Source organism: Cupressus sempervirens, chromosome 6, assembly GCF_028749045.1.
Source record: "Cupressus sempervirens isolate cs-2001-9-10 chromosome 6, ASM2874904v1, whole genome shotgun sequence".
NCBI classification, from domain to species: domain Eukaryota; kingdom Viridiplantae; phylum Streptophyta; class Pinopsida; order Cupressales; family Cupressaceae; genus Cupressus; species Cupressus sempervirens.
Genome location: NC_143123.1, coordinates 590,270,201 through 590,342,289, shown reverse-complemented (window position 1 = coordinate 590,342,289; position 72,089 = coordinate 590,270,201). Strand labels below are relative to the sequence as shown.

At 35.1% G+C, this 72,089-nt stretch overlaps 1 protein-coding gene and 2 long non-coding RNA genes across 3 annotated transcripts; 2 read left to right on the top strand and 1 right to left on the bottom strand.

The window, feature by feature from the left end:
• Window positions 1-14,554: 14,554 nt before the first annotated feature.
• On the bottom strand, window positions 14,555-15,368 carry LOC149553632 (uncharacterized). Its single transcript, XR_016353417.1, has 2 exons — window positions 15,217-15,368; window positions 14,555-15,095 (listed from the first exon to the last, which is right to left on the bottom strand). It is a non-coding gene; the product is annotated as an uncharacterized LOC149553632 (long non-coding RNA).
• A 9,613-nt stretch (window positions 15,369-24,981) lies between these two features.
• Window positions 24,982-26,788, top strand: LOC149553631 (tRNA (cytosine(38)-C(5))-methyltransferase 2-like). Its single transcript, XM_089790354.1, is given in 3 exon segments — window positions 24,982-25,014; window positions 25,253-26,353; window positions 26,642-26,788. Coding segments are annotated over 3 exon segments (1,281 nt in total).
• Window positions 26,789-35,678: 8,890 nt separating this feature from the next.
• Window positions 35,679-36,551, top strand: LOC149553630 (uncharacterized). The gene is made up of 2 exons (XR_016353416.1): window positions 35,679-35,776; window positions 36,084-36,551. It is a non-coding gene; the product is annotated as an uncharacterized LOC149553630 (long non-coding RNA).
• Window positions 36,552-72,089: the final 35,538 nt, after the last annotated feature.

The window sequence follows — 72,089 nt, the reverse complement described above, 5'->3', positions numbered from 1 at the left end:
TGTTAGTCTAGATGTTAAGAAAATTTAAAGTCTTTTCTATATATCTGTACCATTAAAGCCTTATATATGATAAATGTTTTTGAAGCTTGTTAGATCCAATTGACTTAGACACATCAGTATTGGTGCATGTACATAGCAACCTCTTCAACTCCTTGGATAGAACGGAAAAAATTTGATGCAGCTATAGCTCCCTACTCATGCTTTTTAAATAGAATAGATATATAATGATTATGTTGAATCCTGGTCCATTTTGCTTCCTCATAATTCTGCCTTAAAGCTGTACAAATAGATGATTAAGCATTATGAAGTACGGCTTGCTCTCACAAGCGTTGTTGCAAACTTTTCCAATATTTGATGCTAAATAAGAAATTCTTCTAGTTGCTAGCATGTAGGGAGTAAAAAAGAATTCATAGTAAGTAATGGCTGTGTTTAGTGTATCATACTTTGAATTGACAATAGCTACCTAACCATCATTATTTAACATTTACTCTATTATAATCATTATTTATACATTTTCCATGTGCTAGATGCTACTGTACATTGCCTATTTTATTCATAGATATGGGTACAAGATGGGCCATCACATTGTTAGTTTGATATTATAACCTTCTCATTTTTATATTGCATTTGACAAATGTCTTCTGGAATCCAAAGCCTTATGGAGTAACATTATGCTGCCTTGAAGAAGCGTATTAATCAATGTTACTGGTTTCAAATTCCTTTAAACCAAATCTCATGAAGCAATGCCTTTAGCTAGTACATAGACTCCAACTGCTCTGACTTTGATTACTCTTACTGCTCTATTCACAGACTAAACACAAGAAGATGCTGAATCTTAAGAAGATGTTGCTCTGTTCGCAGACTAAATTTAAGAAGATGTTGAATACTACAGATAGTCTCCAGTTCACTATTCTCTTCATCATAAATTTAGTGGTGGTTATTTTCTCAATGGAGAAGTTCTGTTTGTTGGTTTATCTCTTCATTAAAAAATCTTAAGCTCTCTAACTTCAGTATTTTTAGGCCCAGCGTCTTCTGTAATGGCTTATGAACAAAAAAAACTTGATGTATGTGTCTTGAACTTTAGTAATGGCTTGCATTGCTATTGACAGTTTTTGTGACCTGTTATCTGGATGTAATTCTGTATATTTTGCTTTATTTTTATTAATATATTCCTGAGATACTGATCATATATATATCCTACATTAGTGTCAACTTGTAAATTGCCCACTTGAACCTTTTACTTTTGTTTATATATAATTGTTAAGATGGGGTGTGATATATAATCTTAAAGATGGCGTACTTATTTCATCTAAACAACTTCATTTTCTTTTATCTTTTCATGTTGTTTAACATTAATATGTCCCTTTGAAATATAGCAATTTAATCTTTGTGCATGTGTCACTGCTGAGAGAGATTATGTCTAAGTTTCTAACTATGCTACGTCATAATGGTAGAACACAAACTACTCATAAAATGTAATTTGAATACACAATGTTTGTCAAAACTTTAAAAATAATTACAAAATAAAATGAATTATCACATACTTATGTATAGAGTGGAGAGATGGCAGAATCCCGCCAGGGAACAGAAAACATGTGCCAATAGATTGCATAATCAGTATAGTAATAGAGGTGTTAACCATGAACATTGTAGCATGCTTAAGATTGTGTACAACTCTAACACGTTCCTGAGCTATGTGGTTCAAATATGGCTTGTTGATGATATGGATCATCTTGGTAAACTTTTTGTCGTGTTGTGATATTGCTATCAGGATTTAATAGTGTAGTTTTTGAGTCAAATTCATTGACCCATATATCATTAGTAGTGATTCACACATGAATTCATCTCTCATGAGAATAAATGGAACACTTAGCACTCATTGGATCTAGGTGATACTCACAGAGGTGAAGCATTGGGAGTTCCCGAGAGGTCACCCATCCCAGTACTACTCTTACTCAAATGCGCTTAACTATGGAGTTCCCTCCATAGTTAAAAATTTATCCTTAATTTATCAAATTTAATTTATCCTCAAAACTTTTTGTCCTTAATTTATCAAATTTTAATTTTTATGTTTTGTTTTTTACTACTGTATACAAAATCTGGGAGGAAAAAAATTTACCATCTCTAATCTATCTTCAAAATTCAAAAGAACATTTTAAAAAAACCATAACTTTGAGAGACCATCATCTGAGCCAATATTTGCAAGTTTGCTACTTTGACTTAGTCAAGGCATAATTTTTTTCAGAGACATGCAGAACCTTCTACATTTGTGTAGTCTAAATCAATCAAACTCAAGATCGCCTTGTTTCAAAAAGTCATCACATAATCTAAACAATTATCTTCGTTATCAGAATCCATTTGTTTAGCATCGGCTTCTTAATCCTCAACAATTTGTTTAATTTTAGGAATGATCACAAACCCATTGAATCATCTGCATTTTCTTCAGTTGGACTAGGTGCAACACAGTAACCAGTCCATTGGCATTCAAAAGTTTACAGCTTGTTCCAAAATGTTGAGAGAATTTGCAGTTTTGATGCATATGTCGTTCATATTATTGATTATTTGGAATTGGAAAGAAAAGAGATCCACTTTATCTTGAAACAAGTTTTAATTCTGAAGCTAGTCCTGAAATGGACCTGGCGAGTATCAGTTTGCAAACTCTGCTTAATACCAATTAATAACAAACTTTCAACAAAATGTTTTCTAATTGATTAACTAGCTTTTAACACAATGTTTTCTGAATTATTAACCAACTTTAAACAAAATGTTTTCTTGCTGGTGAACTTCATTGTAAATTGAAAAGACTGATGTTCTGGTTTAACGATTTCATGTATTTTTCTAAGGACTTTATGGCACATTATTAGAGACTCCAGTGTTCTAAACAGTACATCATCAAAACTATAATTTCAACTACTGCAAAAACTTGTGGGCTAGAAAACTTCTTTAACAAACATTCTGTATAGTTGGTTTTCACGCCCAATCTCTATCATGATTCCAATTTTAAACATAATGATGCGAATAATGAGATGACTTTCAGAAGGAACAAAATTTCCATCTATTTATAGTCATCGATTACATCACAGTTAATGGCTACAGTAATAGCAATCAGCATTAGAGAAGTGCATGAGAGAGCAATGGCACAGAGCCATAAGAAGCTTAGGAGTTCCACCCCAGAAAGCAAGTGATGGCTTTAGGATCTTCTCCAAGCTAGAATTGACAAATCTTGGAAACTTACACAGGGCTTTAATGAGCTCTTCCTTGGACTGAAACACATTCTTTAGAAACTCCATCTTGGGGAGAAGGTTGTTCTCGAGGCTGAGAGACAACACGCTGGGATTTTTTTTCAAAAGACTGGGCAAATATTGGCCCAAAAAACCAAAATTTTAAGGTAATTTGAGTTTAGGTTCTGTTGCCCCACTTTTTTTTCTAATCTATTGGTCAAAAGTGAGTTCTTCGTTTAGTCCAGTTGAGTCCTTATTCTGAAGTGTTCGTGTCTAGGTCTAGAATCTTTAAGGCTAGGTGACCTCTATCAAATTGTGATAAATAATTAATTTCAATCACCAACAATCCTAAAATCAATTTTACCACCCTAAAAAATTGCTCAGCAACAACTATTACCGAGTGACAGTATTTGCTCAGTAGCCAAAGAAACCAAGTGGCAAGAGAGTTTACCGAGTGATCTCGGTAAATGAAAAGAAAAATAACTCGGCAGCAATGGATGCCGAGTGAACTTGGTAAAGGAAGAGCAACTCGATAGACACTGGATACCGAGTGAGCTCGATAGTGTGGATGCTGAGTGAACTTGGTAGCCACAGGAGGTACCGAGTGAACTCGGTAGCCACTGCAAAATAAAACTTCAAAAAGACTTTACCGAGTGAAGTTTTATAACGTGAATATCTTTCACCATTAAAAACTAGAGAGCCAGAACATGAAGCTTCCAAATAAACTTTTCAAGTGCAATGAACAAGGAAAGAGCAATAAATTCAAGTATGTCTGCTTGCTTTCTATTCAACTTTGTTTCAAACTAATACAAAATCTGGGAGCATTCGGCTTCAACCAAAAAACCCTAAAGTAACCCTAAAACTTCAAACTGGAAAAACTTCAAACTTACGGCTCTAATGGCTGCATACTACAATGCCTGGAGCAATCACTGCTTCAACAAGTCAAATCAAACAACAAACTACGAACTTACAAGATGACACAAAGAAGCAGGTGCAACTGCAGTCACGAAATAAACTTCCTTTGTCCTTGCAACAAATTGGATCTGCTGATCACTTTCTCTGCAACTTCTCTCTGATCTTCTGAACTTCTTCTGCTTCTTCCTCTAACTGGTCGAATAAAACTGATCATTCCTTCTTCTTTTTACCACAAAAGTTTTCCCCTCTTTTCAGATTTCAAAAAAACTCACCTACCAAGCAATAAATTCTTTTGATTGTTCTACAAGCTGTCATGGAGGTAGGTGGGCATTTGGCTCCAGGGAGAAATGACCAACTACAATTAATATTCCAACACTCCCCCTTTATTCCGAGTCAAACAAACAAGGATCACTACTGATCCAAATCAACTACACCAAGACACTCTCTTAGACAAAACTTTCAATGCCTAATGGCTTGGTAAAAATGTCTGCTAGCTGCTGCTCAGAATTACAAAACTCCATTTTGATATCCCCATTCTCCACCAACTCTCTGATAAAGTGATATCTAATTTCTATGTGTTTGCTTCTCCCATGGAAGACGGGATTCTTCGACAATGCAATTGATGAGATGTTGTCACAATAAATTGTGGTTCCATCCTCTTGCTTTTCATTTAAATCTATCAAGATCTTCCTTCGCCAAATTGCTTGACATGCTGCTGTATTTGTTGCTATATATTCAGCCTCTGCTGTAGATTGAGCAACAATAGGTTGCTTCTTGGATGCCCATGAAATTGCACCCAATCCCATATGAAACATGTATCCGAAAGTGTTCTTCCTATCACCTATACTTTCAACCCAATCACTATCAGTATAACCCACCAACTTGAATTCATTTGATGCAGTATACAAAATTCTAAATCCCTTGGTAGCTTTCACATACCTTAGGATCCTCTTTCCCACTTGCCAATGGGAATCCTTTGGTGTTTCCATAAATCTGGAAATCAGACTTACTGCATGCATTAGGTCTGGCCGAGTTGCAGTTAAGTACATTAAACTTCCAACCATACTCTTGTATAATGTTGGATCCACTCTGTTTTTGTTGTCTTCCTTGCTCAACTTCAGACCTATTGTTGTTGGTGTAGGGGCTGCCTTATTGTTTTGCATTTTAAATCTCTCCAAGATCTGCCCTGCATAATTTTCTTGAGAGATAAAAATGCCATTATGCATTTGTTTTACTTCTATGCCTAGAAAATATTTTAAGAGACCTAGGTCTGTCATTTCAAATTCACTTTTCATGGCCTCTTTGAACTCACCAATTAGAGCCTTGTCATTACTAGTAAAAATTAAATCATCTACATACAAGACAACAATCAAAACATTTCCATTTGTTGACTTAATATAAAGAGTGGGCTCACCATTGCTTTTGCTAAAGCCATTGCTCATAAAATATGAGTCAATCCTTCTATACCATGCCCTTGGAGCTTGCTTGAGCCCATAAAGAGCTCTCTTCAATCTATATACTTTGTTCTCTTCACCTGCAACTTCATAACCAAGTGGCTGCTCCACATATACTTCTTCCTTCAATAAAACATTTAAGAAGGCGGACTTCACATCAATTTGGTATACCTTCCATTTGTGTTGAGCTGCAATTGCTATGACAGCACACATGATTTCCATTCTTCCAACCAGGGCATAGGTCTCATCATAATCTCTGTCATACTGTTGTTTGTAGCCCTTAACTACCAGCCTTGCCTTATGCCTATCAATCTTGCCTTCAACATTGCATTTGGTCTTGTAAACCCATTTAACTCCAATCACTTGCTTCTTGGGAGGCAATTCAGTTAGCTCCCATGTCTCATTTCTTTCTATAGCATCTATTTACTCATCCATGGCTTTACACCATTTCTTCTCCTTAACAGCTTCTTCAAAATATATTGGATCACTATGAGAAAATAATGCAAAATTAACACTCTCATCATAATCTTCAAACCTTTCATCTTAGTATATCTCCCTAAGACTCTTGGTCTTTCTTGGTAATAGGGAGGAGAGTGTGGGGTCAGAATCTTCACTGCTGCTACTTTGCTGACCAGCTCGGTCTTCACTATTACTCGGTACTGACACTCGGTCATGCCTAGAGGAGCTCGGTAATGACTGAGGCTGCTTGCCTTTTTTTCTATCTACTCCTTCTTCTTGCTTTTCATCAGCATCTTCTTCACTCATAATTGGCACCTTACTTGAAGTGCTCGGTGACTCATCAGTTGGACCATACCAAGGCTGATTTTCAAAAAATTCCACATCTCTTGATAGAGTCATCTTTTTCTTCAATGAGTCATACAATCTGTATGTCTTTGATTCTGAGCTGTACCTTGTGAAGATGCACTTCACACCTTTATCATCCAATTTCTGTCTTTGCTCTTTAGGCACATGTGCATATGCAACACATCCAAACACCCTTAGGTGTTCAACTGTCCATCTTCTTCGTGACCATGCTTCCATTGGAATCTTGTCACGGAGTGCCTTTGTAGGACACCTATTAATTAGGCAAACTGTTGTTGCCACAGCCTCTCCCCAAAATTCAGTTGGGAGACCTTTCTCTTTCATCATGCTCCTTGCCATTTCAACAATGGTTCTGTTCTTTCTTTCAGCCACTCCATTCTGTTGTGGTGTATAGCTAGCTGTGAGTTCTTTCTTTATGCCATGTTTCCTGCAAAAATTTACAAAGGAATTGGAGGTATACTCCCCTCCTCTATCTGATTTTAGGACCTTGATATAGTGTCCACATTCTCTTTCAGACCGAGCTTTAAATTCTACAAAATTTTTAAATGCTTCAGATTTATTCTTTAAGAAATACACCCATGTCCTACGATTGAAATCATCCATAAATGTCATAAAATAAGTACTCCCCCAATGGAAGTAACTTGCATAGGACCAACTAGGTCAATATGCACTAACTCTAATGGATATCTAGCCCTCCTAGAATTTCCAGAATTAAAAAGAAGCCTATGTTGCTTACCCAAAATACAAGCCTCACACTTGTCACATGAATTTCCTATGCATGAAAAACCTTCTACCATTCTTTTATTTGACAATAAATTTAAATCAGCATAGCCAAGATGACCATACCTGAGGTGCCATAGCCATGAGGGGTCTTCAATCACACTCCTTAGAGCTGATTGTGTGGGAGGTGCAGCACAAACTTGAGATGAGAAACATGTCTCTATCCTCAAGAGAAACATTCTGTTCTTTGTCATTTGAACTGTTGCAAGTAAGTTCTTGCTCCCATCCTTTTCATGAATGACACATGCGTCATTCTCCATCAACACTTTGTATCCATTTTGAATGAGCTGACCAATGCTCATCAAATTGTGCTTCATACCAGGGGCAAAATACACATTTTGTATTTCTTTCTTCTCACTTTTCTTGGTGCAGACCATAATAGATCTTTTTCCCACAACTGGTAGGGTTCCATTGTTACTCATTTTAATCTCATATTTGAAACTCTTGTCAATGAATGAAAACAACGTTTCATTACTACTCATGCGGTTGCTACATCCACTGTCGAGGTACCAAACCTCAGGGCTTCCTTCTTCACTAGCATTACACATGATGAAGGTAGTGGCATTGTTTCCACTTCTCATGTTCACATCAGCCACATTTGCTTGTCCCGACTAATCATTTTACTTCTTCCAGCATTCACTTGCATAATGCCCATATTTATGATAGTAGTAGCATTCTACATTACTCCTATTTGAGTTGTAGTTTTTCTTACCTCCTCTTGAAGTATTTTGTGAGTTACTTGCTCCATCTGCTATTCCTGAGCTTTCTGCTGCAGCATTTCTTTGTCCTCCATTACTTCGGCCTCTACCTCTAGAGTTTCTACCTGAGCCATTTCTTCCTCTCTCCCTTCCTCTTGGATTTGACTGAGCCTTGAATGCTTGCTCTTGGAAAGAAGAAGATGTAGATCTATTGATCCTATACTCATGGGTTTGAAGAGTACCCATCAACTCATCCATTGTCAAAATAGTGAGGTCTTTTGTCTCTTCTATGGTCATGACCAAATTGTCATATTTATGAAGTGAACTCCTCAATATCTTTTCCACTATCCTCTGCTCTTGATAGTCTTCTCCATTTTATTTCAATTGGTTAATAACATTTGAGGTCCTTGAACTGAAAACTGCAATTGATTCATTTGCCTTCATTTGAAGGTTCTCAAACTCCCTCCTTATATTCTGTAGCTTTACTGTACGGACTTTATCAATCCCCTTGAAGTTTGTCTCAAGGATATCCCAAGCTTCCTTTGCATAATTTGCTGCTGCAATCTTTGGGAATATTGTCTCTATCATTGCTGCTTCAATCAAACTTAATGCCTTTGCATCCTTTCTCTTTGACTCTTTCAAATGAGTCTTTTGTGCATTTGTGAGGGTAGCATACTAGAGCTGGGTCTGTCACATCATTGAATCCATTAACCACAAACTCCCAAAAATCATTCGCAACCATAATAGTTTTCGTTTTCTTTGCCCATGTATCATAATTTTGTCCATTGAAAGGTGGTGGCTGCTGCCATATCTTTCCTGCATCTCCTGCCATGTCAAATATCCCAAGAAAACAAATGCCCTAACTCACTGTGGATGTGGGGCCTCAAAGCTCTGATACCATGTGATAAATAATTAATTTCAATCACCAACAACCCTAAAATCAATTTTACCACCCTAAAAAATTGCTCGGCAACAACTATTACCGAGTGACAGTATTTGCTCGATAGCCAAAGAAACCAAGTGGCAAGAGAGTTTACCTTGTGATCTCGGTAAATGAAAGGAAAAACAACTCGACAGCAATGGATGTCGAGTGAGCTCGGTAAAGGAAGAAAAACTCAGTAGACACTGGATACCGAGTGAGCTCGGTAGTGTGGATGCCGAGTGAACTCGGTAGCCACAGGAGGTACCGAGTGAACTCGGTAGCCACTTCAAAAAGACTTTACCGAGTGAAGTTTTATAATGTGAATATCTTTCACCATTAAAAACCAGAGAGCTAGAACATGAAGCTTCCAAATAAACTTTTCAAGTGCAATGAACAAGGAAAGAGAAATAAATTCAAGTATGTCTGCTTGCTTTCTATTCAACTTTGTTTCAAACTAATACAAAATCTGGGAGCATTCGGCTTCAACCAAAAAACCCTAACGTAACCCTAAAACTTCAAACTGGAAAAACTTCAAACTTACAGCTCTAATTGCTGCATACTACAATGCCTGGAGCAATCACTGCTTCAATAGGTCGAATCAAACAACAAACTACAAACTTACAGGATGACACAAAGAAGCACGTGCAACTACAGTCACAAAATAAACTTCCTCTATCCCTGCAACAAACTGGATCTGCTGATCACTTTCTCTGCAACTTCTCTCTGATCTTCTAAACTTCTTCTACTTCTTCCTCTAACTGGTCGAATAAAACTGATCATTCCTTTTTTGTTTTTTTACCACAAAAGTTTCCCCCTCTTTTCAAATTTCAAAAAAACTCACCTACCAAGCAATAAATTCTTTTGATCATTCTGCAAGTTGTCATGGAGGTAGGTGGGCATTTGGCTCCAGGGAGAAATGACCAACTGCAATTAATATTCCAACTTCCCCAATTTGCCTTCTCTTTCCCCATAGCCGGGCGGGTGATTGTTCTTATCATGTTGTCTATCGGATAAGTTAGTTTCCCATCTGATAGAGGTCAATTTTCACTCATTACTAATGAAACATGTCTACTATTTGCTCGAAAGCGCATTGATGGTCAAAGATATAGCATTGACGGAAAATTCCATTTCATCTTCTCCTCGGCAGGTTTTCAACCCATGAAAGCAAGTTTCCACGAAGGCTTACATAGAGGAGTTTTCAGCATAAAAAGATTCAGAAAGGACACTTTCCTATCAAAATCAATGTTTGAGGCTAAATTGAAGTTCCTAACAATGATTTGAATTCACCATCTCACCAACCTTCTTCCTTGGCGGGAAACCTCAAAGTGTCTTCTCCATGGCAGGTTGCGCACCCATGAAGACAGTTTTTCGCGAAGCAACGAAAGATGAGAATTAAAGGTTCGAGGTTAATCAAATGGATTTGTATGTCCGAGTTGAGTATCCTTAATCATTGGTTATACATTTAATTGGAACTTTAGCCTATATAGACATGTTGGCGAAAAATCTAAAATGGTCTTCTCCAAAGTGGGTCATCAACCCGGGTAGGCAATTTTTTGCATATATGATAAAGATCGAGCCAACAAGCGAATTTGTTTCCCACACTGGATTTGGAGTCTATTTGAATGATAAGAGAATGGATTGAACCATTATGGAAAGAAGACAAGACCAGAATCTTATGCGACGGATTTCCATCGGCGAGGTACCCCAACAGTAACTTTTTGAAGCTTGAAAGAAAACAGAAAAGTAAGTGCCAGGCTTATAAAAAGTTACTGTTGCGATCAACAAAACAATGAAAAGACCCAGGTGCCCATTGAACCTTTGCATTTACTGTCAAACGGGTATCTCCTTAATGTCCATTCGTGTGGCGCGAATTCTAAAAGAATAACGGGTGAATCATGACTCTTATTTAAAAGCATACAAACAATTAAAGAAGTTACCGCTTTTTCCTTGATTTCTCATTCTGTCATTACACATAACTATTTGAAATCTTGTGAACATTGTATTTGTTGTTCCATTCATTTCTTTGAATTCAAAACCTCGATTACAAGCTTATGGCAACTAAGCTTTGCAGGTTTTGATGGATTGACTGGTGTCAAGTCGAAATTGCAGAAATTCGCAGACACTACCCTCCATTCCTATGTCATGGTGGATTTCCAAAGGAGAATCAAAGCTGAGAAGATTCATCCTATCACAGAGAAGCTCCGAGGGAGTGGTCTAGTCGAAGCCGCTGGTTTTCTGGTTGCGGTCCAAGCCCCAAAGCTTATTTATGAATGCATTAACCGCTACAACTTGGAGACCAAGCAAATTGTTCTGCCTAATGATACAGTTTTGATTTCCATCAATAGGCAAAAAATACTGAACTGTCTTCGAATGCTAGCACAGGAGGAGTTATATGATTTAACTGTGGGAGGAGCATTCTCAGAATTCTCCTTGAAGAAGATGATCTAGAGGAAGGAAATTATGAGAACCTGGTTCCAGAAGCAGAGTGACAAAAGAAAACTTCCCAAAACTTTGTTCGGGACAACGCTCAAGCCAGAAATAATTGACATTTCAGTTCTTCTGCATAGGCTGAGAGGTGAAGTAGAAGCTCTGAATTTTGTTGAACAACATTTCTTTTTTATTCAAGTTATATGCTCTGATACACAGTATATCGATTGGGCACAAGAGGTAAGTGAGAATTTGTCCAATGCTCTCCAGGCGGCCAAGTTTTATAACTCATTCTACTTGTCTTCCTTCTTGATTTATATGCTGGCCTCCTTGCAATTGTGGCCTGGCCTTCCAAGATTAGAAGATTTTCTTGATGATGTCAAATCTTATGAGTTTCACCAATGCCTCTAGTTAGAGAATAGCAATGCAGATTATGTGAAAGTGAATGAAGTGTTTACTATGAGGATTTGCAGGGAACTACAAGGATGCCCGAAGAGAAGATTTAGACCAGAAGCCATGGCAGCCATCAGCCAGTTTGGATGTTATTTTATCCAAGTCTCATCATTTTCTTATTTGTGTCTTGTAGCATTTGACAATTTTCCATTGAAGCTCCTGAGGTACCCAAGTGACATGATCGTGTTGATCGAGGTCATCCGATAAGCCCTATAAGTGAACATCCTAAGTGGAAGCTTGAAGAAGAAAGGGTACAAATTCCCTATGAAGGTTAGAGCTTTTAGCTATGATACCCAATTCGATGCCAAGAACATGACAAAGTTGTTTGAGAAGAAATATAAGCTAGACACCTATGAAGTCTTGCGGCCCATGTTCGACCCAAATGGATATGCCAAAGATGTTCTATAGATCGAGAACATGATAAAGCATGTCACCACAATCGAAGATTACTAGGCCGATTGCTAAGATGAGTTTGAGAGCTGTGATCAAGCCTTCGCTAGATTGACGGTTGACCAAGTAAAAATGTATAAGGTGAACATAGATGTCAATGGAATTGAAGATGATGGTCAAAATGTGTACAACAATACATATTTGACCAAGCTAAGGAGTACTCCCATAAGTTCAGAGCCTTTCCAGAATGCTATAGAAGACTTGGACATAATATGGCCAAAATCTACAAGAGGATTAGAAAATGGGTCGAATGGATTGTAGCCTAGAAAAGAAGAAGTAAGAGTACTTCAGCCCAACCCTCCACAAATGTAGTTGTGACTTCATCCTCTCATAGTGTCGCTTCAGGCACAACACTTCCCCTCACTCAAGGACCTTCTCAACCAGCTGGTGGAGGTGACCAACCTCCTGACAAGAACATCCCACTTGATAAAACCTGTCAAGATGGTTTGGTACTAGTGGTTGGAGTGGAAGCAGAGTCTAAGAAGAAAAAGGCTGAAGAAGCAAAAGATGGTGCAATAACATTGGCTCTTTCACCCAACAGCAGCCCCATCCCACCTATGAGTACTCCACTACTCCCACCAAGTAGCCCCCAAATACAAGTGGTTGATCTCGGAGGTGGAGAAAGTAGTCAAAGTGAATCTACAGAATTTGATGAAGCAATGAAGAAAACAAAAGAAGCAGAGAAAGGGGCCGAATCTTCAAAACTCATCTCACAAGCCTCGAAGAATCCTTTCTCTTCAACTTTGAAGATGTTGAGCCCAACCAAAAGGAAGATGTTCAGTGTGGACACACTCGGGACTGCATCCAAAGTAATTGGCATTGAATCATGGCTTGACAGTACTCTAGATAGAAAGAAGAAGAGGATAGAGGAAGTAGCCCCAAACAAAGGTACCCTATCCTTGGCTACTCGGTCTGGGTCAGCACCAAGTAAAACTAAGAAATTGAAGACTCTATCAATTCTTGGTTGAGACCTTGATACAGGACACTTAACTATGGAGATTTCTAAGCCCACAAAGGAGGGGAGAATTGAAGACCTAACTTCAGATGACTTCTCATTGCAATCTATAGACCTTGGTGAAGTTAAGCATGACACCAAAGTGGGCCTCTAGAAGTCAACAAATGAACTAATAGAGGAGGAACGTGAAGGACTCAAGCTCTCCAAAGTCAAGATGAAGGCAGAAATCTAGAAACTCAACTACCTCATTGAACAACTAATTTCTCCATTGGCAAGTATTATGAGAGTTCCCCCTACCAGTGTTCCTACGACCACAGATATCTGAGCTATTAGCTCCCAATTGCAGGATGACAAATTCTTTGGGCAAATTGGTAGAGAATGGAATGGAAAACTCAAGTCCAAAGGACTTGTAGTCATAGAGCAACTCGGCAATGCAGTGCTGAGGCTTGAAACAGAAAAGGATAACATGTTAGCCAACAGGGCTACTCTGTCAGCTGAGAGGGCTAAGAGTGAAGATTGTGTCTCCCTCTTAGATATGGTCTTGCAAATGACAACCAAGGAAGTAGTTGAAACCAAGATTCTTCAGAAGGGAGACAAGCCCTTACTCGAATGGCAACAAAGCTTGCAATTCAAAGCTGAAATGATCTCCTCCGTGGAAGAAGGATTCAAGGAGACAAGATTAAAGTTAAAGTGGAACAAGACAAAAATTATGTTTTGCTGAAAGGATTGTACACTAACTCTCAAACCAATGGTCAAGGGAAAGGAGTGGTAGAAATCGCTCTTATGCAAAATAATTTCTCTAGTTATTTGGACAATTTAACAAAGAAATCCATCAATCACCAGAATTGAGTGTCAGATCTCCAATGGCTCAATAGGTCCATACATGTGGCGGGGGAGATAAAGCAAGAATAGTTGGATGCAATTAGAGACTTGGCTAAAGAACACTCCAAGTGGCTTTTGAGGTACACCAATGTTCAAGTTCATCGACAAGAGGAGCTTATTCTGATCATCGCCGCTGCCAGGGCCTACAAGGCAAAGTTGAAGGATAGAAATAAGGCGAAGTGATCTTTATCCCATTTTTTAATATTTTGTAACTAATGATTGGCCTCTGGCCATTTGTCATTTTTGAGGAGATAAACCGATTGTTTTCCTTTTGTAATGATCATCTCAGAATTCTATATGTACCAAATTGAAAGATTAATGAAAGGTCGAGTAACTTTTGGTGTGAAATACTTCATGTTGCAGAGACAAGTTGAAGGTGTTTTATATCAATCATTTACTTTTCCATTGTTTTGTTATAGTTTCAGATTTCTGTTTTATTTGAATTGAGTTAAGGAATGAACAGAGCTTTGTTCCCCTATGCAATGCAGCAAACTGAAAATAATAACACTGTTGTTGAAGGTTGAAAGAGATTATGTCTTCCATTGTTGTTTAAGTTAGTCTCTCACATCTTTGAGTTAGAAGCATTTTGTTAATTAGCTAACTCATATATAGAATTTATTACTACATCATCAAATTCTGCGGCTTCATAAGATGTGTGAGTTTGCGAATTTGGTTAGCATTAAGACCAAAATACTTGCCTGAGTTAGTTCCTGTTTAGGCTTAACTTGGTTTACCTCCCCTGTTCTCCGGTCAAGAACAAACCCCAACTTAAGAATAGAAACAAACAGATTCACTGCAAATCAGAAGGGAGCTGTACCTTTAAATGCAAAGGGAAGTTAGTAGTTTAACTCCGATTTCCCAACTGTTGTAATAGTTGGACATTTGAAGAGTTAACTCAAGTGAACAATCTGTTTACCAACAGGTTCCAATATTGTTTCTGTAAATTCGAAAAGTCGAGGCCTCGTCTTCACCATTTTGACAATTTGGACTTCAGCGCACCTGCGCTTCTCCAACGAATGAATGATCTTCTCTACGTTGTCGAGGGTTCCGCAATTTTGGTCGCGACTTTAGAGTCCAAGTGATGTCGTCAGAGAGTGTAAGCTTGGTGCAGGCGAACTGTGAAAAGAGGGGTACGAGCTTCAGTTGAGAAAATGTTACGAAAATGAAAATGAAAATGGAATGGGTGAATAAGAAACATTTTGCAGGATAAAATGGAGTTCATGGAAAAGGCTGTAACCAAAAATATTTTGCTCCATGACAGAGCGTTGATCATTACGGAAGCGGTGGAAACAACGAAAAGAACAAATATTTAGGTTAGGGTTTCGCCCACTCCTGAATGTTTTTCTTCACTTGTTTCAGTTCGTGTCGTGGCAAATATTTATGCGGTCATCATATGCAAGTGCTCATTTTAAGTAGTAGCCAAGAGTCTCTATATATATATATATATAGTTTTGCATATCTAAATAAATGAAAAAAAACATTTGTTTGTCTTCCTATTGATTTGAATGTGGTAAGAGCAATCAAAAACATTATTCACTTTTTTAAACGAATAATTTTTTCCAACATTTATATAAACAAGTATATATTTAAAGTGTTTTTAAATATTTATTAATGATATATTTTTATTTATTTCTTGTTTCTAGAATTTATAAGAAGTGAGGTTTTAACTACCATCTCTATGTTTATGAGCTATTTTTCCCATCTTCTCTCTTAAAGGTATATTAATTTGGAATTGTAGTTATCATGGTCACTGGTCTCACCTTAAGTTATATTTATAATGCCTATTGGCTTAATGGCCTCGCCTGAGTTTTTTTGGTATTTTGTGTACATATTTGTAACAAATTTTGATTGTGGACCTAGTTTATCAAATTATAATCAATGACAAAAGAGGGAAAATCTATTGTTTACATTTACGCCCTAATTCTACAACATTCTAGATGAGAATAGTGACAACTTTGAAACATTTTTCTCAACGAAAATCCTCCTATACAAAAACTTCAGCCACATTGCAACTAACTTGGGCATTACAAAAGAAGCCATAGTGACAAATTGGAAATCATTAGAAGCAAACAACTACTCAACTTAACACATTAATAGAACTAGAAGCCCACCCACATCAAAAGAATATGAAAGGGATAATGATGAGGTCCTAAATGACACTGTCACAACCTTGTATGAATGGTATTTTCTATTGCAAATGGTTGCTATTAAAAACTTCTACATAAAAGAACTTGACATACTAGGAAGATGAGAGTTTGATTAAATCATACATGGATTAGAAATAACATTCCCCAATAACTAAAACAATATGTTGTACAATTAATAGAAGAAGGAAAAATACAAACATATGGCGTGACTTACGAAACACCCAAAAAAAAACAAAAAACATACCAACTAGCCCCAAAACAATAGCTACCATTATACATAATCACTCAACATCATCTAAATCCTTTCCAAAAAGACTTGCTCCTCATGATTATCCAAGGGACAACAAAAACAAGAAAGAAATAGTTAATGGTTGTTTTATTATTCCATGTATGATGCATTGTTGTTAAAGTTTTGTTGGTTGTATCTTCTATGTTGTTGATCGGATGTTTCCTCACACTTTGTTGACTAGGATTGACTTTTGCCAACTTATTTTTGTAATGTCCCCAAAATAATTAAATGACTCAATTAGATTAATTAGTTAAGCAGTCCCAATTTTAATAATATTATCTTATGAATCCTTTTAATTAAATAATGTAATTATAAAATGAAAACTAATAAACTATTATTGTCTCCTTGCAACCCTTCAGGAAACTTTTTGGATCTCATTACAAGGTCATGTTGGCATTGTAGGAAGGCGTGGTGGAACTTTATGTTTTTGTTTATTTATAGTTCCAATTGGAATTGGGTCTTTGTTTGCAGTTTCAGAGGTGCAAGACCTTCCATATTTTGTATTCACAATTTTGGTGGGAATTACTCATTACACTAATATGCTTATGTTTTGATTATGTAAAGTCTTCACTTGAAAATAAATTTAATTTAATTTGAGATATATAATTTGAAAATACAAATTCTTTGTTCTTCACAATTTCATTCAAGGTCTTAGTGAGTGTCTTATGTTGAATTTATTCATCAACAATATATTTGGCATCTCTTAATCATATAGTTGACTCATATCTAAAGGAGAGTCAAAGAGTTACATTAGAGGTGTCGAAGGGAATATGAAGGAGTGTCAAAGGGAACCAAAGAGGCATCAAAGTAGTTTTGTAGGGGAGTTAAAGGGTACTGCAAGGGTGTCAAAGGGGAGTCAAAGGGATGTTAGAGGGATATTGAATGGGTATTAAAATGGTATTGAAGGAAGTTGAAGGGTGTCAAGTTTCAAGGATTAGACTAAAGTGCATCAAAGGGGGCATCACCACATGATTGAAGATGTGACTATTGAAGGGGAACTTGTTGTACAATACATTATAGTGGTATTAAAGCTAGTGATCTTACCAACCTATTAGGTTGTGGATGCAAAACAAGCTCATACTATACACCTAAAGGAGGTATCATTCTATGAATAGAATAGGTGATCCTAACACTAAAATCTTGACATTGTTGAGGGAGCTAACGAGAAGCCAAGCTCAACTTAACAAAGCTATGACCAAGGAAAAGCAGTAATAACAGATCATGGAAGAAACATTCAAACAATTGATGAAAGGAGGACTAATTTGATCAACGAAAGGTCAAACACAAAATGTTCACACTCCTAATCATTGATGTTGACATTTCCTAAAAGGGCATAAGCTCCTTGCAGAGAGTGAAAGGCCACTTTTATGAAGATAGAAGAATAGCTAAGACAAGATTGGAGAGATGTGAAGCTTGTGGGGGAGCTATCCTTCAAGGATTATGCAAGTCTACAAATGAAATATTCTAACACTGGGAGCCATGTTCATTACAATGATGACATAAAATATAATATTGCAAAGATAAATTTATCATCTTTTGATGGGTGTGCAAAAATATTAGCACAAACACTATGAGAACATTAATATGTGTATGGGTATAGAAATTTGATACCTACTTCTAGCTCAAACTAGTGCTTGAAGATGAGGCCTCTGAGTTTTCAATACTTTACCTAGATAGAGTCACTCATGAATGGTGGGACTATGATATGGTCACCCTTGGTAATGATTGAGTCACTTCATATATCAAAATCAAACACACTTAAAGACTTTTGTGACAAAAAGGAACTAGATCTCAACTTCAAGGAGTTAGCTCAACTGAAGAAGATCGGATTGGTGTACAATTACATCACAAATTTTAGAATTTGTCACTATTGATCACAAATATCTCAAAAAGGAGATTGCTAGTTTTGTTCATGGATAAATTGATAGAATCCTTAAGGGGTTGGTTAAAGGGTTCAAACTAACATGCTCACATAATAAGTTCAAAAGGTGTGGGACATAGATACAACCTCATCTTCTTCTAAGAGTGACACGTATGAAAAATCACCCCTCACACCAAAGGAGAAAGACAACAAATCATACTTGAAGAAGTCATTGTTTAATGAGACCATAAAGAAGGAGCCCAAGAGGAAAAATATTTTTTATGAGTGTAAGGAGTCATGGGAGCCAACACACTAATTCGTAGGCAAGAGAAAAATCCAATGCACTAAGGTGGTGATTGATAACAAGGAGGAGAATGAAGATTCTTATTTGCGAGAAAAAGAGCATGTTGAAGAAGAAAAAAATCTTGCAAATTTTTTTTTTCACACTAGTAGAAAGGGGAGGTGACATTGTTCTACTCTCTAATACCCCAAGGTGTAGTGTATGTTGGGCTCAAAATACACTTTAGGGATAGTCGATTGTAGTCATGCTCAATAGTGGGGCCATACTCCACTTTATCAACTCATTGCTCATCAGAAAGAGGGGTTTGCATACGGAGGGAGGAAATCTATTCAATATCCCATGACATTTTTATTTATAGCAATACATGGGAAGAACATCTAGGTCATTTGAGAAAGGTATTATGAATCATGGAGGCACACTTTTTGTTTGCAAAAAAGAACGAGTGCAAGTTTGGGATAACTAAGTTCTTGTACTTGGGCTACATCATCATTTCTTGAGGAGTTCACATACATAAGGAGAAAATTCAAGTAATTCTTGATTGGCCCTCACCCAAGACGCTCATAAAATTGTGTGGGTTCTTCAAATATTGTAGTTACTACAAAAGATTTGCAAAAGGGTTTTCATATCTAGGAGCGCCACTAAAAGACTTGATAAAGAGAGGGGCTTTCCAATGGGATGAGAAGATACAACAAGTCATTGATAGATTGAAGGAATTCATTAGTACTTGTCTAGTACTAGAACTAGTAGACTTCACTAAACCCATTTTCCCATAGGGTGATGTTTTGAGAGAAGGCATTAAAATGATGTTAATGAAAGATTGTCACTCCATTTCATTTGAGAGTTTGAAACTCTTGGGAGTCAATGCATGTACTCAATCTATGATAACAATATGTTTTGCATCATACATGTGCATTAGAAAAGTTTTGGAAATAACTCATTGGAGAAAAAAAATTGTGCAAATAGACCACAATAGTTTAAGATAGTTTCTATAGAAGGAGGACTTGAATGAGCAATAATAGAAATAGGTGAGAAAAATCCAAGCATATGATTTTGAGTGCATGAAGGGGATGAATAATGTGTTGGTCAACATGCTATCAAGAAGACCAATTGTATGTTCACTATCACACTTTTTGTCAAATTAGAAGGCCCATTTGTTGGTCAATAAATCCAAGAATACCTGTGCATGCTAGTTTATAGATGGTCAAAATTAGGATGGCAAGTACAAGGTAATTGATAATATCATCTACTACAAGGATATAATCTATTTAGAACTGAAATCAAAGATGAAGAATAATATTTTGAGGGATGTTCACAATTCACCCTTGGCAATACACTTAGGGTATCTTAAGACACATAGACAAATTCTAGAGAGAATCACATGGAAGAGCTTACTCGCCAACATAAAGAATCCAAGCATACATTGTTGAAGGGTTACCTCACCCTTTCCCAATACTCAATAAAAAATGGGAAAGCATTTCAATAGACTTCATTATTGGAATTCCCAACATGTAAGGGATGGATTGCATTCATGTTGTGGTGGATCGGTTTACCAAATATGCCCATTTATTTTCTATTCCCATGGGATTTTGTGTAGCTCGATGGTTTAGTCATTTTATTGAGATGTGTTATGCTTGCATGGCCTTCTATGAGATATAGTCAATGACAATGAAGCTATTTCCTTAGCACATTCTTGATGGATTTTTCCACTTGGAAGGTATAGAGTTGTCAATGAGTATAAGCTACTAACCATAGGCATATGGTCATATAGAGATTATAAACAAGTGGATCGAAGGATACTTGAGGAACTACATAGAAACACCATAAAGAGTGTGGATCCATTATCTTTATTTACAAGAGCATTTTTATAATGCTACCTACCACATCTTAATAGGTATGTCACAATTTGAGGCACTTTGTGGTTATGAGGATTCATCATTTGTGGATCTAGAATTTGGTGACACTCGTGCACCAAGGTCCAATGAATAGTTGCAAGAAAATTTGGATATCCTTTGATCTCTCAAGGATAAGTTGTAGTTGGCTCAAAATCAATAGAAGATATATGTCGATAAACATAGGATAGAGTAGACTTATAAAGTAGGAGATCTGACCTACCTCTTACTACAATTGTAAAAAGAGTAATCCTTAAAGAAAAGTGGTGCTGAGAAGCTCAAGCCACACTTTTGTGGACTGTATAGAGTGGTGTGGAGAGTGGGAGAAGTTTTCTATGAGTTGGAGCTTCCAAAAGGAAGTTAGATTCATGTTGTTCATGTTTCATGCCTTAAGAAGGCAGTTAGTGCACTTATCATAGTTTCTAAAGAGCTCCCACTTATTAAAGAGGGAAATTGGGATTTGAGCTTGTAGAGATCATAAATTACAATGATAAAAAGCTAATGTCACGCACTATCAAGGAGTACATAGTCTACTAAATATTTGTCATTGAAGATGCTAAATGTGAAAGTGTGAAGACCTTAGAACATCTAAGTTTGAAATTGCCTGAGGGAATTTTTTTTGGCTAGGAGGACTATAATGTCCTATAAATATTTGAAATGATTAAGTGGTTCTAGAATTAATAATAATATACTACAAACCCTTTTAATTAATTTATTTGATTACAAAATATAAGTAATAAAACATTATAGGTCTTCTTATAGCCCCATGGGAAGCTTCTCATAGCCATTTATAAGGTCACGTTGTTATTGCAGGAAGGCATGGTAGAGCTTTATTTTATTTTATTTTTTTGTAAATATTTTTATCATGTCTTTGTAGTTTCAAAGGTGCAAGACCCTCCCTATTTTATATTTGTAGTTTCAATGTGAATTACTCCTCACCCTATTATGCTTAATTTCCAACTTTGTCAAGTCTTCACTTGAAGGAAAAACTTATTATATAATATATATAATTTGAAAAAATAATTTCTCTACTTTTTGCAATTCATTATGGTTGTTGATGAGTGTCCTATGTTAGAATTTATTCATCAATAATACATTTATCACATTTTCATCTTCAAACCATATAGATGACTCGTGTATAAAGGAGTCAATGGGGCACCAGAAGACTATCAAAAGGGAATTGAAGGAGTTCTAAAGGGGAGATAACAAGGTGATGGAGGGGAGTGAAAGGGGTATATATTGTCAAAGGGGTGCTAAAGGGGTACTAAAGGGGTAGTGAAGCTAAAGGGTTACCAAAGGGGTGCTGAAGGGAAGCCAAAGGGGTATCGAAGGGTTTCAAAAGAGGTATGAAAGGGGTGGTAAAGGGGTATCTAAGGGGTTGTAAGCAGTATCAAAGAAGTATTAAAGGGATGTTAAAGGGAGTTCAGTGTCAAAGGAAGTTGAAGTGCATAAAAGGGGACCCTGTTGTATGAATAGAGAGGTAGTTATTGAAGGCAAACATGTTGTATAGTATATATTATAATTTCTAATTGTTTTTATAGAACCTCTTTTATGTGTTATTCCCTCCATTTTCTTGCATGTGGCTTTCCCTATTTATATATTCAATTAAGAGAGAGTCATAGCTCTTCAAGTTACTTTTGCAAGTCATGTCTCATCACTTTCTAAACACTTCAGTTAACTCTATTTATTTGTTCTTTGTGAATCATAACAGCCTCATAATATGGGGATGTTATGATTATGTTACTAATACTAAATTATAATATTAATTATATATGATATTTACCATCTTAAAATGGAAGCACCCATCATTTAAGACCTTTTAACTCTCACCCTTTAGTGGTTTTGTCGACCATGGATGCATTTTTTCCCAATCGACTCTATTTCTTGCTCTAATAACTCTTTTCCAATTACACACACACACACACACACACACACACACACACACACACACACACACACACACACACACACACACACACACACACACATATTATGAAACCTCTAGGCTACCCCTTCTCATTGGTATAGGTCATCGAGGTTAACTTATACCCTAGGAATTTTTGATCTTGGATTAAGGTTTTCCTTAGAGATTTAGATTTTAAAATTGGTTAACCCAGTCAAATTTCTTTATTTTTAACTCAAAATTTAGTATAAAAGGAAGATTAGAAACCTGATTTTAAAATCAAAAGGCAAAGATACATGCATGGAGGACACTCAAGATATCATATTTCATAAGGAATTCAAGCATTCAAGGTATTATAAAGATTTGAAGATACTTTGTGAGCATTTCCTCTTCAGGGTTTGGCATTTTGTTGGCCATCAAGGGAGGAGATCTACATTGTGGCATTCATCTTCTTCTTACTTTATGCACATCTATATCCATATCTCCATGTTTCGGTATTGGTTAGATACATTGAATTTGTCAATATTCCCTGCATCCTTCATTAAAGATTCAACATCAACAATATTCAAGCATTGTAAAATCTTCATTAACATAGGTTTCATCAAGTAAGGTGAATATTTACATTTGTCTTACTTATTTACATGATTTTACATAATTATCTCTGTTGGGACTAAAAATTGCAAGTCAATTTTGAGTACGTTTGAGAAAATTGAGCCCTATAAACGCTTTTTGATGCACATGTACCCGGCTGTCAGTTTGAGGCCTAAGAGATGTTTAATGCTTCTAGCACCTTCCATTCAGCCTGTCTAAGCATTCCATGAAGTTAAATTTCCGTTCTGAGCCATTTCGTAAAGTCCTATTTTGAGCAAATGTCAAATCTGCATTTTTCACCTAGTGTCAAACAGTGACAAGAGGCCTTGTTTGCATTTGAATATCTTGCACCCAGAAATGTTTTGTGACTCACTACTTTGAGAATGTCTAGTGTTCATACCTGAGAACCTATGTTTTAGATTTTGAGTCATTTTGAGTTCGTTTGACTATGTTTTGAATCCCTCAAAGTTGGTCAGTTACTATTTTCATGCTTTTGCAATTAATTCTGAATTCTGGGAAGCCCTATTTGAAGTGTTATAATTTTGACCCAGTTGAGCAAAATGTGAAATTTCTTTTTGTGTTGTATTGTAGAGGTCAAAGACTTGTTAGGTTTCAAGTTTTAGCTTATGAAAAATCCGTTTGATCAGTTTTCAAACGGGATTCCAAATGGAATTTCTATGTTTTTATTGGTGTCAGCATTTGCAGATTTGTTGGAACCCCTGTTCATGACATTATATCTTGAAATCCATGATTGGTGGGATCGAATGGATTGTACCAATGTGTTGTCCTCCGAAAATACTTCAAGTGTGTCAGTTTTCAAGCTTTGATGAATCCTTCTCCACACTTTTCCACAACCATTTCATTTGCAAAATACATTTTTTTACTAATGTCCCCTATCTTGCAAATCTAGGTAGCCAACTTCAGATGCTCGCCAAATGCGTCCTGTGATTCATCATGAGCCCAAATCATAGAAGTACACTCCTCTCATGACAAAGTATCAATGCCCCAGATTCTAGATCCTCAAGTGTCCATTTGCCCAATTCTCAAAGCCAAATCCGAACCCATTTTATTGCTTTTTAATGTATTTGCTTGCAGGTAATCCGGAGAGGTCAACTTTGATGGTCAATATCTTTTGACTGGGAATTCGTCATGAGACGAGATTCGACATGGTAAAAGGTTATGGAACAAAGAATCAGTGTGCTAGTTTTTAAAGCTCGATCAGGTGTTTTGGTCAGTTTTTAAGGCTAATTAACGGACCTCCTGGCGCAAAGTCGACAAGTTGCAGATTAGTGATAAAATGAGTTTCAATTGATTGATCAATGTTCGAACTTGTTTCTAATTAGTATCATGGGTTCAATGGATCAGTTTTCCAATTCAGTTGTTCGAAAACAAAAAAAAATTTAGCCGGACCCACTTTAGGGTCCAACTGATTCCATCAGATCAATTGAGGATTAGATGTATTGCGAACAATAATCGAGCTGAATATGTGCAAGGGATTTCTAAGAAATGTGCATTAAAACATTGTGGGATTAGGGGATGAATGGATGTTTTAAGAATGTGTGGTAATGAATGCGGTGCATGGGTTGTGTTCTCTTTATAGGCTACATTTTAATAAAAGGAACAAATATTGCAAAGAATCAAAGGAAGAAAACCGAGCAACCAGTCCATTATTTGCATAGGAAGATCCATGCATAAAGGACAGTCTAGGCTAAAAAATCTCTATGGAATCAAATGTGATTCCAGTGCTATAATTTTTGTTTAAGAACACCTCAAACTTTCATTCATTCCTATGTCCATTCTATTTTTGATTAATGCAAATCATCTCCAATAAGAGTGATTCCTCGTAGGGCTTGTATTGAGTCACAAAAGGTGCAAGAAGGAACATCCTACTGCATGAAGAATGGGCAGGGGCATCTACATTTTGGCAAAGGGACAAATGTTATAATGCATATGATGGATGTTTTGTCCTAATGATATACATTACCCTCCTCTTCTGGTGTATTTTAATCTGTCATATATCAATGAAGTATTTTGAAAACTTATGTATTTGTCGGGTAACGTATTAAGGGCATGCAAAGTACAACCTCGCATTTGATCCAAAGGGGAAAAATTGTGAGGACAAAGCAAATAGAGGTCTACGCATTAAAAAGGAAGCAATGACACAAGGAAACCGCAGGATCAACATCCTATTGAAAGGGAGAACCCGCATACATAAAATCCACGCATTTAAAGCGTAGGGGATTTTTAAAGGAAAAACATGCAATTGAAAGAAGAGTCAACACATTTCAACAGAGGAGCTTCAAATTGAACAAGCCAGACCCCACACATCCCAAGAGGTTTTCCCTTAAGCAATCTAGAATTCATGCAACAGTTGTGGAAGCATTTGACATCAACAGCATTGCCAATGAGGTTTACAAGCACAATTTTGGGCATTCACCATGCCAGAGGAATATCCAAAGCTTAACTGCTGCTCAACTAGACAAGCTCAAGGCGAATGCATGGTTATTATCTCGTCCATGCCAGCCATATACACGATAAGGCCTATAGAAAGATGCTGAAGATGCTCGTGCATATTCTTTGTTAAAGATAATTGAACTTATTCCATCAATGTTGCACCCTCCAACCATGCTATTTGTGGAGAATGTAGTTGGCTTTGAGTCCTCGATAACACACAACCAATTGCTGGAGGTCTTAGGGAAAATTGGGTTTGTTACACAAGAATTCATCTTGAGTCCTCTTCAGTTTGGTGTACCATATTCTCGTCCTCATTACTTCTACCTTGCCAAAAAAATGCTCTTGTCATTTCCAAGGCTAGAATTGAATGGAGAGTTGGTCTTGAATTTCTGGCCACTTATTACAGAAGCTGAAGATACTTTAACTGATTCTCATGTATCTCTGAATGCTATAAATGGGAATGAGGTGGAATTGGATGGTCATACTTTATGCAAACCCATCAAGGATTTTCTTGAACTCCACAATTTCAGAAATAATGGTTGCAGTTGCATAGAAATGGATTCCTCAAGAGATTTTTGTGAAAACATGGCTGATGTGGAAGTTGATAACGAGTTAAAAGATGACTGCACTAAACAAGTATTTAATGAGATTGGTGAAAAAGAGATACTAGTTCATTCTAGCAAATTTTGCAGTTCGGAAGACTATGACGATAATGGGACAACTGCTAAAAAAATTCCAAATGGCTTTACCGTTCTTCAGGCCTGCAAGCTAGCTGGGGTCAATATCCCATGCTTTTGTTACCATCCTCATTTCTCCATTGCAGGAAATTGCAGAATGTGTCTCGTTGAGATGGAGAAAACCCCAAAACCTGTTGCATCTTGTGCAATGCCTGCACTTCCAGGTATGAAGATAAAGACGAATACTCCATTGGAAAAGAAGGCAAGAGGAGTGATGAAACTCTTGTTAATAAATTATCCTCTTGATTTCCCAATTTATGAAGCAAGGCAGAGAAATACTCCAACAGATTTATCCCACATTGCCCGTAGGATAGTCTTTATATGTCTTTAAATGTTTTTGCATGCCCATTGTGTTGTGTCAATAAGAGAGAAGCTCTTTTGAAAGCCGTGTGCTATGTGGGGCCCCATAGCCAATTTGGCTACAAAGGATAGTTGGTAGGTCACCCTGGAATAAAATTTAAACGAAGTTGCACTCGTGATGACATGGCAGGAAATCAAATCAGACGAGGAGATCGCGACACGTGCAAAATCCAACGATAGTCATTATCTTGCTATGGGAAAGTTGCACGAGAATTACCATAGCGACATGGTGAGGATTGATGTGGCGCTGACATGGACAGACATGGTGCTTATGTAGACAGAGGAAGGAGATCGTGCCATGTGGCACATTTAGTGGTCCTCGCTATCTTGCCAAGCAAAAGTTGCACGAGAATTACCATAGCGACATGGCAAGGGTTGATGTGGTGACGACACATGGTAGCAGGTCCCAGAGATGGTGACATGGCACTCAGCAGCAGGGTGGTGACGGGGTAGTCATACGGGAAAATCATAGAGTGGCACATGGCCTAGTTAAACTTGGGTTGTCCCAAAATTTGAAGGGGGTGGAAAAACTTAAAATGATTTTAAAAATATCATTTAAAAAAAAAATTCAAAAAAGAGGTTGACGTGTATAAATTTGAATAAAAAAGAAATTTAATCTAAAGTGAAAATTTTAGTTTGATTTAAATTTTTTATTTTTTATTTTCAAAGTGCAGACTTGAGGCTGTGCACTAGGAGGGTATTTTTCAAATTGGCTTTCAGGGGGTTTCTGAGAGGCAAATATAGCAATGTTATATATCGCTGGAACCGAGAAGAGATGAATTTTCCAATTTTGAAGTCAGTTTTTGCACAAGTGCTCATTGGTTCAAGCTATAAGCCAATTTGTGAATTTTGGGGTGTTCTTAGCAAAACAAGAAATTTTGATCACTGATCATTAGAATTGGTCATTAGGAACATATAAAGGCTTGGTGAAGTGTAAAAGTGAAGAAAATTGATTTTAATCAGTTTTCTTGTATTCTTGAGGCCATTTCAACTGATTTTCCAATTTTGAAGTCAGTTTTTGCATAAGTGCTCACCGGTTCAAGCTATAAGCCAATTTGTGAATTTTGGGGTGTTCTTAGCAGAACAAGAAATTTTGATCACTGATCATTAGAATTGGTCATGAGGCAGATATAAAGGCTTGGTGAAGTGTAAAAGTGAAGAAAATTGATTTTAATCAGTTTTCTTGTATTCTTGAGGCCATTTCAACTGATTTTTACCTTTTACCTTGAGTTCACTTTTACTTCAGAATTAGTTATGATCTTTTATCATGACGTTTCTAAGATATTTGATGCCTCTGAAAGAAAATTGAAAAAGGGTCTGATAGGCAGTTGAGGAGAGAGATTAGAGAGAGTCTTTTCATGTTAATTGAGGGAATTTTATGTGGATAGATGTCAATTTCAGATTCAATCCAGGAATTCCTTCCTCTATATCAATCTCTTTCTTTATCATTGTACAGGTTCCAATTTCTGGGAAGAAAAGGTCATTACTGTGAGACCATATTCTGGTTCCAGTTTTGATAGATTCTAAATACTGAGACACCATTCTTTAGCATAATTCTCTCATATGAATAGTAGTAGTGCAGATAATATAGCAAGTTCTAATATGTTAGGTGTTTTCATGTTTTAATTTTGTGCATCTGAATGTATAGTTTCAAGGAAATCAATACATATGAGCAATAATTTCACTAGTTTCATTCTGAATCTTGTCTCCTGTCTCAACAATCTATAAGTCTTATGTGGTCTTGGAACAAAGATCTAAGATCCATTTGCATCCCCTTCAGGTTGTATGTTTGATGTATTTTGCTATTGGACCAAAGGGCCAAGTAAATGCTTGATATGTTTAACAAGGTTATTGGTTACTTGAGAAGGATATTTTGTGAGAATGAGATCTAAATGAACACTGATTTCTGAATCATAAGGTGATTAGATAGATTTGATGTCTAGGTATACGAAATATGTTCTGATGTCATAGATGCATGTTTTGAATTCATGGAATTGCCCAATGGATTAGGCACTGATCAGTTATAGGATCACTTGTTATATTGCTACATATTTGAGGTTGTGTTGAATCAACATCATTAATCAAATGTTTCCCCTTTCATGTTGAAAGTTATTCAAAGCTTAACCCTCACTTAGCTTACCCGTTTCATGAGTTAGGTCATTAGCTATTTCGTGCTTATGAAGTACTGGTTAAGTATAGAAGATTTAGGGGTTTTCATCTGCTTTTCTAGATTCTAATTATGCTCATTGCACTGGTCACATAATTGGATCCTAAGAGGTTCACTCGCCTAGGTTTTGCAGAGCCTGAAGTGTAGAAGGAGTGTAGCCTTAAAGTTGGCCCAGGTTCTTGGTGAATTGTGTCCATTATTGGAGATAGCTGCCCATAGAAGCATTCTTGCCTTGCATACTTGGTTGTTCAAATTCTGTTAAATCGAGAGCCAACACCTTGTACTATAAAAAATGCACCAAATCTATTTAGCCAAAAGATCCTTATTAAGATGCTTTAATTTCCTAATTCCCAGGCCCCCATATAATTGTGGAAGGTAGACATTATCCCAAGACACAAGGGGATATCTCTTTCGACCCTTAAGACTAGACCAAAGAAAATCTCTCTAGATCTTTTCCATTTTGTCAGCAAACTTAACCAGTATCCCAAAAAGACTTAGGGCATACACTGGGTGATTTTGAAGAGTGGATTTTACCAAAACACATTTTCCTTCTTGACTAAGCGAAGCCTCTTTCCACCCCACCAGCTTCTTGCTAAACTTGTCAAGAATCTCATTCTAGAAAGAATCAGGAGGCTTAGTACCCATAGGGAGACCAAGATAAGTAGAAGGGAGCTTTCCCACTCCACACGCAAGAATCCTCACTATTTTCCTTTGTCTGTCCTCTAGGGTATTAATGAAGAAGATAGAGCTTTTCTCCCAATTAATAAGTTGTCCTAATCCTCTGATATACAAATCCAAAATATCCTTCATCACTTTTGCCTCCTTAACTGATGCCTCCCCTCCCATAATAGTATCATCCACAAATTGTTGATGAGAAAAAGAAGCACTCCTCGAAGACGGTTTGATCCCTTTATGTCTCCCTTCTTGTTTCTTCCTCTCTATCAACCTTCTAATGCATTCAACCATGATAATGAACAAAATAGGAGAGATAAGATCCCCTTGTCTTAGCCCTCTTGAAGGTTTGAAAAAATATGAGGGAGCCCCATTTACCATGATTGCAAGAGAAGTAGAACTAAGATGAGATATAAGCTTGCAAATTTTTTGATCAAATCCAAAAGCCTAAAGCACCAAACCAAGGAAAGTCTAGTCCACCCAATCACAGGCTTTAGAAAGATTTAGCATAAGAAGCATACCTTCTCTTTTTCCTGCTTCCATGGAATGAATCACTTTATTAACCATCATGATAGAATCCAATATCTGTCTTCCAAGGACAAAGCCCATTTTTTGCTAAGATATAATTAAAGGGAGAATTTTAAGAATTCTAGAAGTTAAGACCTTTGAGATAATCTTGTAGAAAGAGTTACAAAGACTAATAGGTCTAAATTTATCCAAAGAATTAGCTCGAGGGACATTAGGAATGAGGACCAAGAAAGTAGAATTAATCTTCTTAAGAATGCTTCTTGCTCAAAAAAATTCTTGAACAACCTTCACCACATCTTCCATAACCGTATCCCAATAAGTTTGAAAAAAGAAAGTTGGAAAAAAATTTGGTCCAGGGGATTTGTCAGTAGGCAAAGAAAACAAAGCTTATTTAACTTCCTACACTTTTGGGACCACCCTCAACATTTTGTTATGATGGGGTTGAATAATCTATGGTAGCTTGTTGTTTCTCTTTATCTAGGATTGAAGTGAGGAATAAATAGATTTTTATTTCCCCTATTTAAATATAGTGAGTTGAATGTGATAGGAATTGTTACTTAAAACTCAATGAGATTCTTTAGATATTTTCATTCAATATAACTTTCTCCGCAATTAGTTCCTAGATAGATTAATTAATCTTAGTTCATATTAGCTATGAATTCATAAGATGTGTGAGTTCATTAGATTTGACTAACCCTCAAAATGTTACTTTTTGGCAACTCTACTGGGGAGATGAACAGTCACTTGACTAATAGATCTTATAACATGAGGGAAAATGGTACTACCTCATGAGAATATTGTCCCAATGCTCCAACCTAATCTTGGTTTCCAAGATGACTAAGAAGACATAATTTCATCTCTCAATATATTCTTTTGGAGAAATAGGAGGAATGTTGAACACTATAGGAATGCTAGCCAAGTATTAGAAGAAGAAGAAACCAGAGCTAAAGCATTAGAAAGAGTTGTTCAGAGGAGAGACATCCAAAGGATAGAAAGATAGTTGAGACATTAAGCTCAAAGAAAAAACTAACCTAGCACCTTGGAACAAACAAGGTTCCTCAGAAGTACCAAAGAACAGGGTGGGCAAGACCCTATTTTTGATAAACTCACAGGAACTTGGTTTTCCCATCCTAGATATTCCTAAGTGGAAAGGTGAAAATAAAAGCTAGAGTAGACCACCTTCACCCATTAGAAATCAAAGCTCTTCACATACTACCTCCCAGGTTTTGGCTTTGCATGGAGTCACTACTCCCCCAGTTGTCAATTTTCTGTCATACCTCGCTAGAACAATTACGGCTACTCCTTGGACTGCATCAACAAGTCCATTAGCACTAACCACCTATCACCCACTCCTAATTGGTTTGAGGAAGAATTTTCCTAAATTTTTAGGTGATGGGAAGGTTACTACAAATGAACATATTAAAGTCTTCTTTGTCGCTACTCACATCTTAGGAGTTGCACATGAAGATGTTGTTGTAATATTATTTGTAGAAACCTTGATAGAAAGTGAAATAGATTGGTTCTATCATCTAGATGATGGCTCAATCACTAATTGGGATACAATGAGAATAACCTTTGAGACAATATTCAAAACTATGGAGGATGAACATGTCTTGTTAACACAGTTGACATCCATTAAAAACAACCCACCAAGAGTACACTAGTAGAATTTGGGCAAATAAATGACTATGCGACTAAAAAATTTAGTCATGTGACTAAACATTTTAATCATGGGACTAAAAGTGATCAAATTCTACTAATCTTTTGCAATTCAAAAGTATAAATGATTAAATGAATGACTAATTTGGTCATCAGGTATAATCACAAGGTCAAAGAAAATTAAAATGACTAAATAAATGAGCAAATAAATGACTTTAAATAATCAGTCACTGAGACAAAGATGGCTAAATGAATGATTTTTTTTTTACACTAACATTAGATAATTTTAGGATAATGATATATATGTTGCAACACAATCATATCAACTTCCTCAACTTCTCCTACCCTTTTTCATTTTTATTTTTAAGATAGTGAAGTAACTAAAGGAATTTATTAAAATGATCATTGACTGCTACTCTTAGGCAAAAATTATGATGTTGATCATCGACTAAATTATGATTTGTTTAATTATTGATTAGATTGTCACACCACTATTCTTCATTACACGATTTGATATTGAAAGTTTATTAAGTAGAGTTACTAATATATTAAAAGATTTATTTTATATTGGGATTCCAAATTGGGTATGAGACATTTGTACAAGGGAATTTCTCAAAGAAATGAGATACTTTCTTGATGTTCTCCATGAATTTAGTTACAAATCTATTGCATACATATAAGCTCATCTCTATACAAGTATGCTTAATATATTATTACAATAGTATTCAAAACTATTAAATAATTTAAACATATTTACAACTATTCCTTATTTTTATTTTTTAAGTTTCAATTACTAATTATTTTGTAGTTTAATTTAATTTCCAATTAAATTTATATATAATCATAAAATAAAATTTAAGAATTTACTTCAAGTTTTTTTTTTGGGGATCGGTAAATGATTGAAGCCTAGATTAATTATTGTTATTCGTTGTGATTAATTTTTTTAAGTTACCGATCCTCCCAAGACCTCCCACATGAGAGGCTCACAAGTTACCATTGTGTTGTAGGCTCTTGCCTATTTATTTTAAGTTTTTATTAAATATTATAAGTCATTCATAAAAAAGCATTCGAGAATTTTATTTATTTTGAATTAGAAAATTAAAAAAAAAATCTTTTATATTTTAGTTCTTATATTATAGTTTTTTTATCAGTATATTATAATACATTTTACTATGAGCTAATTTGTTACATATTGATTTTTAAAATAAATAAAAAGGGAAAATAATAAGTTGTGATTTCAATGAACAATTAATTTCCAAATTTTATATTTATTAAAATATTTGAAAGTTGATCAATTCCAATAATATTAATATTATTTTTTATACTTTTCTCTTTAAATTTATTTTGGGAAAGTTTTGACCAATATTTTAAAAACAACTTTAATAATATTTTACATTTGAAACATGTTGTTTGAATACAGACTTTATAAATCAAAATAAAAAAATATTTACAATTTCTAAAGACATCATTTTATTTTTGAATTGATAAACTCGTGACTTTTCATGAAGAAATTAAACCCTTAGCTTTAACAATTTTAATATGGTTCATTATTTATAATATTTTATATCAAATTTAATTTAATTAATTTATAATTATATTTATTTATTTTAAAAAATCAATTTCCCTTTCTCTCTCTCATTCTATAGCTCAATGTCTCTGTTTCTATCCTTTTTACATTTATTTACCAAACTTTGTAGCTCCCTTTTCTCTTTATATATCCTTTTTTTATTCACTCTTTATCTTTACACACTCTCTCTTCTCTTTTATCTAATTTGTTTATCATCTTTCTCCTTCCTTCATTTCTCTTTTCTCTACTCCTCCCTCTATATATTTTATCTCCATTCCTCTCTCCCTTCATTCTCCCTCTCTCTCTCTCTTTTCTATTGACTCTCTAGCTAGCTCTCTTTCATCTTCTATATCTCTCTATCTCTACTTGTCTTTGTTTATTCTATCTATATCTCCTCCCCACTCACTCTAGATGTCCTTATATCTCCATTTCTATTATTCAATCTCACCATATACATATCTCCATCTCTCTATAATCCAATGTTTCCATATAGATCTCTCTATCTCTCTCTTCTTCTCCATCTCTCATTATTTACCTTTGTCTCTCAATCTCCACCTCTTCAGGTTTTCTCTCTCACATCCCAATTTATCTCCAATTTTGTCTCATATGTGTCCATCTCTCTCTAATCCATTTTATCTCTCCCCCTTTCAACCTAAATCTCTCCCTCCCATTCTTCACCCCTCTCTACCTTTACAAACATGACAATAATCTCTAAAAGAAAAGATCTAATTATATTGTTGGTTGAAAGGTTTTCTTTCAATTATGTTTAGAGCGCATACTTTTATTAAAAAAATATCATGCAAATTGATTGATCCTGTGTATTTCAAAAATTATTTAAAAAAAAGATAAATTGCTCTTTAATGCACCTTATCTATCTATTTGGTGTACATGTTATACATCAAGATTTAATTGCTAGTTAATTACATCAAAAGATTTATCTCAAGTGAAACAACCATCTTCATAAATTAAAGACAAAATATATATTTTGCCTATCATTATATCTTTACTTGTTCTATATCTATCCTTATAATGATTTCTCCCCTCAATTTCTAGTCGCCTCCCTCTCCTCCATTTAAATTTTTAATTGTATATTCCTTCCTTTCGAACTATTTAGGAGGAACTTCGACTATTCAGTCTTTTAGTTTATATAATATGTTATATTATTTTAATATCAATCACTATAAAATATGCAATATCATTATTTCATTTTTACCATAATTACGTTGCGATTAGTTTTTATTTTAGTTTTTGGCAGGAGATTAAATTCTTGTTGGATGTGCGTGCCATGAAAACACAGCCTATAGATTCTCTGGCAACCATGATTCCGCCAAGATGAAAGAAAATCATACTTAAATACTTACGTTGGACAAATGCTTTCCTTTTGCTGGAGTGTTGACGAAAATGACCCGACAGAAGCCAAACGAATTCATGCCCACACTATTCAATCTGAATTTGAGTTAGGAGGAAATAAATTTTTCACACTATATGACGCTCGTAGGACATTGAATGAAATGAGAAAAAGAAGTTCAGTGTCATGAAATGTGATGATTACTGCTTATACAACTTGTGGGTTTAATTATTTTGTGAAATGATTCAAAACTGATCAAATTACCTTCGCTTGCGCTCTCCCAGCCTGTGCGAATTTGGGATATCTTAAAGTAGGAAAGGAACTGCACCAAGAAAATATTAGCAGGGGATTTCAATTTGATGTCTTCGTAAGGAATGCCCTTATTGATATGTATGCAAAATGTGAGAGTTTAGAGGATGCACGGGATGCATTTGACAAAATGCTTGACCAAGATTTGGTAATGCACCATATGGCCTTATAGATGAGCCATTGAAACACTTTGAGTAAGTGCCTCAATGAAATGCGAAATCTGGGACGCCAATGATATCTGGAATTTTTAATCATGGTTGCAGCGAATAGGTTCTGAAGATCTTTTACTCGATGAATCAAGCAGGTATGAAAATTAGTGTCCTTTTCCTGTGTGTCGACTTGTCTAATCTCAAACAAGGTGAGAATATTCACAAAGATGTTATTATATAGGATCTGGAGTCAATGACTTTGTGGGAAACATTCTTTTAGACATGTATGAAAATGTGGATGCATAAAGATTGCACGCAATGTGTTTGACAAAATGCTTAAATGAGATCTTGTAATTGTTGGATATTCCATGCATGGCAACGGTAAGGAGTCTCTACAACTCTTCGAAGAAATTCATCATTCTAGGCATAATGCGAATCGTGTCACCTTCATCGGCACTCTGGTTGCATGCTGCCATGCGGGCCTAGTTGATAAGCGGTTGTAGTATTTTCATCACATGAGTAAGGATTATCACATCGAACCTAGAATTGTGTACTATGGATCCATGAGCAACTTCCTTGGTAATGCGGGCACACAAATTCATCAACAGAATTCCAATAGAACCTGATGTTGCTCTGTGGGGAGCTTTTCTTTGAGCCTGCAAAATTCGTAGAAATTTGGAAATAGCACAACATGCAACACATCAAAATATTAAGCTAAACCTAATATGGTTACTCCTTATATAATGTTGTTAATAGTTTACATGAAAACTGGTAGGTAGAATTTTTTTGAAGAGGTAAAGGAAATGGTCAAACATGGGAATGCAAAAAAGAAACCTGGGTGCAGTTGGATTGTGGTTAACAATCAGGTAAATGTCTAATTCATTCTAGGAAATAGATCTTATGTAAAAAATGAGATAATTTATGAAAAATTTGGCTAGTCTTATAGATGTAATAACTGGATAGATAGGTAGCCTAGGCCTTCTTTCTAATCCATGCTTGACTAGATAAGTTTCCCCCTAACTATATCAGGATCTAGACTTCACATACCTAACCTCTTAGTCATGTAAATATATCATAACCAGGGTATATCTTAATTAGTGTAGCAATCTGCCCAATCAACAATCTGACTAGTTCTTTTGGCAAGCTACTTAACTGTTGTTGTGTTATTGATAGGCCAATTTTGTGTCAAAGCTACTAGAGGGAAAATGGAAAAAGCTTGGAAGAAAGATAATGGGTACCTATAATCCATGGTAAAAATATATTTTCCAATCTTCCCAAATTGAAGGATAACTTTATCATGATCTTAGGAATCCACTGGCTGCAGGAAGGGTTCTGCAGCTGCAACAAGTTGATTTTTTTTTGACAGGTGCTACTATCAGACTTCCTTTGAAATTTAGACACCAACACTGCAATTTCTTGTGTCATCTTGGGGATTTATTTTCTAAGACAAGGAGTCCATCTTATTTTGAATACCAATGTGATTTTTTATTAAACTAGTACTACTGAAATCCAAACATTGTTTTGCACTTGTGGAAAAAGATAATGAGGAAAGGAGTCCTCTAACGAATGAGGAAATTATGAAGGGGTTGACACTTACTGCTGCATAATAGGTAAAGTTGGAATTGATCCATTTAATCCATATATTTTCTTGTTATTTCATGAGTTTATGATGTTTCTGATAGGGTGGATTTTATATAAATGTTTTGAAAGTTGATATTATCTCAGCAATTGAGTTCGATCAGAGCGGTGAGAATTTGGCAGCCAGTGATCATGGTGGGTGTGTTGTACTTTTTGAAAGGATAGATGGAAAAGATGTAAGCTTGATAGAGCAATGAGGGAAGACCTACAATTAAGCTTTTCTTATCACTTTGATGGTTACAATTTTTCATTGAAAAAAGGGATTTGAATGATAGTATTTTGGTTTTAGAAGTTTATTCGTTTATGAAAATAAATTGCTTAGTTGTTTCCCCATTTTTTTGTTTAACTAGTAAATGATGGTAGAAATATTTTCAATGGAATACAATTATATTTCTATAATTGAATGTCTTGTAGCTACAATCTCAGAGTGAGTTTGTAGGGCTAGATTACCCAATGCCTAAGCATCCTAAATATAGCTATAAGACTGAATTTTAGAGCCATGAACCTGAGTAAATACTGAATATTTGTTGGTTTCTTAGTATTATGAACATATCATTAATAATTACAGAAGTCTCTGTGATTGCTTTGCAAATGTTAGCCACCGGTTTGTGTGTTTGTGATAGTTTGACTATCTAAAAAGTTTGGAAATAGAAAAGAAAATGAATAAGATCGAGTGGCGCCCAACTGTCAATGTTGCTTTGTTTCTTCTTTTGACAAATGACAAAACCATCAAGATATGGAAGGTACTCAAAATACTTAATTATATTAGAGTGTTTCCATACCATTTTGTTTATTTTAGAAAAATAAATTATATTTATGTACATGAATAACCAAAACAGGTTAGTGGGTCTTAATAGAAAGCTCAACAATAATATAATGTTGGAGTGAATTGCACTCCTGAAAGAGGCTTTTTGTGGTGATCTCGAATGCACAAATTCAGTTGAAAATAGATCTATTCAATTTTAAGCTCATATGTTTATGAATAACTAATGTTGATCTTGATTGATTTTTTATAATTGGAATCAAATTCCAGATAACTAGCTTTAATCAAGATAAATTAGAAGAGGTTGGTCAAACTTTGCTATCTCGTGGGTTTATTGTTATTCATTTGTGGAATAGGTTCAGGAGAGAAAGATCAGAAAAGTATGTGAAATGAATGAAGAACCTATAACTCGATTGGAGAATGGAAGTTTGCCAGACACTAGTCCTATGGTAATTCCAAGGACAACTTCCCCCTCAAATGGCATTCGTTCTCAGTTTATATCTGGTTAGATTGTAATGTTAGTGTGGCACCCTTTATGCATTTTCCTGCATGTTATTTTATAGTTCTATCTCCAATTTAGGTGCCTCTAATTGGATCTATGAATTTATTTTGTAAGAATATAATATATTATATCTCTTTTCCTGAATCTAAATTGTTGACAATGTATGCGTACCAAAACAGGTTAGTGGGTCTTGATAGAAAGCTCAATAATAATATAATGTTGGAGTGAACTGCACTCCTGAAAGAGGCTTTTTGTGGTGATCTTGAATGCATAAATTCAGTTGAAAATAGATCTATTCAATTTTAAGCTCATATGTTTATGAATAACTAATGTTGATCTTGATTGATTTTTTATAATTGGAATCAAATTCCAGATAACTAGCTTTAATCAAGATAAATTAGCAGAGGTTGGTCAAACTTTGTTATCTCGTGGGTTTATTGTTATTCATTTGTGGAATAGGTTCAGGAGAGAAAGATCAGAAAAGTATGTGAAATGAATGAAGAACCTATAACTCGGTTGGAGAATGGAAGTTTTCCAGACACTAGTCCTATGGTAATTCCAAGGACAACTTCCCCCTCAAATGGCATTCGTTCTCAGTTTATATCTGGTTAGATAGTAATGTTAGTATGGCACCCTTTATGCATTTTCCTGCATGCTATTTTATAGTTCTATCTCCAATCTAGGTGCCTCTGATTGGATCTATGAATTTATTTTGTAAGAATATAATATATTATATCTCTTTTCCTGAATCTAAATTGTTGACAATGTATGCATACCATGTAGAAGTTTAAGCACAAACACAGGAAGGAGAAGAAAGAGAAAAAGAAAGAAAGGGGATGAAGTCCAAGTGAATGACTTGATAGAAAAGAAGGATAAGAAGAACAAGTATTGCAAGCACAAAAAGGATAAGAGAAAAGGCAGGCATTCAGAAAATGATGAGGATATTAAGAGAATTGTTGTTGTACATGACAGCCCCACAAGGGAAGAGACAGTCTTCTTCAATTTTGTACATAGAGAGAGAGACCGGGTACGGGGAGTTGTAACAAAGTTATTACTTATATAGCTCTTTTGTGTAAATTTGGTCTTAGAATTGAGATTAAGTGTATGAAGAAAATTGTAATTATTCTGTGCGGTAGATAAAAATGTGGATTGATGAGATATGATGTTGTCATTGTCAGCTCTTGAGCAACTGCAATGTTGTACTCAACAATTTGGCTATTATGAATTGTATAGAATATCAAAGCCATTGCAGGGAAGGATAATGAATTTTTTCACATTGGACAAGTTTTATTAGATTGGCCATGTATCCTATAGTTTCTAATCTAAGTTGTTGATTCAAATTCGGGTTCGTTAGATGCGAGCAATGAATTAGAGCCACAGATTTGTGATTTTTTTCTCCCCATTATGATTCATAAGAGTTTTTTTTATCATTATCTATTTAATGTTTAAATTCTTAACCTTCCAAATTTGATGCATATTTGTTGTGTAGAATGAGGATGTGATCACTTTGTTTTATAACATACTTTGGCAAGTTATACAAATAATTGATGGACAAAGTATCACAAGAAAAGATGTTTGAAAGGTATTTCTCTTTTGCATAGCACTAAGGATGGATCTACACCACATCATAGTAGTTTTCTTTTGAAAACTGTTTGGGTGATGTTGAAGGATGAAGGGCTGGCTATGTTTTTTGAACTAAAAGAATGTGATTTGGTATGTATGATTGAGGTAGTAATTTCAGTAAATATCTCTCCTATATTTGGTTTCATTACTTTGTACTCCATAGGATAGGAACTAATAGTCATAATTTGATAACCTTGTTTTTCTTGAATCTACAGTATATATTGAAAAAAATGTCAAATTTAAAGAATACATTTTAGTGATTTGGTTGCTTTACTACATTTTTATTATTCTAGAAGTGTGTTTTTGTGAATACATTAGGATTGAAACAAAGAAACATAATTAATGACACATGCATTACTAGTGCACACACAAGCATATTAGACCATGAGAAAATTACCAAATAATTTGCATAAACTTTAATAGTCTAATTAATAGCAATTAATAAAAATTAAACTAGAGCTTATTTTTCTCTTTTTTTTTACAAAAATGAATGGTGATATGTTTGATAATGATCCAAAATTCAAATGAAGGCAATAAAGATGTCTTCTCAAAAGATCATGAATAATTGGAATGAGATAGACTATGCAGTAAATGAAGGAAACAATAGAAATGAGGTCATATTTTTTCATTGGATGATTCCATCTAGTTGCCTTTTTTCTTGTTGTAAGATTTTATAGACACATGGAATTTCAGCTCTCCCTCCCTTTTACGTAGATAAGCTTTCTTTAAAGGTGTTAATGATTTTTATTACTACCCCACATTTCAATGCATTCATATATAGCTTCTTCTTTAAGGTAGTTGCATTTCTATTGCTTTTCATAAGGTTAGCCTTTGTTTGAAAGTAGCCCTTAGAAGAATATGCAGTTCACTGCCTTCAACTTTTTGTTAATTATTTATGGAAATTTATTCTATAGTATTAGATTGGGAATATAAATGGTAGAAGTAAGATGTTTTTTTATGTTGATTCAAGTAGTTTGAGATACTAGATCCCTCTGAAAAGCCTTGGATCTTGGTTCCAGTGTGATCTGGATTTGGATCCCTCCTAGATTTCACTTGGATCCTGACATGATTCTGTAAGGGAATCCAGATTCTCTGTATAGAAATATCTTGTATAGAAATTAAAGCACAAGAAATGAACCTACATACATCTCTATCACACTAAAGCTCAATAATATTAGAATTATTATCATTTTGAAGTGTTGAAAGGGAACACGATCTCAACATGCATGGATCTCTAGATATTTCTAAGGTCTTAAACTGGGTGAGTTGAAAATATTTTCTTAAGATGTTTAAATTTTTTGGTTTCTCTAAGCCTTAAAGGAGTGAGATTGGTATATTTATTCTAATTTATATTTATCAGTTTTAAAACTCAAAAAAGTTAAGGCCATAGAATCTACTTTCATTATCTCTATTGCATTTTGGCAGAGGCTTTAGCTAGAACATTGCTAGATATGGTTTCTACTCTATCATAGAGAATGTAAGACAGGGCCTGGAGACTATGTTATCCAAAAATGCATGTTTTTCTTTGTTTGGATTTTTAGGTAAAGCCTATTGAAATTGAAGCCCTTGTTACTATAAGGGGAATCAAACACATTACAATTTTAATCAATAGTCAAATATGGGGTCCTTAGGTATGTAGGGAGTGTGTTGTTTTTTCTTGGCTACCCTTAAAAACTCTTTGTTGTACAACATTCCTCTGACTATCAATGCCCAAGAATAAAAAGAATCAAAGAAGGTGATGAAAATAGTAAACATTAACTGAAGATAAAAACAAAAAATTAATGCAAATGTTGTCTCTCTTGCCATCCTTAAATAAAGGTACTTATCATAGAATGCTTCATTTGATTTATAACCATTCAAGAAAGTTTTTGATAGATTTTATTAAATTTTAATTAATTCAAAATTATTTAGTGGAAAATAATGATGCAATGTGTTGTTTAAGATGCTTATTATTATATACTCATAAATATATATTTTTGTCTCCTAGAGGTAAATACATTCATCTCAACAAAATAAAAATAAAGAATTTGGAATAAAAGTAAATTGTCTCTCTTATTTGCAAAAATAAACTTCTTTCTTTTTTTGGTTCCAGAACTTATTATTTTAAGGGAAACAAGCCACATCTAATGAATTTGACAATGAAAAAAATTCTAACATCACTATTCTTTAAAGGGTACTAGCTCAATGGAAGAGCACCTGCTTTACAAGTAGGAGGATTTTGGTTCGATTCCATTATGCCCTAATATAATTGAATTAATGCTTAAATAAATTACCAAATATACTACCAAATATTCTACCAAATAAACTACCAAACAAACTACCAAATCAAATACCAAATAAACTACCAAATAATATTTATCAACAACTAAATAAATGATTAAATAAACTACCAGATATCAACAATCAAAGACTAAATAAACCACCAAATAACAACATAAACAACAAATAAACTACCATTTATCAATAATAAATGACTAAATCAATGACCGAATCAATGATTAAAATAGTTCAGTTATAAATTTGGTTGGGAGATAAATGTCTAGCAATATAGTACCACTAGTCACATGATCAAAATTAGTCATATATCTACAATATTTAGTAGTTTATTTAATCATATATTGTTGTTTTTGCACTAGTGGTATGAGGGATTTCTTTGCTACTTTCAATAAGATAACTAGTAGAATCCCAACTGCTGACAGACCCACTGTTGGTAATCTGAAAACATTCTTCATAAGTGCAATGCCTTTGGATATCAATTATGACTTAAGAAGGGAACATCCCAAAAATTTGGTAGATGCACAAAAGAAAGCAGTTGAATTTGAAGACGACTTGATTTCCATGGGAAAATGGAAGTGAGAACTTCAAACTAAAGGAAGTTTCAGTAACACCACATCATCTGATGAAATGATTCAGAAACTATCAAATGAGTTGGTAGTAGTAAAGAGATAATTACCTTGGTTTAATCAATCTTACCAAGGAATTACCAAAATCCACCACGAAGAAATAATGATGGGAAATTCTTGCAAGGTTTACAATCAAGGTTGGCGATTGAGGCCACACCAAAGAAAGGAAACATGTGAGTGTTTCATTTGATGACGGATCATGACAGTGAAAGCTATCCAAAAACTGCTCATATGATGTAGTTGTTATCCACCAATGAATTGAATACTACAACTCCTTGTTCAGAGTCAGATTCATACTCAAATGGTGACTATAGAAATATATTTTTGGCATATGAGTTAGATTCTGAACCTAAGGGTGAATGTTATGCAACCATTGATGGAACTTCATACACAATGTTGACTCAAGGTCAAAGGCTCAAAAATTAATCCTCTAGTTATGCTCCTAGAAATGACCCCAATCCTTCAACAAATAATATTCACATTGATCAAGGAGCATCGACATCTCAAATAGGTAAGGAAAAAATCCCCTTTGATTTCATCCAATTCTATGAAGAGTAAAAAATCTAGATCTCCCCTATAGATTATTTGAAGTCTCATCCCTCTGAGTTGAAAAGGTTGGTAGATCGTTGTAAAGGAAATACTTCAAATTTAAATCACAATGTGACCATTGAAGAAGGAGATGAAACATTGACATCTAACCTATTTAATCAAGAGGATTCTACTATCCTAGGAACCTCTCTTGGATAAAAACCTAATCCATTTTATATTTCACTATATATCAATGGATCCAAATTGAGCAATTACATAATAGATTCAGGTGCATCAAACAATGTGATGCCTTATTCTGTAGCTAAAGCCCTAGGTTTTGATCTCACTAAAGTTTATGGAAGGTGTTATTCTATGGATGCCAAACAAGTCCCTGTGTTTAGATTGATTAAAGATGCTCAAGTAGCCTTAGCTTCTCATCCAGAAAAGAAACTATTACTAACTATCTTAGTAGCAGATATTCTAGCAAGCTATGGGCTTCTCTTAAGTAGGATTTTTTGCTAAGATTTAGGAGGAGAAATAAAGTTAGACTGGTCCCAAGAAGTCATACCCATAGGGAACAAGAAAGTTAAATTGGAACCTAAAGAAAAGGCAAAATTCTCTATCAAGAGCTAGAGTTTGGTAATTATATGTTGTTTACTAAGGAAACTCTAGCTGAACAAACAAGTGGAGACCAAAGAAAAGAAATCCTCAGCGAGAATGAAGAGTCAACAAATATCTAGACATTAGAGTTTGATGGAAGTTGTTCCTCTTCAGGGTCTAGTGCAGGTGTAGTGTTAATACCTCCCAAAGGAGAACCTAAACCCATGGATTTTAAACTAGAGTTTGTAAACACAAAGAACACTATAGAATATGAAGCCTTACTCCTTGGGATAATAGTTGCAAAATAAAAGGGGGTAAAGATCCTGAGAGCCCAAGGTGATGCAAAACTTATTGTGAGACAAATTAAGGGGAAATATTTTGTAAAGAACCATAAGCTAAAAAACTATAGAAACAAAGTTTGGGATGAAATAGAAGGCCTAGATGCTTTCACTATTGAAGTAGTACCAAGGGAGATGAACACCAAAGCTCACTCCTTAGCGGTTTTTGCTTCTCTGCTACTACCCCATCTAGAATTCAAAGACAAGAAATACCAGATTGAGATTTTGTATCAAGCCTCTATTCTAGATAATATAGAATCTTGGCAAGTTTTTGAAGAAGACAAGAGCTTGCAGCTATTCTAAGAAATTGTCAAGGCTACTTGCAAACATTAGTCTAATGAAGACAATAATGGAGTCTCTAATCATGAGCCAAAAGAAGATCGAATGGGTGAAGTCCAATTATGAGGTAATATCATTCCCCCATACTTTATATCTTTGGGGAAATTCTTTAATAGACATGATACCTACATAAAGAAAAAGAGGGCAGAAAAGGGGCCTAGTACTGGTGAATATAAACAAGTGAATATTGGTGATGTCTATAATCCTTAAATGATCAATATTGGTAAGTGTTGTTCACCAGAGGAGAAAGAAGCTGCTAGAAAGCTTTTCATAGAATTCCAGGATGTATTTGTCTAGAGTTATGAAGACTTGAAAAGCTATAGGGATGGGAAAGTGAAACATCAAATTCCCCTAAAGCCTAATGCGGTCCCCTTTTGAAAAAAATAGGGGAATTATAATCCTAAGGTAGTTGATGTCATATTCCAGGAAGTAGATAAAATGTTGAAAGCAAGGATTATCTATCCTATTCATCATTCCACCTGGGTAGCCAATATAGTATTTCTTAGGAAGAAGAATGGAGAAATAAGGATCTGTGTTGATTTCTAGAATTTAAACCAAGAATCTTTGAAAGACAATTTTGACCTTCCTAATATGGATCATCTATTGCTAAATAGTAGCAAGAGCTAAAATGATGTCCATGCTCGACGGTTTCTCAGGGTACAATCAAATAGAAGTAGAAGAGAAGGATCAACACAAAATGACCTTCACTACTCCATGGAGTACATTCACATACCATAGAATTCCTTTTAGACTCATTAATTATAGTGCTACATTTTAGAGAAGCATGAGCAAAACATTTGCAGATATGAAGGATCAGATTATAGTCATATACTTGGATGACCTCACCATGTTTTCAAAGAAAACAAAAAATCACATAGAAGATTTGAAGAAAGTCTTACAAAGATGTCTAGGACATGGAATCTCACTCAATCCCAAAAATTTTATCTTATGCATTATGAAAGGAAAGCTTCTAGGCCATATAGTTTCCTAGGAATATATCAGAATTGATCCAGAGTGAGTGGAGGTCATTTGAAGGTTGGGCCTGCCAGTAAACAAAACAGGAGTTAAGTCATTCTTTGCATAGGTAAATTTCCTCAAAATATTTGTTCCAAAATTTTTAGAAACTACTAAATATATTGTAGAAATGATGAAAGGGAATTTAGGTTTTAAATGGAATGAAGTTGGAAAACAAGCTTTCTAGAACATTAAGACTACCATTTCTAACATTCCAATATTATGTCACCCGAATTATAAATGAGATTTCATCATTTACTGTTATGCGTCTGAACAAACTTTATCAACAATACTTATGCAAGATAATGAAGAAGGGATACAAGCCCCAATAGCTTTCATGAGCATACATCTAGAGAGTCATGAGTTGAAGTACTCACAAATTGAGAAACATGCTTTTGCAGTAGTCAAAACACTTAAAAACTTTTGATTCTACATTTTTCACTCACATTTCATGGTCTACATCCTAGAGGTAGCAGTAAAAAGTGTGTTAACATAACAAGATGTAGGCTATAATGCCAGAGGGACATGGATAGCAAAGACACAAGAGTATGATATTGAAATTAAGCCTACTAAGTTGGTGAGAGGCAATGCCTTGTGAAAAGCAATAGTAGAAAATAGAATCATTGAAGAAGTGGAGGAATCCGAAGAAAAACAACTAGTATTAGTAGTAGGCATGCAAGATTCCTAGTTTGAGAATATTGCTTATTTATTGACCTACAAAGAATGTCCAGAGGGCTTAACGACAAGACAAAGAAGAGATCTTAAATTGAAAGTAGCTAAATATGTAATTTGGGATGGAAAATTGTTAAAAAGGCTATAGATGACACTTTCCTCAGGTGTGTAGAAAAATAACAACAAGAAAAGCTATTGAGAACATTTCATGATGAAGCCTGTGGAGGACATTTCTCATCCTTAGTCACAAATTTCAAGATATTAAGACAGTGTTACTACTGGCCGGGAATGTTTATGGATGCCTATTCCTAGGTGAAAAAATGTGAGAAATGTAAGATGTCCATTGGGCATCCCCAGTTAGCTACTTTACCTCTCAAGCATGTCATCATCAAAGGCCTTTTCAACAATGGGGTCTCGATTTCATTGGGCCTATCAACCCAACATCCAGTGATGGTCACCAATATGTGATAACTACGAATGATTATTTCACTAAGTGGGTGGAAGCAAAGCCAACCAAGAAAACTACTTCTGTAGTAGTATGTGAATTCATTAAAGAAAAAATATTAGTTATATTTGGTGTCCCCATCAAATTGGTGATGGATAATGCAGCATATTTCTCCTCAATAGAGATCACCAATTTTTCTTTGAGCATGGAATCGCAGTCAGTCATTCATCTAACTATTTCCCACAAGGAAATGGTCAAGCAGAGTCCAATAATTTTTTTTTGATGAATATTGTCAAGAAATTGGTATCGAACAATCAGAAGACTTGGCACAAGAAAATTCATTAGGCATTGTGGGCAGACAGGGCGACACCTAAAAGGGCAATTGGTATATCTCCTTTTGAATTGGTCTACAGGACTGAAGCCAATCTCCTATTACCCTTGGAATTAGCTATGAACAAACTAAGGATAGTAATTGAAGATGACATCTATAGGGATGGTTTGGAAAAGAGAATTCTTTACTTGAGAAAACTTGAGGAGGAAAGAGAAGAAATTGTGGATCATATAACACAACACCAAATACACATAAAGAACTTGTTCGATAAATGGGCAAGACCACACAAATTCATAGTAGGTGATAGTGTGTTACTGTGGGATAAGCAAAGAGCTCGAAATTTGATACCTAGTGGAAAGGCCTATTCACTATTCATAAGGAATTCAAGAATAATTTGTTTAAATTGGCATATCAAGATGGTGAGGTTCTACCTCTAACCTACAATAGTCAGGATCTAAAGCTTTATCAAATTTCAAATTGAGAACAAGTAACCCCTATAGTGTACAATAGTTTAGTTCCCGTTCTTTTGTTTTCCTAGTTAGGTTTCCCTTGTTTTCCTCTTTTCCTCATTTTTCTTCACTTAGTTTTGTTGTGTGCCCCCTTTTATTTTTGTGAAACTAGAGATTTTGGATTCCTTGCTTGGGTATATTCTACCCAACTCCTCAGCCAGAGCTAGCTATTGCCCCACTTTTCACCTGTAACCATTTTGCAAAGTGGAAAATTTTGTGTCCTAGTAAAGTCCTAGGTATGTCCAAGTCTAAGTTCAAGCCCCCTTAGGTCGAAGGAGTCTTCATTGGATTTTTCATCTTTCCCTTCCCCACATTTCATAATCGAGTGGTTTTCCTTTATGTTGTGAGTTTTGCGGGTAGCTTAGTACATAATTTGATGGAGATTCCCATAACATGCAAAGATCATTCACAAAAGTTGCATTTACTTGTGGCCTATCATATTCTCCATGAAAAGAAGAAGCTTTTAGAAATTTGGACTCTACCTTCTCCTTGGGGGGTTTGCAACCCATAAAGGTGATTTCTTGCAAAAAACACCAAATGATGCATATGAGCCACAATAAGAAGATGATAAAGTACCTTATGATAAATTCATGTTTCTTTTACAATTATCTACCTTAGGAGGTATTAAAGAGTCATCACAGCTCTCAAAATCATCTTAGGCAAAAAATTGAAAATTGACTTCTCCTCGATGGGTTTTCCACCCATGAAGTCTATTTTCTGCAAAAGGCAATTCTAGAAGAGATGAAAGGAGAGGTGGTTCCCTAACTAAGATTCGTACTCATTATGAACATCTCCAAACCCAAAGGAAGCAATAAGTCAAAAGGTAAAGTTAAAAGAAGGCCTGGGCAAAGAAATGAAAATTGTCTTCTCATCTACGGGTTTCCATCCCATGAGGATGATTTTCCACATTTAAGAGAAAATGAAGTTTATAAGTGAATTGAATTCATATTTTGCATGCAAAATATCTTAAGATGATAATGGAAACAATCTAACCATTGTAGGAAAGGTCTATTTAGTAGAATTTGATTTGGCAGATATTTTATTACAGAGTTCTTTGTTCATAACTTCCCAAAACTTAGTGGGAAATGGGAAAGTAAGTGTGAAAGGATAGAAAGTTACCATTGGGCCAATGGAATAGTGAAAAGACACAAATTTATCTATTAAGACCCCCAAATTTACATTTTTAACATATTTATCATTTAATTCATTCATGTGGCACGAATCTTGAAGATCAACGGGTGAATTGAAACTCCTATATAGATGGAAACATAAATAGTTATATAAACTATTGCTCTTTCTTGAACTATTATTCTATTAATTTGTACAACTTTTTCAAATAGCTTGTGTTTATGCATTTTCTATTCTTTTCTTCTTCTATATTCAAAATTCAATTCATTCTTGGACAGAAGGCAACCAAATTTGTGGGCTTTGATGGACTAAATGGAATCAAGTCTGCACTACAAAATTTCACGGACACTTCTCTTTGTTTCTATGATATGCAAGACTTTTAGAAGATAGTAAAATCAGAGCCAATTCATCTCATAACTAAGAAGCTCTAAGGATGTGGGCTAGTCAAAGCAGCTGGTTTCCCAATGGTAGTCCAAGCCCTAGAATTAATCTATGAATGCATAAATCACTACAACCTAGATACTAGGTAGATTGTATTGTTGGATGATACAATATTGATTTACATTGATAGACAAATAGTGGTGAATTTTCTACAAATTCCAAAATGAGAGGAGTTTTTAGATTTCAAAATTGGTGGAGCTGTCTCTAAATTTTTCACAAAGAAAATGGTCTGGAGAAAGGATATTATGCAGACATGGTTTCAAAAGATATGGAGCACCAAGAGTAAGGTTCCTAAGACCCTTTTAGTTACTAATCTCAAACCTAAGATTGTATACATTCTGGTTCCTCTCCAAAAATTGAAAGGTGAGGTAGAAGCTTTAAATTTCATTGAGCAATATTTCTTTTTGGTATAAGTTATCTATTCAGATACCTAATATATTGACTGGGCTTACAAGGTAAGTGAAAATCTATATAATGCTCTTAGTGTTGTGAAGTTCTACAACACCTTCTATATGTCCTCTTTTTTGGTTTACATGCTAGCTTCTCTACAGTTATGGTCGAGCTTCTAAGGGTAGAAAATTTCCTTGATGACATGAAGTCTTATGAATTCTACCCATGTTTACAGCTAGAAAATAGTTATGCTGAATATATAAGAGTTAATGATGCATTTACAATGAGAATTTGAAGGGAGCTCCAAGGATGCCCAGAGAGGAGATTTAGTCTAGAAGCAGTGGCAACTATTAGTCATTTTGGAAGCTACTTTATCCAGTTCTCATCTTTCTCATATTTGCATCTTGTAACCTTTAATGGATTCCCCTTGAACCTGTTGAGGTATCTGAGTGACATGATTGGGCTGATTGAGATAGTGAGGCAAGCAATCCAAGTGAATGTGCTAAGTGAGAGTTTGAAGAAGAAGGGATATGAGTCCCCTATGAAGGTGGGAGCTTTCAATTGTGAGTCTCATTCTGATGCAAAGAACATGTTGAAGGCCTTTGAGATGAAATACAGATTGGAAATGTATGAGGTCTCAAGGCCTATGTTTGACCCAAATGGGTATGCACAGGAAGTGTTGAAGATTGGGAGTGTGATCAAGAACATCACCACGGTTGAAGACTACTGGGTGGATTGTAATTAAGATGAATTTGAGAGTTGGGACTATGCTTTCACTAGATTCACGGTGGATCAAGTGAAATTGTACCAAATTAACATTAATGTTGAAGGAGTAGAGGATGATGGGTAGAATATGTATAGTAATATATATCTGATAATGTTAAGAGGCACTCATATTAGCTCTAAGCCTTATGAGGATACTAGAGAATAGCTAGATGTCATGATGGCTAGAATCATCAAAAGAACTAGAAACTGGGTTAAATGGACCACAGTGCAAAGAAGCCAAAGTAAGAGCATACCCTCTCAAGCTTCTTCGACATCTACCCTGACCTCCTCTAAAGGTGGCACATCAGGCATGATCTTGGCCATAACTCAAAGAATAGCTCAACCATTAGATGGAGGTGATCAACCTCCAAACAAAAACATCCCCATGGCTAAGACTTGCCAAGATGGCTCCCTCCCAGTGATCAATGCCTAGAAAGAAATAGAGAAGAAAGTGGATGAACCAAAAGATAGTGATATTACTCCAGTCCCCTCACCTCATAGTAGTCTTGTTCCAACAATGAGTTCTACACTTCTCCTACCAAGTAGCCCTCAAGTGCAAGTAGTAGATTTAGGAGATGGCAGAAGCAGTGATAGTGAGTCTACTGAGTCAGATGAAATAGCTAAGAAGATTGCGAAAATAGAGAAAGGCAGAGAGTCTTCAAAGCTTGTCTCTCTAGCCCAAAAGAATCATTTCTCTTCAACCACAAAAATAATTACTTCAGTCAAGAGGAAAATGTGTAGCATAGATTTACTCGAGATGGTGTCCAAGGTGATAGGCACTGATTCCTAGGTGGAGGAAAATCTGGAGAGAAAGAGAAAGAGAAAGGATGAAGGGGCTCCCAATAAGGATACCTTATCTCTTGTGGTTCAACTTGGATCTACATTGAGTAAGGTCAAGAAATAGAAGACCTTGTCTATTCTTGGACAAGACCCAAAAATAGGACACCTAACAATGGAGATTGAAAAACCCACCAAAGATAGGAGAATTGAAGATATGTCTACCAATGATTTTACTCTGCATTTAGTAGATCTTGGGGAAGCCATACATGATACCAAGGTTGGCTTGTGCAAGTCAACATATGAGGTAATTGAAGGACAATTGGAGAGCCTCAAATTGTCAAAGGTTAGGATCAAGGTAGAGATACAAGAGTTGAATGAGTTTATTAGACAATTGGTCACTCTGTTCACAAGTATCTCTAGAATGCCCATGACTAGTAATCCTACTGCTGCAGATGTTCAAGCACTTATCTCCCTGCTTCAAGAAGATAAGCATTTTGGCCAGATTAGTAAAGAATGGAGTGAAAATCTTAAATTAGAAGAGCTCTCCATTATAGAAAAAATTGGAAATGTTATTTAAGACTAGAAATAAAGAAAGATAACATTTCATCTAATAGAAATACCCTGGCCGCAGAGAGAACTAAGAGTGATGATTGTGTATCCTTGTTGAAGATGATAATTCAAATGAAACCAAAGGAAGCTATCAAAGCTAAGATTTTTCCCAAAGGAGATGAGCCTTTGTTCAAATCATTATAAAGCATGTAGTTCAAGTCAAAAATGATTTTGGAGGCAGAGAAAGATCTAAAGGAGACTGAAGATAAGGTAAAGAAAGATCAAGATAGAGATTATGAACTTCTAAAAGGACTGCACATAGATTCACAAACTAGTGGGCAAGGAAAAGGAGTAATTGAAATTATTGTCATGCAAACCAATTTCTCCAATTTTATAAATAGCATGACAAGCATATCTTCAAGGCACCAGAATAGAGTTTTTGAGCTTTAGAAACTTGGCAGATGCATACATGTGGCCATGGAGGAATTGTAAGATAGATTGAATGTCGTCAAAGATTTGGCTAGGGAACATTCCAAGTGGCTCTTGAGATATACTAATGTGCATGTACAAAGACATGAATAGCTGATTCCAATTATTGTTGTCACCAATGCCTATAGGGAAAAAGTAGAGAAACGGAAGAAGGCGAAGTGATTCATATTCTGCCCTTTTCCATTTTTATTTTGTAATCATTGTAATAGATAAAATGGCTCTTTTCCATTTGTTATTTTTGAGAAGATGAACTGGTTAAAATTCCTTTGTAACGATCATCTCAAAATCCTATATGTATGATAATGAAAAATTCATAAAAGGTCGGCAAATTTTTGCTACGAAAGACTTGATGTTGCAAAGTCAATTGAATGTTATTTTTGTATCAATCATTTTCTGTTCCATTTGAAATAGTTTTTATTAGCTTGTTGTTTCTCTTTATCTGGGATTGAAGTGAGGAATAAACATAGTTTTATTTCCCCTATTTTAATACAATGAGTTGAATGTGATAGGAATTGTTACTTAAAACTCAAAGAGATTCTTTAGATGTTTTCATTCAATATAACTTTCTCTGCAAATTAGTTCCTAGATAGATCAATTAATCTCAATGCATTTTAGCTATGAATTCATAAGATGTGTGAGTTTGTTAGATTTGACTAACCCTCAAAATGTTACTTCGTGCCTAAGTTGAATTTTGTATAGATCTGACTTAGTTTTCATCTCCTATTCTTTGGTTAAGAATATACCCTATTTAGATTTAGGAATAAAACAAAATTCACTGCAAATTTCATAATAGGGAGTTGTACCTAACAATTTAGAGGGTAGTAAATCTTCAAGGAGCCACTTTCCAAACTATTGTAATCAAAATTTGTTCATGAATTAGGGCATTTATGAGTCAGAATTGGAAAGAACAAATCTGTTTACCAACATGCATCTTGTTATGGTTGTTGTTTACTATGGTTGAATGGTTAAGTTTATTTAAGGAAGATAAATGTTTTAATTGTTGGATAACTAATTCAACCCCTTGCCCCCTCCACTGAGTTATCTTGGTGGACTATTGTTTCTAATAAGTGGTATCAGAGCATCAAGTCCTTGAAGATAAAGTTTAACAACTTTGGGAGATCCATTGTGAAGATGTTTAGGAAAGATAGTCTGAAGTGAGATGGAACAAATTATGATAGTTGGAAGGAAAAGATGAAAACACATTTTTTTTGTATGGGTCTAGGATATTGGATCTTGAAAAAATATTAAAAGATGATCATTGCTAAGAAAGATTTGGAAACTTGTACCAAGGAAGAAAGATATGTTTTCATGTGTGACATGAGAGCTAGAGAAGCACTATTGCCCGTGCTTCCTAACATTGAGTACAGTTAGGTAAAGTCACTTGTTACTTCTCATATGATTTGGAAAGATTTAGAAAATAGTTCTAAAGGTGATGAACATTCTAAGAAATTGAGATTACAAGTTGGATTTGTGCATTTTAAGATGCTAAGATGATGGAAGATTAATCTATAAAAACATTTGTAGGAAGAATATCGGAAATTACTGCAGGTATTAGATCTCAAGGAGGAACAAAAGAATATGATGAGGTGATATGAAAGATATTGAAGAACTTAACACCACCATTTAAGCTAGCAATTCAAATGATACAGTTGTTGATCTCTTGTTCCAAATATTTCACAAAGGAAACATTTCTTGGAAGACTTGAAGAAATTGAGAATGAGCTTAGACAGTCTAGAGAATTAACTAGAATAAAAGAAACCTTTGGTGCCTTGAATATTCAACCTAGTTTATCAAGGAACACAAGTGCTAGAGGAGATTTTGCTAGCAGTAGCATAATTGATGAGGATAGAAAGATTGAAGAAGGAATAGCCCTTCTAGTAAGAAGGGAAAAAGATGGTAAGAAAATATTTAAATGTTGGACTTGTAATGAATATGGTCATTATGCATCTAACTATCCTAAAAGAGAGAAAAAGTTTAGAGGTAATTTCAAACCTAAAAGAGATAGAGATTGTTTGTATGCAAATGAAGAAGATGATTATAATGAACAAGTAGTAAGTGCTAGTGATGACGAAATTGGATTTTTAGCTATTAAAGAAGAAAGTCTAGACAAAATGGCTTTGGTATCATAGGTTGAAAATAAATATAATTAGATAATTGATAGTGATTGTTCACATCATATGACTGGTGATATGAACAAATTTGTCAACTTCAAAAGTCATGATGGAGGCATTGTTAGAGATGGAAATAATGTAGCATGCCAAGTTAAAGGTATTGGATGTATAACTCTTGATGGTAAGACTAGCATTGAGGATGTATATTTTGTTGATGGTTTGAAGCACAATCTTTTGACTATTGAACAACTAGTAGATAAAAGTTATCGATTGTGATTCATAGAAAATATATGCATGATCAGAGAGAAATATGAAAAGGTAATTTGAATAGGAACCAGATCAAGAGATAATGTATTTTAGTTGAATCCTATTGAAATGACATGTTTGGTTGCAAAGGTAGATGACAGTTGGTTATGGCTTAAGAGATTTGGTCATATAAACTTTGACAGTATTGTAAAACCTAGTATTATGTTTGTAGTTAGAGATTTTCCTAAGATTATAAAGCCTACTAACACAATTTGCAAGGAGTGTGTTTTGGCAAAGTGTAATAGAACTTCTTTTCCCAGCAAGAAGTTTACTACTATAGAAAAATTGGAGATTGTACATATAGATCTCAATGGTCCTACAAAGACTAAAGACTTCTATGGTGAAAGGTATTTCATGATTTTGGTTGATGATTTATCTAGAATGATGTGGTTTGCATTTCTTAAAGGAAAATTTGAGGCATTTGATAAGTTCAAGATATTCAAGAATAGAGTTGAGAATGAAACAGGCATGAAGATTAAATATTTAAGATCAGATAGAGGAGGAGAATTTACTTTAAATGAGTTTAACACCTTTTTTGAAGCTAATGGAATCAAAAGACAATTATCAGCTATAAGAACCCCTGAATAGAATGGCATAACAGAGAGAAGAAATAGATTAGTAATAGAAGTAGCAAGAGATATGTTAGCTAAGAATGATGTATCCAAGATAATTTGGAGAGAAGCTATGAATATAGCATTCTACACTATGAACAGAATGCAAGTTAGGAAAGATGCAAACAAGACCTTTTATGAATTGTGGTTTGGTCACTCACCTATAGTTAAGTATTTCAGAATTTTTTGCATTGAGTATTATATCAAAAGAGATGATGATATTGGTAAGTTTGATGCTAGAAGTGATGAAGGTATGTTTATTGGTTATTCATTGAAAAGAAAATCTTATAGATGTTATAATCTGAGAACTAAAACTATTATGGAAAGTGCTAATGTAAGAGTTGATGAGAAATTCAAGATACAAGAAAGAATAGTTGATTACAATTCAAATGATGAGAATGTTGTTACTAAACCAAGGAATGATGAAGTATTCTTTGAGACTAACGATTATTTGTAGAATGAAGGAGAACCAAGGTAGAAACAAAGCTCAAAAACTTCAATAGAGTGAAGGGTTAAGATAGTAACTCCTACTTTGGGTAAGACTATGACAATGCATCATCCACCCAAGTAAATCATCAGAAGCAAAGAGAAAGGTGTAATGACAAGAAACAAAATCAATGAAGAACTATGTTTGATATCTCAAGTTGAACCTAATAATGCAGATGAAGCATGTGAAGATGACACTTGGAAACAAGTTATGAAAGAAGAATTGGATTAGATAATAAAGAATGAGACATGGGAATTGGTTCCTAGACTAGCAGATAAGAATGTGCTAGGAACTAAATGGGTATTCAAAAACAAGATGAATGAGCAAGGTGAAGTTGTAAGGAATAAAGAAAGATTGGTATGTAAAGGTTACTCATAGCAACAAGGTATATACTATGATGAGACCTATGCTCTTGTGGAAAGAATAGAAGTAGTAAGGTTATTCTTAGCCTATGTAGCACATAAGAAATTTAAAGTATATTAGATGGATGTCAAGTTAGCATTTTTGAATGGAGAACTTGAAGAAGAGGTGTACACAGAATAGCCTAAAGGTTTCCCTTTGATAGATGACAAGGATAGAGTATGCAAACTAAATAAAGCATTGTATGGCTTGAAGCAAGCACCCAAAATCTGGTATGCAAGGTTGGACAAGCATTTGACAAAAGTTGGATATAGGAAAGGTATGATAGATAGTAATCTCTATTGGAAATAAATTGATGATGGATTAATGATTTTTGTAATATTTTTTGATGATATCATATTTGGAGGAAATTATGATGAAAGTGACAAGTTTGCAGAAGAAATAAAGAAGGATTTTGAAATGAGCATGATAGGAGAGATGAAATATTTTCTAAGATTATAAATTGTGTAGGATAAAGAAGGAATCTTTATTTCTCAGACTAAGTATTTGAAAGTTTTACCGAAAAGATTTGGTTTGAAAACATGTAAACCCATTAGAACACCTATGGTAACTGGACACAAGTTATCTACAAAGGATGAGATACCTACTATTGAGCAGAAGAATTATAGATCTATGATCGGAGGATTGCAATATCTAACTCACACAAGGCCAAATATAGAAAATGCAGTTGGAATTGTTGCAAGATTCCAATCTAATCCCAGAGAAGCACATTATGCAATAGTTAAAAGGATATTTAGATACCTAAAATGAACACCTGAGTTTGGATTATGGTATGACACATCTAATGATTTCACTTTATGTGTGTATATTGATGTTGATTGGGTAGGCAGTATGGATGATAGAAAGAGCACCAGTGGTGGAGCCTTCTTTGTTGGAGGAAGATTAATTTTTTAGCTAAGCAAGAAGTAGGATTATACCTCACAAAGTATAATGGAAGTAAAATATGTTGCAACAAAAAACAATTGTAATCAAGTTGTTTGGATGAAATAGATGCTGAAGGATATAAGGGAAGAATTCAATGAACCTATTGTCATACATTGTGATAACACAATCATAGTAAATATGTCTAAGAATCTAGTGTTACATTCTAAGACTAAACACATTTCTATCAAGTATCACATGTTGTGAGAGAAAATTGCAGAAAAAGAAATTAGATTGGAGTATGTGAGCACTAAAGAGCAGATTGCAGATATCTTCACTAAGCCTCTTCCCAAAGAGACTTTTGAGTATTTGTGAGGTATGCAAGGGGTTATGCCCCTTCCTACATCAGAGTAGATGATGCAAGAAGTGAATCAATCTAGTGTAATAGAGCACCATTGTTTTTCTAGACTGAATGTTGATGCTTCCTATATGGGGGAGTATTTGTGATGAATAGAGTTATCTACAACTCTTGTTGGATGTTGTTTTGAATAGTGTCTTTGGAAACTTGAGCTAGTCAGAGACAACTATTGTAGAGATTGTTGGTTGTTGAAACCTTTGACATTGATGTCAATGGGGGATAAGTTTAGCATGGAAAATATTTTGGTAGAATTATAGCATGGGAGAATGATTGATGAAGAAGATTTGAGAAGAAAGATTAACAATCTTTTGTTGGCATTCTTGGGACTAGATGATTTTCATCTATGTTGCCATCAATGCCAAAGGGGGAGATTGTTGGAAGTATGAATGATGATGATATTCCTATGGGGGAGTATTGTAGAAACATGATTAGATCATTATCATGATGATATGTTACATTCATGATTGTGTTTGTCATTAATGTCAACATAACAGTTTTATCTAGTATCTGATAGAAGAATAGTTGAAAGATTGAGTTGGTACAGACAAATTGTTTAGTACATTTAGTAGCAATATTAAAAGGAGATACTACTAAGTGTCTAGTATATGTAGCTAAACTCATAAGAATAAGATATTAAGTCTAGAAGAAGTTATGCAAGTTTTGGTGATGATTATTCTAAGATAGAGTTTACAAAGGCATGTTGTAGTAAACTTGTGATATCTCTGTTATTTTGAGAAGTTGAAGCTATAGATGTGAAGAAGACATGTTGTTGATGATGTGACTAAGTTCTCTCATCATAATTACACATATACAGAAAGTTATTCAAGTTGCAAGGTGGAAGATTAATGTTATCGCTAAGTGTAATGTGTTCTAAATGTGGTCCTATAATAATTAATTGAGACGGTTTAATAACCGACTCAATGAATTGTTTTATGGATTTAATATAAATGAAGGGCATTTTACTTTATCACTAGTATGGATGCAAAGTGATTGTAAGTAGCATGAAGAGAAGAATGCAAAGTTGAGTAGAGTAGAGCGAAAGTCAAGGAAACTTCATTGCCAAGGTTTTATTGTGTGATTTGAAGTTGGATACATGCATCTGAGGTTCGTGACATGGTCTATAAGGTCTGGCAGTGATTGGTTTGGTTGATAGAATAAAGGAAAGAGGAACTCAATAGTAAATTACTTGTTTGGGTAGTGAGCTCTTCTTGCATACATTGTACTACAACTCCTAACAGGGTTAGCACAATTCTTAACAGGGATTCGAAGTCTTCTAATAGAGACTCATATGTACTAAATGTTGTAATAGAATCTTAATAGGGTCCATCCTCTAACAAAGAATATTTATATTAGTACATCATTTTGTGGCCATCATTCCAACCAGGTTTTTCCCTCCAATCAAGGGTTTCCCTAGTTAGCATATCTGGTGTAATTGTCTATGTGCATCTTGTTATGGTTGTTATTTACTATGGTTGAATGGTTAAGATTATTTAATGAAGATAAATGTTTCAATTTTTAGATAACTAATTCATCCCCCCCTCTCAATTATCATCATGGACTATTATTTCTAACAATCTTGACCTAGGTCAAGGACAACCTTGACTCTGACCAAAGGCAGAGTCGACCTCAAACTTGACCCTAAGTCCAAATTTTAAGTTCCAGAGGTTTCAAGATGTTGGACTTTGGAAATTTTCATTTTCCCACATTCAAGTTGATCATTTTGGATTTCAGAATGGTAAAATCTTAAATTTCATTTAATCTAGGTCCATTCCTAGGGGTTAAGATTAATTACAATTTAATTCTCCAATGTTGACCTCTCTAGAATTTTTTTCCCTAGATCACTATATAAGGAAGCCTCTTCCTCTAATTATCTCTAACACATATTATGATATCGAACAATCCATTATCTCCATGACCAAGGAAGCATTTTGTAGTGCCTCTCGTGTTTGCAGTTTGTACCTTGTCTATTTTGATTCAAGAGATACTTGATACTCTTATTTTGTACCTTATGATGACCCGAGGGTTGGATGTTATACTTGGATTCAGTACCATAGATGCTTTACTGCTATACTGTTCAGTTTATCATATTTGCATGTTGATGCTATTTTGAGATGACATTAGATCTATGATGATATCTAGTTATATGATGTATTGGACCTATTTGTTGATTATGTTATGAGATGGATTCTATGCTTTGGTTATTTACTTCATTCTTGTATCTTCATGCTTTCTGCGAAAGTGAGTGATGTAAATGGATTAAATAGGTATTTTAATACATGTTGCTTCGGCTATGATATTATTTGCCATTGCACTTGATCGTGTGTTTTAGTGTGCAGGAATTATATCCCTGGCAGTGGCACATGGAGTTAGTGATTCAGCTATTCATATTTACCCATGTCATTCCTATATGGTCGACGTACCCTTATTGTTATTGTTTAGATCAAAACCTTTCGGTGATTAGTAAATCCAAACTCATTTGCATTATGTGATTAGGCCAGTGAGTGTGTCTGTGCATTTAGAAGTTCGCATTTGTCGCGAAAGTGTTTAGTGATTTTTTGTGATTTTGAGTTTTTGGGTTTTAAATCTCTTCAAATTTAATTTCTGGTAGTTTTGCCTTAGGTGAAATTCCATTACGGATAATAACCTATTTTCGTTTGGGTCGATTTGGAGTTTAGCTACTCTAGCTAGCTACTTTCCAGAATTGACTATTCACTCAAAAAGTGAATAAGTATTAGAAAAGTGAATTCATTATGGACTTCTCACAATTTGAAAATAGAAATTGTAGAGCATATTTGGAAATCCTCTTCTGAAGGATTCTTGTTTTGCTCGTTCTAGGAGCTGTGAGCGTGGGATCTGCGCGAGGTTGGTCTTGTTGGATTTGGCTCGAGGAGTTTATGCTTTGCCATCGTTTTCAACTGTTTTGGCGGGTGGTTTATTTTATTGTGCAGGTTTCAGTTTTTGCCTCTTTTTCCTTCAAGTAGGGCCTTCCCGTTTTATAGTTTTTGCTCCGTTTCAGCTTTTGTTTCTTGTAGCAATATGTTAGGAGGCTGAGAACTAGTGTTCCCCTCTGTTTCTGGTTGCTAGTTCTGCCCGGTTGGTCGGGTATGAACGTTTTTCCCTGTTTTTGGAATGGGTTTTGGGTTTTTGGGCCGTTATGCTAGCCGTTTTTGCATACGGTGTCTGTTTTCATTTATTTTTGGATTTTTGGGGTTTTTGAACCCAAAGGCAAAATGGGTTTTAATTTTGGAATTTTTCCAAAATTTGGGGTTTTTACCTCATTTTGCGTGTCGACCTGTTTTATCCAGTTTATTTGGCACATTGTGGTTCGTGGACCTGGGTGATCTGTTTGGATACCAGTTAGACCACTTTTGCATCTTTTGTTGCATTGGGGTGCATGTTGCATCTGTCCTCTCAATTTTGTTTACAGTTGAGGGACTGGTTGCTTCGTGTTCTCATCCAGTCCTTATGATATGATCTTCGTGATGGTGGTGCACCACACACGAGTACGTGCATGTACATTTTTTGAGGGACTTGCGAGTCTCGACCTTCCATGTCTTTTCTGGGAGTTTTTATCATTGGGGTTGGGTTGGGAATTCGCATGCCTACTTTCACTCATCGTTGGATGAGCATGGGTAGGGTAGGGTAGCATCTGGAGGGGGCTTCTATCTCGCAGCTCGGCGTATGGCACCGGAGGTTGACGGAGGATAAGAAGTTTTAAGTAAGTGATAACTAAATAAAATTGTGAGAGTTAATAAAACTAAAGATAATGAAAAGATCTACATTCGTGTGATGGTTCCAAGGGAGTCCCTTGAGAGTGTTGCCACACGTGATCCGAGCTTGGGCTTTTGGATGCCAAGCGACTCTCCAGGATGTCAGCCCCTACTTAGTAGCCTATTAAGATGTCTAACCAGGACCTATAGTTATGCATTGTCTATGTCTTGGATTCAGTTATCATACTTCTTGGCATGTGTGTTAGCCATGGTTGTTGTTTTGTGTGTGTGTGGTTAGATCATTATCTCCATCATCACGGTGGGTGTGGACCTACGGGTGCCACGTGGTTGGGAGGTGTAGCTACCTTCACCACTGCTAGGGACCGGTGTACAGAGATGGTCTATTGTTCTAGCGTGATTGTTGCTGGATGTGTCACTTGGTACTTCGGTATACGGAGTAAGCTTCTTGTGATTTATGCTCTCATTATGATGTTGTCATGGTTTAGATGATGTTAGTTTTAACACATTCCTCATTATGATGATTAGCATGTAGTAGATGATGTTATCTGATTACAGTTTATCTTATGCTTACTACTAGCATGTTAGATTTGATTTACTTCATTGTAGCATGTTTAGTAGTGACGTCCCTATTATGATAGCACCAATGATTTGATCGGTGGCTTGGGATGTTATGCACGGGGGATGGCTAGGGCCCACGATGGTCCTATGACACCATTGACGGTTGGGAGGAACTGCGTACTTAGTTGGTTATTTTGCTCATTGCAATGTTAACTATGTTATTGCGATGTTTCTTTCAGTTGAATGTGATGTTTCCTTTTCGTTCCTTTCCCTTCCTTGTTTGATAGATGGTTAGATTTCGTTTTTTGTATTTCAGTTACTCAATTCTAGTTCGAGTGCTCTGGCCTCGAGATGTGGATCCGGTACTCCCCGGTGTGGAGGTTCTTTTGTCATTTTTTTTCCATTTTTGAGTTTCTGTAAGTGTTTTTATTTTCTATGGGCGACATTTGTTCAGCATTGTGTGACATTGATAAAGTATCGCACGCCCATAGAAATAATGTCACATGAAACAAAAAAGTGTCGCACGCATTACTAGAGAAGTGTCATACGACACTGGAAGAGTGTCGCACGACTTCATGATAAATGTCGCGGGATACTTTTCTAGTATTGCACGCCTTCTTGAGAAGTGTCGCACGCAGTAAGGGAAAAGTGTCGCCCTCCCTTAGTAAAAAGTGTTGCATGCCTTTTGGTTAAAACCTACGCGTGCCAATAGCGGGCACTTTTTGTAGTGATTCAATCTTTTTGAGAGTTGATCTAGATACCCTTTTGGGTGTTCTTCAAGCCTATGTCGTTGCATTTTGTATTTAGGAGGTTTCTTTTAGAATTAAGTTTTTGGGTTTCTATTGTTGTCCTTTGGGGTTTAAAATATATCATTTAAGTATAAGTTGACAATTCATTTGAGATGGGTTTCAGACCTCTACGAGCTAAGGTGTAGATTCTAGGAAAAATCAGGGCTTCAGAAATTCAGACTTAGCCAATTTTCAGGGCTTAAGGATTTCAGACTTAGCCAGTTTCCAAGAGTCAGCTTATGTCTTTAGGCTTGGTTGGTCTTTGTGGTTTTCGTGGTTGTGTTCTGTTGGTAGTGGCATTTGGAGATTCGTTGGTGCTTGGTTGTATTTTTGTCTTCCGTTGCGATCTTTTGGTTTTGTAGGTTGTATCATGTGCACTTACACTTGTAAAAAAAAAATTTTGTTCTGACTTGTTTTCATCCTTGTTTCCAAGGATCTTCAGGCGGGGCATTACACATTCCATCAAGTATTTTCAACGAAGTATCGATTGGTATTTACAACTACTGAACCACAAAATGTTAAACACCAAAATGATAATACTCACACAATTTAAGGATTAGCCACTTCCTATCAACAATTCTATGTGCAAACCATTTGGACCAACTTCAACAAAACCAAAATGGTTCCCTACTCTTTAGGCTCTGCAAGACCAAGGCAATTTTACCTAGGGGATGCTTTTGATAACCACTGATATATGAGAATTATATTAGTTTCATTCTGATTCTCATTTTCTATTCCTAACACATACATAGTTTATCCAATTTATGATACTTTTAGACTAATAAGCATCCCTTATAAGCAGATTTGGTCCCAATTCTCCTTAAGTTTACAATTATTTTTGGGAATAGAAGCTACCTAAGATCTAGAAATAAAATATAAATGAGTGCCGACCAAAATTATAACTCTAAATTAAATGGAACAAGAATGATTTTGAAATTGTGATTGATATGATATGCAGAAGCAAAATTTACCCCAACTCACTCCTAATTCATGAGACCAGTGTCTTATCCATTGGGCAAAAGACTATCTATTGGTAGATGACCTAATTCAATTAACTTGCAAATGAATTCATCAATTGTAATCACCTATTTCCATTCTTATGACTTATCCAATTTATAAATTCATAAACCTCACTAATCTATTGAAGCATTTATATAATTCTTTGAACTAAAAGCAACAACTGTATCAATATACAACCCATCCAGATTGCATTCAATCAATTGAACCTTATTCAAATGAAATCAAAGTAAAAAAAATCATAAAATGGAGATAGAAATTGATGACACAAATCTAATGCATATACCCCTTTGTATTACCCTTTTAAAATGACTAATACAATGACCAATAGAAATTCAATCAGAAGCCTTGAATATCTTGCTGATGTTGTCACTTGTATGTATTATCAAAGAGTACAAGTTTGATAGTAAACTCAACACATCTACATGCAACTAGACCAATTGTACCTTTTTTGAACAAAAAAAAAATTATATAGCTTTCAAACCTTTTCTCCAGCCCTGGGATCTCACTTATATAATATGAGATGCAACAAGCTTCAAGCTTGGAGAAAAAGACAAGTGTCTAAAAGACAAAATTTAATGTAACAAAAAGCTAACACATCAATATATTCTTTGGTAGGTCCCATTTTTGTTACATCACAACAAGTTACTGGCTCTTTTGATTTGCAACCACCAGTCTGACTCTTCTGAATATGCAGCTACTAGGTTGGCCAATGATGAATCCTATGGTAATGTTTGCAAATCAACTTCTACTTGTGGGTTTTCACTATTTTCATCTTGAACTATCAAAACCACTTTTACCCTTAGTTGATCTTCTGTCATGTCCACGTCCTGGGTCTCTAAGAATGTAGCTGGAACCATTTGGTGACCTTGATCTTCCTCATCTTTTGGATCTAGTGCTATTGTGTCAATTATCTACACCTCGTCTTCCTGTTCCTCATCATCATCTATACCAACCTCTTCTAACTGCTCATCAGAAGCAATATATGTCAGCCAAGTGTCAAATTGTGCATCATCTGGCTAATTGAATTGTAGAATATCATTTTGCTTCTTTAGTATATACTTAGCCTCATTATCAATACCAACAAAATCTTGTTTAAAAGAATCAAAAAATATTTGGACCTTAACCAATTCCTTTGTCATGGTGGCCCACCAAGCATGCCCTTTTTCATTTATAACCTTATTCATCCTCAGACAAAATAGGTCATCCAATTCCTTAGCCCTTTCATCATTATTCTTCAATTTACTCTTTCTATCCAAGGCACGAGGAAACAAATCAAAATTTTGATTCTTGTACTTGCTTAAATAAGAAACAACTTTTAGTTGCAAAGCAACTCTCTTGTTATCAAAATCTAACAGATCATTAGCAACATCATATGTTTTTTCAATATGATCATGGGAAGACCTTATAATTGAATAACATAAAAAGGTAATTTCTTTCTTTCTCTTTCCCCACTTATTAACAATAGGCTTGAGGGCTTCACCATGGGTTTTTAATTCTTCCCATGTACTTATTACTCTTCCCAACTGATCATAGAGTAGGGGCCATTCAATTTTATCTACTAAGTACATTAGAGCCTTTCTAAGTTTATCCTCATATTGTACTTCCATCTCTATATGTAATGCCCAAAGTTTACTTTTTTCTTCCTCAAAATCCTCTACTGTATAATATTGAGGCCTTTGTGGGGTGTTTGGTATTTCAATAAGAGGTGTTGATTTAAAAGGCTCCAATGGAGGGCGAGGATATGTTATTTTTGGCTTGGTAGACCTTCCCATAATTTTATTCTCCAACTCAATCCTCTTCTGAACCTCTTTGTTGTAAGCTTCCAAAATTGTTTCATACTTACTTTGTAGTTCAAACATGGTCTTTTCTTTCTTTTTTGCAGTGGCCAAAACAAACTGAGATGAATTTACATTCTAATGTGCAGCCTGCACATGAGAGGTATCGGCCACTCTTCTTACAAAAATACTTCCCATCAAACTAGAATCATCTGGTTGTGATGAGGTGGCTCTTGATCCCCTTCTCAATGACCAGATAACCAAGGCAACATGGTCTTCACTGAAAGCAGTGCCCTAGAAGTCTTTCTCATTTTGGTCTTGTAAATCAAGTTTATTTGAAATATAATTAAACACAAGAGCATCGACAATGTCCCAATTGAGCAACAACAAAATGTTTTATTCTCCAACCATTTTCCTTCCTTCCTCAAGGCTTATACTCTGAAACTCCCTCATCATTTCCTCTTTCACCTGATTTCACAAGGCAATTTCATCCATTTCTCGGTGCTCTATTCTCATCTTGTTGCACCTTTCTTCAAATCTGCCCATATTGACTCACCATGAAAATTGGAGAAAAGCTCTAGACTTAACAAAATTGTCATTAGAAAAAATTTGATAGCTAGCCTATTCTAAAATAGGGTCCAATTCCCTACCTCTATGGTCTACAACTATCAAATCTAAACTCGGCATAGGAGGGTCTTGAGGGTTTCCCTCATCTAGTTATGCTTGGGTGATAAATACACTTCCTTGTAATCCTATTTGTTCTATTTGCTCACCAGTGAGCTATTCTTCTCCAATCCTCAAAGGGGATTGAGTGGGTGAATACTCCTCAACTTGAGGACTCTTTTCCTTCATTACCTTCTACGTCTTGGGAGAAGGTTCATCAGGTCTCTCCTCTAGGGCTACACTGGTGGATCCCATTATTTTCTCTCCTTTGTCTATAGTAGCCTTTTTATTTTGAATTATAGATTAACCTGGTCTCTTTTGAACAATTATTTGACTAGCTGCTACATTAGGAGTGAAGGCCAACCTCCTCATGACCTCTCTGGCCTCATCTAGGTATGAATCAATAAAAAAATGTTTCTTCTCATTCATATCTTTCATTATTTTAGGGAAGGTATTCATAACCTTGTTTATTTTATTAGCCTCTGTATTATCTTTATCTAGAGGAATATATTTTTTATCAAAACAATGAATGAATTATAAAACCCGGGAATAAACTCTCCACTTTTCCTTTTTGGTTTCCTATTCCTACAATGAGAACTCATTCCTTATAATGTCCTCTAGATAGTATGAGTCATGTTTGAATTTTCCCAATTTAATCCTATATCTCAAGGTCTAATTATAAAACCCCTCAGTATCACAAAAATGGGGATGGGAAACAATGATTTTATACTGATCCAAAATTTTATGTAAAAAGAGCCAACCCCCTTCAGTAATTACAAACTAATGGGCCAACTGTACAGATAGGGAAAATTGACCCCAATTGCCTTTTCAATAGAAACATCTCTTCCACTCCTCCTAACTACCACAAAACTTCAGTCTTTCCTACCTTTAAAGGTACTTGGTAGGGTAACACATGAGGGCTCCCCTTAAAACCATAAATTCTAAAAATAGTAGAAACAAAGTATGTAATGATATCTCCCCAATTGTGTGAAACTTTTAAACCACCGAGATTGTCCATAGGCCTGATGAAATTCATTAGTACCTTGGGGATTTTGGGATTGTCACTTAATATGAGGCATCTCAACTTGGAGGCAAAATACCTATCAAACCTAACAAAGCTAGAATTTTCTACATCCCAAGTCATATCTTCACTCCATAACTAGATTGGCAGTGCTACCCCATGCTCCTCTCCGTTCAACTCCATCTCTTTACCAAAGTATGTTACTCCCTTAAATAAGAACATATGCATCAATAGAGAATAATGGCCAAAAGTTTTCTCTACTTTTCCTTTTTCAATTCCAACCAAACTAGTATGAATTTCTTCAACCAAATAGGAAGCGAAATCAAAAATAACATCTACACCAAAAGAAGCAATTTGAACCATCATATACATAAGGCTGATGGGCATGAAATTTTGTTCATCTTAACCAAAAACATGACACAAGGTCTTGTATATTTCTATAGCCCGGGAAGTGATAAGATCTTTTTTAAAAGGTTCCCTAGAGGCTGTAATGATTACTAGAAAAGTTCCTATTGTGCCAATATGTTCCCTTAGTGCACCTCCCCTAATCACATCCTTCTTTTCCTTGTATTCATTTTCTAGTTCTTGCAAATTAATCGGCACATGATAATCTATCAATGGTTCCAGGTGAAAAACCTCTCTAATTTCCTCAGGACTAATTGAGATCAGAGGCACAATATTAGTTCTTCTCACTACCCTAACAGATTGGTCATAATTCTTGGAAATGGCTTCAAGTAAATCATAATCCATGAAAACATTTGGAACTACTTGTTTTCCCAAATCAAAATTTTAGATATTAGCATGCGAGGCAAACAAATTCCTCTTTGAAAACCATTTTTTGAACAAAACAAGACTAGTTTGTGAAGTTGTTGCATCCCTAACCCAGTTCCCTTTGTCATATAGGCCATCAAAAATTTTAAGCCTAGGGTTTAACCAAATTAACTTCTTAACCTGTACAGTTTCGGTGGTGGACTCTGGGAGTAATTCTAGAAAATTGTCATGAACATTTCTATCCATATAATTTACTTGCCCAGAAAATGCTTTCTTAGGAGATATCTTGACCGTAATTCATAGGAATTGGAATGCTATAGAAGTTATAATATGAGTACTTACTTGATTTTCTAAGCTTGTTCTTCTCTGAACCTCTACAATAGCTCATGAATAGATGGGATCTTGCTTCACTTTTTTGCTAGGCTTAACACAATATTCTCAATAGGCTCTTGTGCTCAGAAAATGTGAAATCTTTGTTCGCATGAGAGTGGAACTAATGAAATCTCCTGTATTATACTCTATTTTTTCTCACATGCAAAGCTTTCATTCCTCATAAATGCACAGAGTAGAAAAATAGAGTGGCATCACCTTTCTTTTTAAATTTGTGTCATTGATCTTTGAAAAATTCTACAATTCAAGGATAAAAATAGGGTTGAATCATCTTTCTTCTTAACATATTGGTAGTCAAACCAATGAAGTGCTTCCACTTGTATCTTTCCTTCACTATTGGTACTTCAAACTGGACCCACTTTTCCTTGAGGACATGTGTAACTGAATCGCTACCTTGCTATGCATAAAGAGTGAGCACATTGCTACAATAAGGAAGCAATAATCCTTGATTTGATATTAATCTAATGGCAGTCATTTTGTTGCATTCTTCGTTACTATAATGGTGGGTTTCTCCTATATTTTCCTTGTTCACTATGTCGCTATGCATAAAAGGTGAGCAGCTTTCAATAGCAAGGAAGCGATGATCATTGATTTCCCTTTGATCGAGTGGAGGACATTCAATGCATTATACAATATGAACATGGTGGGCCCCATCTTTATCTACCCTGCTCACTATGTCACTACACATAATCATTGAGAAACTCACCATAGTGAGTTAGCGATTATTGTTGATCTCAACTTAATCATACGATCACAATTCTTTACCTAGCTTCTGACTTGGAAATGGGTCCACATTTCTTGGCGATGCTGAGCTATCTTGAAATGTTGGAATATATATATTATTTTAACCCCTAGTGACTTCATACCTCCTTGAATTTTTTGTGTTTTTTATTTTTTAGGTGGGTCACTACATCGCTACAAGTGAAATTCATTAACTTTCTAGTAGCGACATAACAACCTCTAGCAGATTTAGAGTTTTCAACATATAAATGCTTAGTAGGATGCCACCGTGTCATTGGATTTGCACAACTCATTTCTGACGAAACACTCATTTGGTGCCTACCTTTTGAAATTGTTGTTTCATCATAACATTGGGTGATCCCACAATAATGGGTTCCACTTTTTGACCAATTTTGACACTGAAATCAATATTTTTGCAACAAACATCACGTTCAAGTGACTATATCTCCAAAACTATAAATAATTTCAAGATGACATAAACTAGTGATTTTGAGTACTTTGTTCCTACTTTGTAACCATGTTTTTTAATCTAAAAAAAAAATTATTTATGTCAATTTTTTTTATCTCCTCCAAAAAGTGGTACATAATAAAATTCAATATTTTAAAAAGTGGCAGTCTGTTTGACACACATAACTTTTTTTCTAGAAATGATAATGAAGTAATTCTTTTGGCATTGGATTTGTAACATCAATATCCAGTGTCTACATTTGGTTTGATTTATTTTTGTTGAATATTGTATAGTTTATGAAGTTTTGAAGTGACATGAACCGTAATTCAGACATACGTTCCATTTGACATAGATAATTTGAAGTCAATTTATCATAAACCATTTTTTTTTTGAATAGAAAGGTATCTCAATAACTCAGTGCCTCCATATTTTTCAAAAAAAATTTGACCTAATTTACTAATTTTTTTGAGGTGTCAAAGTCAGTTGATGTTCAATCGGTAATGAACCTATAATGAGTTAAACTCATATTTGAAAGTCTTAATGATTAAATTATGTAATAAAATTATAGTCGTTGGAAAGCTTGCTCTGAGCAGCACATTTTGAAATTTTTTATTTTACAGTAGGAGATCATTCTCCTGCAATTATGGCAGTCAAAAGAGCAATAAAAAAGAAAAAAGAAAAAAAGGTTAAAATTTTTGTGATTTTGCATGTTCGTGCGAACATGGTGTTCGCACGAACACGTTTACCATTTTCGCATGAACATATGTTCGCGCGAACATATATATCACATATGTTCGTGCGAACATACGAAATATGTTCATGCGAACATAATTTAAAAAAAAGTTCGCACGAACACAATAGGTGTGTTCGCGCGAACATATGGTAAACTCAATTTCTCATTTTGCAATTTTTTTCATTTTTGTTTGTCCCACTAAAGTGGAACCCATTATTGTGGGTTCACCCCATTATGGCTAGTCACTACATCTCTACTGGTGAAAGTCATTAAATTTCTAATAGCAACATAGCAACTTTCGGTGATGCATCAAAGTTCGGTGCTAGGAAAAATAAATAGAATAACCATAAATGATACGACTGTCACAAAAATAAAAGCATACTTTGAAAAATATCTTTCTTGGGATCCTCATAATTAGTGCCCCTTTCAAAAGAGTGTCATCTTTTGCATTATCTAGGCACTCGCTATGTCACTACCAGTGAGGCACAATGATTTCCTGGTCATGACATAGCGACCTCTGGTGAGAATTGGATTCTGGTGACGGAGAAAATATAACACATCAATTGAAATTTCACCAATTAATACTATTGTAAGAAATATTGGTTGTGCACATTTATGACATTACATGGGAATTCTGCGGTCACCATCAACTTTAAAAGATTGCCACTTTCTTCATAGTCTGAGCATTTGCTATGTCGCTTCTGGTAGGGTGCATAGATTTTCTAGTCATGACATAGCGAATCACTGAAAAAACTTGAATTTTGGTGACACCACTTGCAAATTACTCCATGTGCATCTGTTTTGATATTGACAACCCTAGGATAGAGCACATGACCATAACATTTTCAAATTGATACACCTTCTTGGAACCAGACCTCATTTTTTAGTATCGTAAATAAATTTCTAATGGTTTCTATGTTGCTATAGTTAAAGATCCTATATTTTGTTATAATGAAAAAGCAACACCCATGGATCTAGCCAAGATCAAATGGTGAGAAAATATTTTTTGACAATATCTTAGTGCAACAAGAATTAAGCTGGAAAGGAATATTCGCATTTTTTAAAGATTTGGTGCTAGGATAAATTCAAAACTAAACCAAAACCTAAGGCTTAGGAAAAATTTTCAAAGGATAAAAATTGCAAGGCCCAAAAACTAGAAAACCTAGCCTCTAACAATGGACTCAAATCTAATTTTTTAAACCTAAAAATCATTATACAAAAAATCAGACCAATAGTATCCAAGCTATTCTCTCCATTCAAGTTCTCTATTGAAGATCAAGGATTCAAGCATTCAAGCCTCTAAAGGGATTTGGTTCAAGCATTCAAGATTTTAATCTTTCAAAATCCTAGATCTAACCATTATGGTGGTGTGATCTTCCTTCAAGATCCTTTGTTCATCTTCAAGATCTATTCATTCTTCTCTCAAGGTGGATTCCAAGCATACAATCATGGAGGTTTTGATTTACATTTGCTAATTTTATGTTTAATCTTTCATATCAACATACTTGTTTACATTTCAAATAAAATTTCATATCTATTGAATATCATAGCTTCATTGTTAGATACACTTCTACTACTTACTAGCATTCTTTATTTCAATTCCATTATTAAGGTTGATTCCAAACTGGGGTTTGACCAAGGAAAACTCCTCATCTAAAAAAAAAGCTATTTTTGTATTGAATGTAATTGGTTAATTGTGTATTGTCTTTGATGTTACACAAAATTTCATATCTTTACCAGATAGTGTATATCGATCTCATTGAAGCATTGAAGATAGTTTCCTGTGCCAACAGAGCATTTCATAGTTTGCCAAGTTTAGAATTCAGTGACTACTGAGTTCATTGGGTGTCAAAGGGAAGTTTGAAGAAGATGAGTGTTAACCAAGCTCACTTGGTTACCAAAGAAAGTTTGTGAAGATGCAGTGTTAACCGAGTTCACTTGGTTAACATAGGAAAATCATTTCTAAGTTAGTGTCTTCAGAGCAGGGTTGACTAACAAAGGATTATCTTGGTTTGGCATATTGAGTTTAATAGATTTGTTTGTTGGTTCTAGCTAACTAAGGTAATGAATATTAATTATTCTAAGATGTATTCAAGTTGACTTGACAGTGCATAAGTATAAGGTCAAGTTGAGGATTGAATGTGTGGAAGTGTATGGAAGAATACAAGATGCTTAGAGGAAGCAAATTAGAAGGATATGAAAAATATCCTTGTGGAGCTACAAGTATACATTCAATAAAAAAGCATCAAGTATTTAAGCTAGAATTGAGATCTGTACTCAGCAATTTAGTTGCATCAGAAATCAAGTCATCTGATTGTTACTCTCTAACCATTGTAGCATTGATCTAAATCTCTTAACAAAGTTATCTTAACAGCTATTTGTAAATCCTCTAACAAGGTGGCATTTTTATTGAAGTGTCTAAAGACCTCTAACAAAGCCACTCCTAATAGGGTGATTAGATTCTCTAATAGGGTCACACCTAATAGTGTGTTTTGTAACCTTTAACAGGGTTGGCTACTAATAGGGCTCACTTCATAAGAGTGAAAATCAGTAACTAGTTACAATTGGTGATTTTTCCC